Source organism: Periophthalmus magnuspinnatus, chromosome 19, assembly GCF_009829125.3.
Source record: "Periophthalmus magnuspinnatus isolate fPerMag1 chromosome 19, fPerMag1.2.pri, whole genome shotgun sequence".
Taxonomy (NCBI): Eukaryota; Metazoa; Chordata; class Actinopteri; order Gobiiformes; family Gobiidae; genus Periophthalmus; species Periophthalmus magnuspinnatus.
Window position 1 is genome coordinate 4310069 of NC_047144.1, and position 72089 is coordinate 4382157.

Here is a 72089-nt window from a genome sequence, read left to right on the forward strand (position 1 = left end):
GTGGAAAGTTTAATTTTATCCCTGCAGACAAGCACGTGGCAAACCTTCCACTGCATTCTGTTGTATTATAAAACAGTGAACTCTATGTGCCAAATCCAAACTTGGTAAATAAACAAAGCAGGAACAGTCATCTGACACAAAAAGTGCTGAGTTCTGCATGCTTGTCTTGTTCTAAACCAGTGAACTTTCTGTATCACCTTGCTGCTCGGTGTCAAACATGAGGTGAAACAGGTGTAGAACTGGTGATGGACCATCTGGGACGGCTGTTGTGTCCACAGCGTGCACTGACCCAGAAGCCAATGTCCTTGTTTAGTGTGAGGGACAGATAAACTGAAGCACGGCCGCTATGCTAACACAGAGCCATTTACACATGCTAATCGTGTTATTGACCTGGGCTGCAACCAGTCACCGACCTTTAAGCAGTACTTTTTGGTAACTTTTAAGAGAGTTCTGTTATTGGCAAGTATACATCCTCTAAACATTAACTTTTGACAGAACGTGAACATTGTTTAATAGAAATATCAATTTAATTTTTACCCCATAAATAACTTCTACCGGTAAATATTGACATTTTGCCCATATTCTCTAACGTTGTGTTGTATTTACTCCCCCGTTCCACTTGCTCAAATGCATCGCACCTTCCTATGCCAAATATTTAGCATTCACTTGAACTAGCTTAACACTTAACAGCCTGGCAGAGAGGTCTGGGCTCTCTCCCAATGTCCAAAATGCAATCACTTTTTTTTTTTTTTTTTTTTTTAAAGGAAAGAGGTTTCATGAGGACACTGAGAACCCAGTGCTCTCCACCGTACCACCGGCTCTCCCACTGGTATGTGTGGTTGGCGTTAATGTAGCGTTTGGGCATGTGGACAGCTGGTGTTTGTTTTTGTTTACATCAGAGACCCGTTGATAGAGGGAGGAGACGAGATAAGGATGGCCACACCGTCTCAAAAAGTATCCAGTTTGGTCCTATATTTGGGCTTTCTGTGTTATGTTTTGCTTGTGGATGAATTATAGTATTTTAGAGCGATGTAGTTGTAAAACATGGCTTGTTCGACTGGCTGGGTGACTGTACTAAATGAGCTTGGCGGAAAGGTGGCCAAGCGTAATGCATTCATCTTCCCACTGTCATTACTGCCCTGTTATTTAAGGCTACACAAGCAGAACCACGGCAAGCGACTGTTTACACAACACAAGAGTAGGTTGACATACAATATTTATTTAGGTTCACAAAAATGATAAGTTAATTATCAGGTAGTCCACAAATATTGTGGGAATGGTCTCATACAGTCATACAAGGGGGAAACGTATATGAGAAACCATTTAGGAACAGGCCCACCAATAAACGCTCAGATTTAACCAAATAAAGAATGGAGCATGAAAAAGGATGAACTGAAATATTAGTTGAAAAGAAAATGGTCATTTATGATCATCTCCATTATTTCTATAATCACTTTATCTTAAAAAAGACCCTTGGCTTTAGTCAGAATATCTTTCCTCTCAAATAATATTCAGAATGGACAGAAAGCAGGCAGACCCTGTTTGAAGTATTGCCATTTGACAGGGAGTTTCCTGCTCAGCCCCTCTGTTCTAAGTGGACCAGCTCCAAACAGAAATGCAGTGAAAACTCTGTGAGGGGGTACACTTGTGTAGTAGTCTGTAGTGTGCCAAAATAACTCAATCTAAAGTCAACGTTTTGTCTCTAATCTGAAATCTGACGGTGATAAGCTGCTATTGCATTTCTATTGGCTTTGGGAATGAGACCCGTCTACCCTTCCCCTGAACATGTCTCCTGATCATGTATGTTTGCTACAAAAGGTTTTACACTTTTATGAACACATCATGCAAAGTGGCAACTCTGTTTACAAGATGGAGTAGTCGTGGTTTTATATATGTAGCCATTTTAGCTGCTTTTGATTCACTCTTCCCTCCAGAAAAATCCCCCCCACCCCCCTTTTCAAAACTGTCTCCCAACAAAACAGAACAATTATCATAATAAACAATATTATATTAAACCATGATTTCTCGTTATACTTGTAATATCCAAATCTCCAGAAAAGTATACATACAGTGGACAGCTGAAGTCAGAGTCCAGGTTTTTCAACCGTGTCAGCGCTGAAAGAAAAGCCATTGCTGCGAGGAACAGTTAGCAGAAAAAGAAACTTTAAAAACATGTCCTGCATCAAACGACGGCAACGGTTGGTTTAAGAATCCCTGATTGGCTGAAAGAAGTCAGGTGACCACCAGGTGAGGTAAGAAAATCCCACCTTGACGATGGGGACGACAACATGGTGTTGGTCTAAACTCTAGGTGTGACTGTGTCTATTAGCTGTGTTACATTGGATTACAAACTCACTACTTGCTCACATGCCGACGCTCTGTGATCCTCCACAACACTGCGTCCAAGTCCCTCTCCTCAGTCCTCATGCAGCACACAAACACAGACGCCAGGTCCAAGATGAAAAACTCAACAAAAAGGTGAAATTACATCTGCTGCCTCCAATGTTCTCCAACATCACAGAAAATCCTTGGGCGTGACGATTTTTTTAGATTTTTTTTTTTTTTTTTTAGTTCAATAATATTTCTCTTATCTATGCATTTACTTAGGAAAACTAACAAAGGTTTGAGTTGCTCTTAGTACTATGTGTGTGCGTATCTTTTTTATATTTTTGTATTGACATTTGCATTGGTTTTCTCCTCCCTTCAATGTCCACAATGAGTTTTTCTTGGTTTGAGTAGTTTGTCTCTTTCCGTTGGTGTAGGCGTACCCCAGCAGGTTGGGGTAAAAGACTGAAGCCCCCGTCTCACCCCCCTCCCTCTACCCCCGTCCTCAGTCCCGTGCAGCGATTCATCTCTCTGCTTCCATGGCGACGCTGGCCTTCTGCTCCTGGCCTGTGTGAGGGTTGACGGGCGTGGGCCAGGCGGGGCAGGGCTGTGTGGGGGGCTGCCCCTGAGTCCAGAGTCCCTGTGTGGGCTGTGGTGCGCTCACACCTGCAGACATGCCCCAGCCCTGAGGGACGGGCGGAGACGTGGCCATGGCAGCAGCCATACTGCTGCCTCCACTGCCGCTGTTAAAGCTCTCCGACGCCTTCAGCCGTGAGAACATGGTCAGAGCGTCCGGGAAGTTTGGGGGCGTGGCTGGTGTGTTGGCTGGGGTACACATCTGGAACAGCAAACAAATGTGTCAGCGCTACATAAAAGCAAGTCACGTTCTACTGTTACACATAAGGAGTAATACCAGCTGTACATTATGCACGTGTGAACTGACCCAAGCTGTTTTAATCAAAGTTTATAATTCTTATTGCAATAGTCTTTTGAACACATTACTGCATCAAAAAAGCAAAATGTAAATATTTTAAGTTTATATTTCATGATCATTTGAAGCACATGTTCCTCCAAGCAAGGCAAGTGTTTCACTTATTGAGAAAAAGATTAAGTGCAAAATACAATTTTTTTTTCTTAAAAATTTCAGTATTTGAATATGTAGTCCTTGGGGTAATAATGAACATTTTATTAGAACACCAAAACAATTATCAGAGCTACCTGACTGTTTTTTTTCCCCCACAGAGACAAGATCTGCCTGAAAACAAAATAAAATTATACTGTCATATAAATGCTACGTCTAGAGACAATTTTCTTTGATTCAATAGTTGGGCTGTTTACAAATGTGATGATATGAGCAGATACCATCATTCATAACCAAATTGATGGTTTTACTAAATGAAAATCTTGGTGTCCCTGAAGTGCCCCTGTGACATTAGAGGCCCTTGTTTACACTGGCTTCCTGGTGAGTTCGTAGAACAGGTTAAATCACTCGTTTCTCTGGGGAGGCCTCACCACACAAACAGCCACACTCTCTCTCCTTAGTGTTAATGCGTCCCTGTGAGCTCTGACCCGTCCTGACCTGTTTTTGTTCGACCACAGACCTCGTGGACCATGTGTTCACAAAATAGTCTTTCCCTCCTCATCCTCTTTTAGACATTTACACCAGTGCTCTACTTCCTCTAGTACCCATTTCTGTTTGTCATCAGGAAAACAACAAGTATTCCCATTGGAGAATTTAAGGTAGGGACATACTAAAAATAAAAGCGACTGGCACGCAGCTATATGACGAAACAGCACTGACTCATTTTTAAAGTTTAGACGACTCCAGAACAATGTCAACAATTCTGCAGGCTACAAGTGTTTATATCAAGGGGAATTTTCTCCAAGTAGGAGGCAGTCGGTGGGAATGCTACAGTCTTGCACAAACACCAGATGAATGCATGGAAACCGATTCCCCAGGTCAAGCAAGGATGTTTGACCTGGGGCTGACCCCTTGGCGTTGAGATGGAGCACCGGTCCCTTTAGGGTGTAACCGGACCACCGCGCACCCTAAAAATTGCTGTTTGAAGGATTCGGAGCGTGCCAGGAGCCTCTTGGTGTTGTGAAAGGTGAACGGGTTGAGACAGGAAGTGCTGGCTCATGTCTTTGTAGCGGCTTCCTGTGGTAAACGGACACCCTGGAAAAGTTGGCGTGACCACAGTGATCCTTCCTGAGCAGGACGAGAGCTGGCAGTGCCCGCGCCGAGATTTATGCTAGCGAAGATTAGACGGGTGGCTAGCTAGCGACAATCAATGCCACCTACCTTCACTTTGACCTTTGAATCCACTGTTTATAAAGAGTGATTAAGTGCTGACTAGACGAGGTCAGACTACCCTCAAAAAGATTAGTGTATTCCTCCACACGCTGAAGTCCTAATCAACTCAAAATAAACATGCACAAAGAAAATGTATCCTGTTTTGGAAAACGTTAAGATTTTGAAAAATGTGTCCACTGTGGTGACATTGTGCATGCATCAATGTAGCTAGCAGTTTAAGCCTAGTGAGTTAAGCGTACTGAGTTAAATCTTAAGGCTTCTACCCAAACTTTACAATGCACCTTTTTAATAATTGACAAAACTGTCCTGAGACTTACACAACATTGTACTGAGAATGACACTCAAGACAGAATGTTTTGCCGTTGCAGTATTTATGCCATTTGATGTAACACTATGCCTGTCACGATGTATCGCTAGAGAGATGTATTGCATTAGGCCTGTCACGGAAATTACTATATCGACTTATCGTTCAATATATGAAAAGTCGGAACAATATGTTTTGGGGTTCAGTATTTATTGTGTGTTCCTTTGTCTTTGCTACTGAAGTGTTTCATTCTGTTTATTTATCGCAGCTCATGGTTTTTTAACAATATTGTAGAATATCGTTTTTGTGGTTGGGTTATTGTGTCAGTGGTATAAATTAAACTTCAGAATATGTTATTGCGACAGGCCTAGCTGCGATAAACAATAATTTTGAAACTACTTTATGCCACTGATACAATTAAAGTGAAGTAAGATAATGATCCCAATATTTTTTTTTTATTATATATCATACCATTAAAAGGCATGAGCTGCAACAATATAAATGGCTGAATGAAGTAATAATAAGCCACAGAAGTGACTTATTCAACCCTCAACAGCTCAAATCTTAGCGTATTACAACAAAAACAAAAATCTCCCCAATTTTGCAAAAAAAAAAGTACCCACGATAAATACTGAGCTCCAAAATATATAGTTCCAGCTTTCACATATTGAACGATAAGTCTATAGTAAAAACAAACATCTACCAAGTATTTCCTGATATATTTCGTCAAAATTTAGTCTTCCAAAAGGTACACTGGTCATTTCCCACTTGCAATCTTCAGCAAGAACCCAGTGTTGTAACGTTTTTCAGTACAAAAATAAGCCTAACAAACGCATCTCTATTGGAATGCTACTGTAAAACTACTCAGACGCCAGACAGTATCGACCCGCAGCGATCACGTTCTAACTTCCAAGACGCATTTTCACCAGGCACTTCGTCACTCATAAAAAAAAAAAAACCTCCAGCTGAGCTCTGTCGGCTGCCGCGCTCTCCATAGGAAACATTATCGCAGGCTGCACAGAGCTTTCGTTGTAGGATCTGAACGCTTCCTACGCACAAACATACAACCATTTAGAAGCAGGCAATGTTTATTTACTGTATGTGGAAATATAAGGCGGTTCACGAGCCTCCCTCACGGGCAGATTAAAAGGTGCTGTACCGGAGAAGCAGGTTACCGTGTGCTCTACCTTCAGCGTATTAAGAGGCCAAGCGGCAGATTAACTCACTGAACTAAAATCAAGGATGGGAAGGCGACACCGTACAGCAGCCGCGAAGACCGAAGACTATAGACCCGGGTTCAAATCCAGCGACGGTTAATGGTTTATGAAGAGTTAAATAATGACTTGAGTAAAAACATGCTACATACTACATTAAGCCCAAGTTAACGTGTGTGGATAATGATTAGAGAAACAACTATGAGGATTGCAGTAAACATTTTCTAAAGAATTGGAAGCAGCTTTTAGCAATTAGATAACACATTTTGAAGCGTGATATACTGCTACAGGAAATAATGTTAATGTAATGATAACGTTGAAACTACTTTACGCCACTTTCATTTATTGAAAGATCAGCCGATATAGTAATAATCGCGACGGGCCTATAGGTGATATGTTGATAAAAGCTGAACAGTGATCTCAGTCCTGTGACGATGTACTTTTTTTGGCGATATCGTCATGTTGTGGTTCACTAACTCATGATTCATCTGTAAAGCTCTGAGTGAGTGACAGCTGGATTCGGCCAATCAACTTTAAGAAGCGGGTGACGCCGTTTATCTCTTCAAGGCAATGCAAAGATGAGTGTTCGTGGATCGTGTTATGAAATCGTGATCTATGTCTCGCCCCACTCCTATTGCCAATTTAAATTTTGACTATCATTCTATTTTTAGCTCCAAAAGAACTAATACAAAACTACAATAAAAAAAACAAAAAACCTCAGGCCAACTGTGTTACAGCAAGATACACAGCAAGATGGCCAGTGACGTACAATATAGATTACAGTACAGAACATTATCCCAGGCAAGCTATCCTTCTGGGATGCTATATTTTCATTCTAACGCAGGAGGACCATATGCGGCAGTAACAAGATAAGCCGTTTCTGTTGCATGGGAACAATTGCTACTCAACAAAGAATGTATCAGGATCGGTAAATCATAAACCAGGTATTAATGAAAGACTGAGCACATATGCCAATCACTAATAGACAAAACTGCACTTACGACCCTTTTTGTGTTATAAACAGCAGCGTTTTCAAGGAACAGAAGCTCATTTTACATGCGCTCTGGTGAATTGGTAATGACGATAATTCCAAAGAAACCTGACCTTACCCTATGACTTGAATATTGTCATTTGAGAAGAATGTGGATGCCAACAGATAGTAGGCTATTAGCACAAAGCAAGGCAGTGTGTCGTCTGGCTTTCCGTAAAACAACCAAACTAGCCCCTATCAAAACTGCAGGTATCCAGCCCTCTGTATGTTTCTGATGTTGAGACGGTAACAGCGGTTATTATTGTATCAAATGACAAAGCGCTGCAGCAGGAAAAGTATACACACAGCGTTTTAAAGCAGGGAGGTCTAGTCAGTCTTTTCGGCGCACCATTTGTTCTGGATACACAGATGGAGAGACGCAGACCGGGAGAGTTTGTGTTCAAAACAAGAGTCGGCTGAGAGGAGTTGCCATGGGGACGGTTGTTACGAAGAAGATCTCAGAGCGTTGACGGGATGGCGCTGTGGTTTCACTGTCCGCAATCTCTCGGAGTTCAGCGTGCAGAGGAAACCGATCCAGGAATGAGCCGAGCCAAAACGCAGAGTGCTTGTGAAAATATTAAGTGCAATTCATTAATAGAGCAAAGGATTGTGTCATCATAACTCAGAGGATTTTGTGTTAGCCTAATGTTAAACCAATGGGGATTTTAAGATGCTAAATACTAAACAGAAGAGCTGTGTAATGACCTGATATATTGTACTTTTAAATGAAGTAATTTAATTTAATTTAATATAATTCATAGTTTTGGAATTTTGGCATTTATGGATATTTTGCAGACTGGTACACAAACATGGAGGGTTTTCTTATAATGTTTGTTTTGCGAGCTCTATATTGGTATTTTTGAGAAACACCAGGAAAGAAAACAGACACATTGTTTTTATAATCGAACAAAAGGAACATTATTTTCATATTTCAGCATTGGCTCCTTTCCAAATCCACAATAACATTTTTAGGTAGATAGCCTGTCTGGCCGAAAGCAAAGGGATGATCAATGAATTTTATGCAAACTGGACGCACAATTAGTCCATCAACCTCCAGTGTTAAAGGGACCGTTTCAGTGGAAGTTAAGTTAGGATTTGTGGTGAGTTTTATAGGGGGCACCAGTTTAAGCAGGACAGCATTTCACAGTCGTCCGAGATACAAAGTGAGGTTTCAAAGAGCAGTCTTCTAAACCTAAAGGGTCCAGTTACTGCTCCTGACCCTGCAAGACCTCTGTAGTTTTTGTGAACTTGCTCCAGTCACCACTACACACTCACATTCTTAAGTGTAATGGATATGCGATGTCTGCAGCAGCTGCCGGTGGAATTTTAAGCCAAATCTTGAAATGTAATCGCTTGGTTTCCGCAAACATCGCTTACAGGCCAAGAGATGTCATTGTTAGGAACAGAAGGTAAACTATTCAAGTTTAGGACAAATATGGCAAAATGTTTAGATGTTCTTTGCAACATAGAACTGGAACTAAACTGACTGTTCAGTAGAGCCAATCTAAACTGAATTGGGTTGCTCAAAATGTTGTTTTTCTGATTGGTTCTTTTTCTAATTGCGCCATTCCAAAACCAAAAGCCATGTATTGGTTGGCAATGCTACCTAAATCATGGTTTGTCTGTGTAATTGCTTATGGAGGTTGCTTAATTTATTCCATCTGGAAATCCACATCAAAACCGCAGACAAAACTCAAGCCTGGCATGGAATGGATAGTTAATCAAAAGGACATTTATGACAAGACATGCATACATGTAAACACAGAAAGTCTTTTTTCTGTTTAGTGTTTAGTAAAACTCGTCATCTGCTGCTGCTCGTAAATTTAAACCTAAAAAAAGAATTGCATCTCTGTCTGAAGGTAGTCTCTGTGAATGTCTTATAAACTGAAATCAAACGTTTGATGAAAACTGCAGTGTTCATGTTTGGCAGAAAGTAACGTCTCCAGCTCTCCATCCTCCTTCACCTCTCTCTCTGGACTGTGTGAAGTTGTGACACTTCACACACTGTACAGTCACAATATCACAGTAAACACACACAGATATCTCAGTTATATAGTACACTATTATTTATCAAAATATGTTTGAACAATTGAAAGTGAAATTTCAAACTGTTTTTCTATTATCTATGCTAGGTCAACTTTGATCAGAATCATGCTCAACTGACAGTAAATTGTTTACTTAGATTAAACTTTTAAGGCCATAACCAGTTTGGATTTTGTGCATATTGTCAAATATTTGAATGATGTCAAAAAGCTACTTAAACATGGTACAGTAAACACTTAAAGTTGGATGATTCCAGTATTACAGGGTGGATTCAGTCCTCTTTTTTGCTTTGTCTGTTTTGATAGTATTATCATACTTTAGTTTCAACATGGGGCAGCTGAGGATGGCCACTGACGTCACACAATGTCTAAATAACAACTTTTAACCCTGGGAACTCTACAGCAACTTGAACAAAATATGATAAGACCTACCTAGTGTTTATATTGTATGGCTGGAAGAGATAACAGACAACTGCTACACATTAATCTTACACTGCAAGAAAAAGAATGTTGTGACGTTGTGTTAACCACAACACATAGGTGGTTAGCTTGGGTCTGAAAGAATGCTTGCGACACAGAAGAATCAAGGAAGTAGATGATAAAATGCAGCGAGATAGTAGTGCAGTGGATTTCACTTAAGAGGAACTAAAAGGACGCAGTTATGACGACTGTTTCAATAAGGCATTGCAACATTAGCTGCACGTGACGCAGCCTTTCTGATAAATGTTTAAAAAGGGAGTGTTCATAAAGGTCTGTTTGTAGCCTAGCACTAGTGTATGTTTTGGAGCAGAATCGCATGCAGCCTACCAACAGCACATAATGGGTATTTAATAACTCTCCCAAAGTCACAACATGCATCTCCATTTGTCAAATGGTACATGATATTGAGCTTCACTGTGCCCTCTTATTAAAGGCTTAGAGAGAGGGATGGTTGGAGCGTTTGTGCCAATCCTGCACTGGCCATGTTCAAAATAATTATAAGTGATTCTAAAGTTAACCCTAAATGCTATGGAAGCCTGAAATGTATACCAACTAAAATTAAAATACATTTTTTTTCCTTTTTTGCTTTACTCATTTCCTCTAGGGGAAGTTTACCTTACCTTACCTTAGAATATCCAATCACAATATGATTTCGTGCACCACTCAAGTCTTTTCGATTTTAAATGGAATTACATTTTAATTCATTGATTCGTTGCCAAACACTAGCTTAATGTTTTCAAGAAAATGCACTATATCTGTCAAGATTTGCATAGCTAATTCACGGCGAGGCTAATCGTTGGCAGCTGTTCCTGTAGGTCCATTATTTTAAGATGATGCCAGACACTGCTCTACAGAATTGATGCACTAAGCAACAATTAAGTTCAAGTTGCAACAAACAACCAAGTCAAAATAATTCACTTTAAAGAAGGGCTATTGCACCTCTATGGGCTAACAAAATACATATTTAGATCATCATGTTAGGTTTTTTTTTTGTTTTAAAAATGCTATATTCGCCGAAAACAATGTATTTAAAACGTTAAATATGTTTCAGTTTCGCTCCGAGTTTCCCCTCCCTTTGCTCTTTGTGCTCACACCTCCATCAGAGCGCAATCACAACACAATTAACGTGCATCCTGCTAATGATGCTACTGCACATTGCATCAGGTTTGTGAGGTTGTAGTTTAATGTTTTGTTTCCTGCTTTTGTATATTTGTGAAAAATTGCTGTGTGGGAGCATGGGTGACACAGGCTTGGCCCAGGAAAGATCTCTAGATTACTCAAACATGCATGAATGACATCTAAACAGACAGACATGTTTTCTACATTGTAACATGGTAGAGAGCTCAGAAATGTCATTTTTTTCACAATAGCTCCTCTTTAAATCACACTATTGGAAGGAACTGGGACAAAACTTTTAAACTGCAGACAGTTGAGACAGCACTTTCATTTAGCCCAGCGGGGGAGGTATAGGTGGAGACTATGCGACGCGCTAAATTGCATCAAATTGTTCCCATCCACAGTCTAGAGTTTGTATTCACACTAAAGCACTGACACGAGAGGGACAGGTGTGGCTAAACGTTTGAGCCAACTTTAAGTGTCCGACCTAGGCCACGACCCCGACACTGCTTTCAGCTCACGGCCCTGCGCTCTGGAAGTCGCCACATGGTTGATCATTAGCTGAATCACTTTGCTTTGCCCATGTACAGTAACGGACAGACAAATACATAGAAGAACAGTGCAGAACGGTCTGGGCTTAAAAGCAGTTGGCAGTAGAAATTCTAACAGCTAACAATAGTTGTACAGTCAGTGGTGTACTCCAATCTAGAAAGAGGGAGTAGGAGCTTGGCCCAGTGACTGAACAGGCTGGCAACAGAAACTACTGGGTCAAAGGTTGAGAGGGGAACAAAACATTGTTGTGATGTTTGCCCTTCGTCGCATTTTGCAAATATACCAAAACAAATGTAGCCATAATCAGTGTGAAAAATATTTGTTTAAGCGGTGACAATTTCCTGCAGTATGATGAGTTATGAGCTGCAGCAGGCCATAAAGACGTTTATTGTACATTTTAGCCAATAAAAAATCTAAATACAAATTGAACTTCAAGAGTGTTTTTTTCATTTGTTCAACTCCAAAAAAAACAAAAAAACAACAAAAGTGAAATATTTTGTCACTTAGAAAAAACATTAATTTTGTAGGGCTGCACAATATGAAAAAGATGTGATATTTGATAATCATGTTTATTGTGTGGTGATAGTGATTATTGATATCACCATAGCAACGTATACTTTTTGGCACAGTAAGTTCAGTTAATTTGAAACAAAAAACTGCACAAGCCTTCACTTACTAGTCAAAATAAAAACTTGAAGACAAAACCAAGACCAATCCAAGTCTAATGCCTTTTCGTGATATCTGTATTTTGACGATATAAAGCAGATGCCAACAAAATGTCCAAGAATAAATGCAGACTCAGCTTGTTAACTTCCAACTATAGCGCTTTCTGCTTTTACAACCTAGATATTTTTAGTCAGTTATTCTGTAGGTATAACTGTACTGCGCACATAAAAGCAAAGCAAAGAATGCGTGGGTCAGGGTCCACTTGTGTAAACGGCAGTAAAAAGAGGCTGGGGAAGGTGACAGCACAGGAATAGCAGAGGTCCGGCACAGAGTAGTCAGCTGACCAGCTCTGTGAAAACAGGCCAGCACTCAGACAATGCCTCCTCCTAGTCTTTATGCAAGAAGATTCCCATGTGCCCCAGTGCGTTAACGGTCGCAGGCCTAACCATTTGCGTCTGGGTGGACTCAAATGCTTAGGTCTGCTCTTGAACACATCTGGTCCCTGCTGTGATCCCTCCAGAGTCTCGAAAGCCAAAGTTGGGTATATGACTACACGCCTTACAGTGCGGTTAAAGTTCTGGGAAGGTTTAGGCCTGGAAACAAGCAGGGAAACATGCTGGAACAGGCAGTGCACAGGCCAACCCTCCTCAGATGTGGAGAGGTGCTCTGCATGACTGTCACTTACTTGCTCAACTCTTCCACCTCTCTGGTCTATGTTAGACTCATAGTTTTGCCGTTTATTGGGTCCAACACTTGGACAATGTCTTCACAAGTGAGAACATTCTATTTGAATAAATCTTGCATGTTATTGTTAAGAATGTATCTCACTGCTAAGGCCAAGTTTAAATATAGTCCAAGGATCAGGGCTTCAATGCCAGTCCACTCAAAGTACCAAATATGCCACCTCCAAACTCTACTGCATTTTTGGAGAATTTTTTTTATTATTTTTAAATATGGCATCATCAGAAATTGATGCTCTGAGGAACTTTATTTGAAAACTATGGGTAAACTAAACTACCAAAATTGACAGGTTTGGAAAGACAATAATGGCCTTAATGGTCTTCAGCTATATTGAAAAAAGTAACTGCAGTATTGTAAAGCATGATTGGATTTTTAAGACTATAAAACATAAGCAAATGTTTGTCTGTACACATACTTGATGTGTTTGAATGTGCTTTTGAGAAAATGCTTCTGACAAATAGATAAAGATTGGAGCATGATGTTGCAACATCTGAGCGCGCCTGGGCCCTTCAGCCCAAAACGTCAAAGACCAAAACAAACTCATACAAATCAACATTTTATTTGTACTAATTATATTTAGAAATGAAAGGTACTCACAGAATATTGTCTGTTGTATCTCTACTTTTACATGTGAAAAATGTTAAATTCAAACAAACTGTTGGATTGGTCAACCGTAAAGACAGACTGGGTGCAAAGTTCCAGTGGATGAACACTATCTTGACTCAGAGCAGTCAGATTACAACACACAACAGAACAACTGAACAATGGTACAAATGCGAGTGGATTTGAGCCGGGTCTGGACTTAATGAACTCATGGAAGTCATTCCTGCCACAACATAGAGAACACCTTGTTGCTGTTGTAGCAGACTCACAAAGACACCAAGTCAGCTCTGTTATTGTACCATGTGCCCAAATACTTGTCATTGCCCTGTTATTAGCCCGATTTAGCCATACATCCCGTCTCACGTCTTCATTGGAACAAGCATATAGTTTTACAATCATCCTTTTCCCTTCATGATAAAAGACCCAGACATGCATGATGATTTATGAGGCTAATTATACCTCTTGCTCTTCTGCACAGAGCCCTCCTTGCTTCAAACCCATAACAAGCTTAAGAGAAAAGACTGGGTTTAGACCCTGCCTGGACGCCCAAGTTGACTGTTTGTAGTTACCAGAAACATTAACAACCTCACGCCCACTTTTATCACCGCAACACCCCCTAGCAACTTCAAAAACTGAGATCAGTTTGAGGAGGTCAACTGGCCCCTGTAGGAAACTATGAATGTAAAGTTCTTAAAACATTACTCTGAATTTTTCTAGGAGGGGTCATTTTTGTTAGCCTGACCCACAAAAGGGATTGCAATTTTGCTGCATAAAGACTTAACTAGCAGCAAAAATGACACACATAAAGCAGTCGCACGGTTGTTAGATTCCGCAGCCAAGTCAGATGATGAGAGGGACGTGGAGAGGGGAGGGGGGGGGAGGGCGGGGGTGTCACATGTTCCCAGACAGCGGTGGAAGTCGTCCAGCTGAGCTACTTCCTGGTGTGTGTGGTCACATGAGGATTCATTCATTTTATTGTGGCACGTCGTGTACCACATGGAGGAATCATGGAAACACTGACATTTTTGTGTTTGAACATAATGCACGCAGCCATGTTCCTTCCAGCTTACTCAGAAATAGTTGTGCTGACAGCGTGGACTCTTCTATGCTCTAAAAGTTACATAACCTCTGATTTAGGCATTCAAAATGTATCATAAACATATTGTATGGGCCTCGCCTGGGGACTATAATTCCAGTATCGGTGTGTTTAATTTGTGACTTTCTGGTATGTCTATCAGTAAAGAAAACACAGATTACAGCTAGACCAACAACACACACAAAATAATCTATTGACTAGTCAGTGTGAATAATTTCCTTTCAAAATTTTGATTTGATACAGCAACATTAATATTTCATCTCATGTTTAATTTTAAGATGTAGTCCAAACAATATAAGCAATGTATTAACTGGTAGTGTTTATGGTATGAATCACATGAATGACCAAGCCCACAGAGATTGGGTTTCTTTACTGGCAGGCCAAGCTTACGTATAAATGAAGTAGAATGTGTTTAATTTTTGATAAGAGATTAAGCTTCAGGTAGACTAACAACATCATCTAGCGTTCCCGCATGTTGATGATGAATTGTCCTCTTCCTGGTGGATCAAGACCCCAAAACAAGCTGATAAAGAAGTAGGATTTGATGAAGTAATCTCCCATAACAAAACATAAGGGGCTTTGTATAACTGTGGGACAAAGTGTGCATGGTATATAGAGGAGGAGTCGAGGGAATTGAGAGGACAGAGATGGTAGTTCTTCGGTCCTGGGCCCGTGCAGTGAAAGGGTCCATTTTGGGACATGTGAGAGCAGCATCCTGTCGGAATGCGTTTGTGGTTGCCGTGTTTGTATGAGCAGGGTGTGTGTGGCGGCAGGGAGGGGGAAAGAGCACTGGATGGACGTTCAGAGCCTGCATCATAAAACAAAATGATACGGGCTTTGATAGCCACGGCCGGACGCACAGAGATAAACAAACAAGAGTTCACATCCAGCGGTAGAGATGGTGCCGATACATGTGACAACATACAGTTTAATATGAATACAGGGTGAAGTGCTTTAAATCATTTATCCAGACACTCCCTGGGTAAAAGAACAGAACAATACGAGTGATTAAGATTAATCTTTGCCAGAATGAGACAAGTCTGAATTGGTTGCCAGGTGTTCTTAATAAAGTTTTTCGACAATATACGTTATGCACAGCTTACATCTAAAAGTTAACGCCGGTTTAGGAGTGAAACAAGTTAATCAATTAATTAAAGCCTGCCACACACACTAAGATATTTCAGTCTTAAATGATTATTAAACATGCGACAAGATGTGAAGACCACAGACACAAAGAGAATCAATTGAGATTTTAAATCTCTGAGTGCAAAGACTGCAGTGGGATATGGCAAAGAAGAGACCACGCACCACAGGCTAAAAGTTGTGAAAGTACCTTATGTCAGCTGTTTCCTGTCAACAGTAAAACATCTCACTTTGAGACTCTAAAGTATTCAAAAGATGAGAGCAATGCACTTCAAATTTAGATGCAAACCAAAACTGTTATTATTTGTGAAATGTGGTGCAATAGTTAGATAAAGTCTTTTGAATGCACAGAAGGCTGGCGATCAACTACACAGGAAGTGGAATCACTATCACTAATCTATGGCAGCTTCACCCCGATCCTTGGTGTGTGGAATTAAACAGACACTTATGAGGATCTTCTCTAGCCTTTCTACTTTGTAAAGAACACTGGGTTAATAGTGCTGTTTTGTGGACTGGGTGTCATTATTTGCAGCGGACAAACTCTAATGGATAAAATGGATGAGAATTCTGCAGTTTAACTTTACGAGAGGTGAGGAATAAAGTTGCCTTTAAATTATTTCGACATTTCCTGAGATTATATCTTATGCTTCTGTATCTGTCACTTTTATTTTTGTGGTTATGATATGAGAGAGCAGCTTAAAGTCTCTTTGACACCAAACACGTGAGGAGCGAAGCGGATTAAAAATCGAGGATATGAGGAACGAAAATCGGGTCTCGTCTCCCCAAAAATCGGCCCTAAATCAGGCAAATTGTGCTGTAGTGTGTGGTGGGCTTCATTTAGTAATCAAATAATTGATCTAGAGTCTACATAGACTCCAAACATGTCATGTCTTTTGCGACCTACACAACTTATCAATAAATTGAAATAATAATAGCTAAATATAAGCTAAATAATCTATAGTTTGAGCCCAGCTACACCAGTTATAATTTATCAAGATGTATTTGAATGCTTTTGATTCTGACATATTGCAACAAACATACCAGATTCAGCCTCATTCACGGTGTGCATTGGGCCTTTGCTGTAACAATAGCATAAAGCAGCTCACTGCTCACACAGTCCATAAACTGAGTGACCTACATGTACATGATGTCCTAACCTGCTGTGCTGCTGAGCGCTACACGTCTATGGGCAGAGCCGGGGCCATTAGGGCTGAGGGCAGACAAACAATCAAAAAAGCAATCTACACAAACACAAACTGAGCTCATGTGTAATAAACAATTAAAACAAAAAAGGACGCTCATTTTGTTTCCAGCGGAGTGAAGGTGGCGACGACAAAAGATTAAAATGGTGGACATAATGCTCTTTTATTGTGACTAGCACTGACAAAATGTGCAAATAAACTTTCAGCAATGTGACAGATAAAAGACAGTGACTTTAATCATGCTATGTTATTTGTTCCTTAAATTAAAGTAAAGCATTTGGAGACGTGTTCTCTGTTCTAAAGACTAAGAAGCTCTGGCTGGGTTTCATTTTATACAAAAGGTGCTGCGGACTGCTCGCCATTATTGTAATTATTATGGTAGGACATGCACACATACACACACACACACACACACATTCAAACACTATGCAATAAATTCTCATCCTTCCTCTTAGTATATTGTGAAAAGCACTGATAAATGTTTAACTTTGATAGTGAAAACCAAACACACGCTCAGAGAAGGAAGAAGGCTGAAAAACTGATTTGGTCAAAGCTGCGTACATCCTCGTCAGGCTTTAGCAGAGGGCAGCTGTGCAGTGCTGCGTGCATATACAGCTGCAGACAAAGGCTTGTGTGCTGCTGATACAAATACTGACAGTGTTTCGTAATGTTAAAGCCGTAGCTCTGCTCATGTATGCGTGTGGGGAATATCCTACTGCTTTTACAGCTTGTCCATCTCCAACGTGTCGGGGAGATGAGAAGAATGCAAGGCACAAATGCAACTGCTACAAGGGTACATTTATGAGGGGCAGCTGTCCACTTCCTTAGATTAATATTATTCTTTGAAGCATAAAAACCCAATGACTATGTCTCAATTGCCATTTTAGGGCAAATATAGCATTAGATGGGTGTTTTTTTTCATGGTGTGTAGAATATTTGTAGTTCTTGTGAGGCACACCACTCCACACTCACGCTCTGTTTTCAAAGAGCTGCAGCTACATGCCTGCCCCTGTGTTTATTTCTGGAAGCACACAACATGGCCGACATGTGCTTTGTTATTGTTAGTACAACGCCTAATCTAATGCCTTTTAATGAACATTTTACACTTTGTTTTGTATCAAAACACACAAATAACTAGTGCATAAACATTATGTAAGCTCATGGTTTGGACATAATGCCATAAACAAAACAACACCACAATGTAAATGATCTGCACTTCGATTCATTGCACTCACCATTTGATGATGATGGCCATATGGAATATTTGTTTCTTGAAAAAAGGTACTGAGGGCAGTCTACAATGAAACAGAAGAAAACCACACTTGATTTCAGATTGTGCCATTAGTGTGAAGCTAAACGCTAGCACTGTCTTTGTGTTGTCAAACATGCATATTGGGGTGTCAGCGACACTAACAGGGTAATACAATGGACAATAACGCTAATATCTATGTTGGAACAGACGGAACAATAAAACAAACTAGTGTTTAGTGAGTGAGTGGATAAAGCGGCGGTCATTGCGTAATAGCACGCGCTGGCCTCGCCTGTACTGTCATGGGTCGGATTATAGTATTTAATCTAGACTCAGTCTAATTGGGTGTGCTAGGCACCAGGGCGTCATGTGTCCTTTGTGAAAGGCTCTACAACATTAAAATACTGTGTGAAACGTGTTTAAGTTCTGTGTAAAAGTGAGAGTCCACGGGGCAACTCAAATGAACAAGTACAAGTGTAACTAAAGTGGTTTTGTGTCGTAAGTCTCAGTCTAAACCCATGAGGCGGATAAGTAGCTTCGGTCAAAGCTTGCAGTCTCCCAGATATAAACAATAGCAGTAGTGCTAAGATTAGCATGCTGATTGAAAGCCTGGAGCCCGGTCTCCTTCTTTTTACCTCAAACTGCCAATGTGCCGCCTGCAGAAGCTGCTTGGCTTGGTCTGCCGCACAACCCGCCGTCAGGACAAACTGGTTAATCATGACTTGATGTTTAAGTTCATCCATTTTCGACGCTGTCCTTGTCCTACAGGCGGCGGCTGGCTCTCAGGCAGACTTTCGACCCCTTTTCCTCTTTTCTTCTCTCTAGTTGTATTCCTTTTCGCTGCTCAGTCGTCCACCATTACAGCCGGTCGAGCAAACACAAATATTTACTGTAGGAGCGGTAGTGGAAGAACAGCCCGTGACTGACACGAGGATCCATCCAATCACAGCACAGACGTGTCGGTGGGACTAGTGCGCCTCGAGCCTGGGGTCTCCCATTACAGAGGCTTTAGGGGCCTCTAGTGCTCTTATTGTGCGCCCCACACACCTGTGAGCTCACACAGTGGGACGTGGTTAAGCACACGGTGTAATGTTAGTCCATTTAAAGCGTTTATATCTCACTAAACCCTCCGTTTGTAGTCGATGTGCTGCTAAGAGGGTTTGTTTTGGACTACAACTCCCACACGCGCTCTCTTTGTTTGTAGAGCACGGGGGACAGACTTTAGTGAATGACGGCGGCTCTCCACCAATTCCCACGCGCGCTGTGTCACTCTGTGGCCAAATATGGTAAACAAATCCTGCATCGCCAATTACATCGCTCTGAGTTAAATTAGGGACAGAGGTACGTTCATAAGCGTCAGGTCGTCTGTTAAAATATGAATTTAGTTGAAATATATCCGGTCACTAGCGCAGTAGAGCAGTCTGAGGCTCCTGCTGAGCCAATGATCTGTGCGCAATAAGATGGCACTGTAAGCTTGATTTATGCAACCACTGGAGAACTTTGCTTTAATAAAAGCTAACAGCTTTCATTTATCACAATTCTTTATTTTTGGCCGAAGTATAAACACGCTCAATTCATTGTTAAATATCGCCATTGTAACAATTGAAAACACTCATCATCATCATCATTATTATTATTATTATTATTATTATTATTATTATTATTATTATTATTAGGCTTATTGCATGTTTTCACTAAGGATCCTGCTCTTTGCATATTGTGTTACTCGGCCAAAGACGTTCAGACAAAACAGCATTCTGATATAAACACAGCGGTGGATTATGGGTAACTGTACAGTGTAAACATAATTTTATCAATGGCACGTTTCTGGAGTAGAAATAGTGGACTATACAGTGTAAAGAGAGACACCTGCTGGTGAATGGCGTACACTGCAAAAATAATAACATTGTTCACAAAAAACCCCAAAACAAAACTGAGGAACAGTATCTGAATTCAGATATGTTGGTATGAGGGCTAAATACAAAAAGACCCCACACATAGTCAACACTGTGAAATTGAAACTTTATCACATCAGTTTTAAATGGTACTCATGGGCAAGTATGGCCCCCACAGAGTTTATTTTGGGAGAGGGATGGTGTTCTCAGGCATCTCCTCCGACATCTTGACCAAAGCGTCACAGAGCTCAGTCCAATCTGGCAGCACCAAAAGGACCTTCAGGCATTCTAATGGATTTAGGTCAGGAGAGCATATGGCCTTGATGGTACTGCTTTCTTCATCCTCCAGAAACTGTATTCATACTCTCACCCACTGTCATAAAGCCGTGCATTGTGTTGCACCAGAAGAAATCACACAAGAACAAACAAAACAAGCATGAGTTTAGTTTCTGAAGGATTGGTCAGATACACCTGTGGTCATTTTGCTGCCTTGCACAAAGGAGCAGGGTCAGAATCCAGTGATCCCAGTGATTCTGGGTTGGTGACATTTTACAGTTCTACCCAACTTTAATGCCTGTGTTTCCTGGAACACTCTCCCTGCGTTGGAAACTGTGCTGACACAGCAGCAGTTTTGGTAACTATGTACCAAAAATACATATTCAGAATGCAAATTTTGAGCCATAACAGCTTGTCAAAGCTTGATCTTATCAGATCTCAGAAGCTAAGCAAGACCGGGCCTGGTTAATACTTGAATGAACCGCTGGGAATATCAGGTGCCACAGTGGGGCATCAGGGGCCAAACTATCATTGTGTCCTAAGGCACGTCACTTCACCCACTTTGCCTAGTATGAAAATAATAATAAAATATTTTATTTATAATGCACTCTTGATTCCATAGAGTGCTACAATAAAACAAGAACTTTAAATCAATACTAATTGCTAAAGGCTAAAAAACGTCAACAGTAAGCTTTTCTAAATAAAAAGGTCTTAGATTAGCTTTAAAAATCTCCAGGCTCTGTGTGGCTCTCAGCTGGACAGGGAGGCAGTTCCAGAGTTGTGGTGCAGCTGAACAGAAGGCTCGGTCCCCCGTTGTATGGAACCTAGTGGGGGGGACCTGAAGGAGCCACCTGAGGATCTCAGGGTGTGGTTGGAAGATTGCAAAGTGATCAGGTCTTGCAGATGCAGTGGTGCCTGACCAGTGATGCATTTAAGGGTCAGCAGAAGGATTTTGCATTCAATCTGGGATAAAACAGGGAGCCAGTGCAGTGATTTGAGAATAGGAGAGATATGTTCACATTTTCTGACTTTCATTGGGATTCTGGCAGTGCTGTTTTGAATGTAGCGTAGTTTTTGAATGTCCTTGGCAGGAGTCCCAACAAAAAGGCCATTACAATAATCCAACCTTGAGGAGATAAAGGAATGGACAAGTTTCTCTGCATCTGGGAGGTTTAGAAGGGGGTTAGTTTGTGGATGTTTGTAGATGGTGAAATGATGTCTTACACAGGTGTTTTATGTGGTCACTGAAAGTCAACTGTGAATCCAACCGAACCCCCAGGTTAGTGACTGAGGAGGAGAGAGTGACGACCTGACCATCAAAGGTGAACCGTGATATAGCAAAGGAGCGGATCTGATGGGGGTGCGAACAAGGAGTGCCTCAGTTTTACTACTGTTTAGCTGAAGGAAGCTGCTGTTCATCCATGCCTTTACCTCCTCAAGGCATGCAGTGAGTTGTGACAGAGCTTCAGATGAGCTTGGAGCAGTTCTAATGTACAGCTGTGTGCCATCAGCATAACAGTGGAAGGACAGCTCATGTCTGCTAACGACATGACCGAGGGGTAGCATGTAGTTGGTAAAAAGGATGCGGCCACACGTGATAGGGAGAAACCTGGACTTACTTCCCCCCAACAGAACACATTGAGTCCTGTGAGACAGGTAGGACTAGAACCACTGCAATACAGTTCCCGACAAGCCAATGGTGTTGTGGAGGTGATTCAGGAGAATGGTATGATCCACAGTGTCAAACGCTGCTGTCAGGCCGAGGAGAATGAGCAGAGATTCTGAACCTGCATCAACTGTCATCAGTAGGTCATTTGTCACCCTGAGCAGAGCTGTTTCCGTGCTGTGGGATGAACGACAGCCTGACTGGAACCTCTCAAACAAGCTGTTACGCTTGAGATAGTTCTGAAGCTGGGAGGCTGCTGCCTTCTGGAGGACCTTTGACAGAAAAGTGAGATTTGAAATAGCTCTGTAGTTAGCAAGAACCTCTGGGGCTAATTAGGATGACAGCAGGGACGGATGACAGCAGCTTTAAGGGAGGATGGAACATGTACAGTTTGTAGTGAAAGGTTCACAACCTGCTCAATGATTGGGCTGACCATGGGACTGAGTGACAAAACAATCCATTTTGCACCTTGAAATGGCAACCTGAGCAGTTACTGTCAAGTTTAGATGACTTTGTCAGATTTAGGGGTTCTTGATTAACACAAAAGTGTTCTTCAGAGGTACTATGGCAGAGGACATTGCCAGTGCTTTTCATGTCCTTGAGGTGTATTATATGCACTGCAACTGTTACTGAATGACAGTGGGAGGCTGGCAACAATACCAGCAGCTGTTTAAACATTTGTCCACCTCAGCAGCAGCAGGCTCTTTGTCACAAACCTGAACAAACCTTAAGACATTTTCACATGAAGCCTCCTTCACTGGTCACACAACAGCTGCCTGCTACATATTCATTTAAAAGAGCTGAACTTTATGCAGTGAGCATGCACAGGTTACTCTCTCCATCTTGAAAAACTACAGTGAAAATGAAATTAATGAAAGGTTGCTGTTACTTTGGAAAAGCGTATCGGCAATGACTGTAGGTGAATATGTGTAGCATTTTAAGTGGTTGATTGTACATTCATTTGTAATGCATTAAAAGGAAGTCCGGGACAGGATATACTTGTGGCTGGTTGTTGAGCTTTTGTTTCAGCAATCAGTCAATTTTACACTGTATAATACACTGTAGCATAATCCAATTCAACAGCACATTCATTTATGTATTTGTTTAAAACAGCTGCTGCCTTGTATGCACATTGATATCATGGATAGCATCTGTCCCAAACTGTATTCATTATTTGGTAAAATGTGGATATTACGCCAGAAAACATAGAACAATGCATGCACACATTTCAAAGAAGCAGTGCGGAGTAAATCCACTTGGGGGCAGCATTTTCTAATGAATATAGTCCATCAGCATCGTCCCCAGTAAGCATTTCAGTTTCACTAATCTCCGAACAGGGCAGCATCCCTGCAGGGACAGTGAGGCAGTGTGGGCCCAAATTTTGACACCGTTAGATTTTACTCTCAAAGGTAAAATGATTTCAGCAGGTACTTTAGCGTTTAGAAACCGGTCTACATTAATCAAGGCAACTTCTATAGCGCTGTAGGGTCGCCAGTAGGTCACCCGAAATACAACAGGATTAAGTTGTTCAAACAACGTGTTCATATTGGGTAAACTGATCTGCAAAAAGGACAATACACATTTCTTACACATAAACAACTACAACAATGGAAATGGGAGTGGTAAATAGGGGCTTATCAGTGGAGGACGGTCACTTCATTCATTCTTTGCTTCAGCAAAGCGGGACCTGTGGCGCGTCTTTTTCAGCGCCAGTAGGGGGTCCGTGACGCGCGCCGCACCGGACTCACGTTTCAGCAAGTTTCAGGGACAAAGGCGCACATTAAAGGCAAGACGAAGAGGAGGATACGCAAGAATTACCTCTAGCTTTTTACGCACGAGTAGAGGGGCAGACTGAGAGCCAATCAGATGCGTCCTCGCGTGGTTAAAGGGACTGTGGGCAGTCTCTACAGCTTTATGAGGCACTTGTCCTACAATCTCTAGACCTAGTCACGTTTTGACCGGCGATATAAAGCATCACCACTTGGAATTACGGTTCGAAGTGCAGAGGATATGAAACTAATCTGAATCTATACGCTTTTCTCCTCGAGCTGCAGCTGCTGGGTGTCCATTGCCCTCCCCCCGCGGCACTTGTTGCGCAGAGACTGAGTCCTTTGAGAGAGACAGAGGAAAGGCTGCTGCAACAGGTGCACAGGGACTGAGAGCATCTTAAGCAGAGCGTCAGGGGTAGGTAGGTGAATTTGTACAATAGATGATGCAAAAATATTTTTCATAATTCATAGAAAAGCAAACCGGGCGCATCATTTGCTGTCATTTGCTGTCTAACAGTGAATTACTTTATTCCTCCAGAATAAACTTTAAATGTCGGAGTGAATACTCTTCATTTGGTGTAAAAGGACAAAATGCCGGTTCTCACAAGCCCAGAAATTGCCAGCAAGTTTGCGGGAAAATGGATGGATCAAACGATGAGCGGTCCAGAGTGTGCGCCCCAGGACGACAGCCTCACTAGTCTTCACTGGCTTCAGAATTTCTCCATCCTGAGCGCAGATCCGGAGCGGACTAATACGTGCGGGTCAATCCAACAGCAGCAGTATCTGAAGCGTTTTGGTTTTCCTAAAGGCGGCTCCGACTCACCGTCCAGCCCTCCCGCAGGAGACACAGCTGCGACGGGGATGCCTCTGTACCTGGGCAGTCCCGTGATGTCCGGGTCAGACTCCTCCATGACGCACCGATTCACCAGTTGCGCACGGAACGGTTTCCCTCCCCAAGACAGTCCACAGGTGGAAGTGGACTACAAGACCAACCACAAAGTCAAGCCTCCTTACTCATACGCATCCCTGATCTGTATGGCCATGCAAGCGAGCAAGCAGCCCAAAGTGACCCTGTCCACCATCTACAACTGGATCACAGACAACTTCTGCTACTACCGCCACGCAGAGCCCAGCTGGCAGGTAACAAACTCTTTCTCTCACACTGCTCATTTTTTTTTTTTTTTATTATTGATGAGAAATAAGAATGGTGAGGTGAGAGGGAGACTCCGGTGTCACCTGCACACACGCGTTTACGGTTACTGGGTTTGTAAATGTAAGCCAGCCTGTGTGGAAATGCATGCGCTTCATCCCCACATTTGGGAACACGAGGTTGTTTAGTATGAGCTGATGTTTTCTTGAGACGCCGAGTGTGTGGTTAATATTTAGGAATTGGCGTTATTCATAGGTGGAAGAGGAAATTAAGTTGTGAGTAAATAAACACAAGTGATCTTCATTAAGGCAAGACATGTAATCTAAATTAGTAAATAGAATAGTGTGATTTTACCATTTTCTCTGATGCACAATAGTCATATTTGTACTTTTATTGTGAGTCCCAAGACATGAAATCCCATGTTCTTAGAGCTGAGGGGAATAGACAACACTCCACTACAGGTGTGTGTACGTGCCAGTCCTTGTATAGCAGTGTGGACATCGGATTCGTTTTTACAACCTTTCCTCTGGTTGGGACTAATCTTGGTTGCCAATAATGTCGACGTTAGATTCAGGGTTAAATACAAGTATTTATTATGGATATCACAGTTGCATTTGGACATTTGTCCTCACATGGACATGAATGCACAATGATGTGTGTAGGTGTGTGTTAATGAGCGCTCCTGAGAGAGATGCAGCGAAAAACAGCTGATCATGTTTGAAATGTTGAGAGCTGCCTGTTACTAGAAAGCCCCATTAGCTACGTTTGCTTTCCCATGCAAACAATACACGTCCTTTCCTCTTTTGTCTCCCTGTCAAAGCCAAAACATTCTTCCTCGAAAAAATACAAACACTGAAGATTCATGTTTGTCTTTCATTTTCCACAGAACTCCATTCGCCACAACCTGTCCCTCAACAAGTGCTTCAAGAAAGTCCCCAGGCAGAAGGATGAACCAGGAAAAGGAGGCTTCTGGCAAATCGACCCGCAGTACGCCGACATGTTTGTCAACGGCATCTTCAAGCGTCGAAGGATGTCTGCTAACCACTACAGCAATAGCGCCAACAGACAAAACAAACTGGGTTATCCTCAGAACGGCTGCCCATACCAGACGAGCAAAAGAAAGCAGCTCCCAAACAAGAACAAGGCGACCAGAGCGGGCGAGTCTCCCCTGTTGGCGACACAGGCCCTGCGTGGGGACTTTGATCTGACCTCCATGTTTGATGACGTCCTCAGCGGAAACTGTAGCACCTTCGAGGATTTGGACATCAACACGGCACTCAGCTCCCTCGGGTGCGACTTGGAGGTTTCCGTTCAGAGCAGGCAGGGCTTAGGGAGATGGGACCAAATGATGGGCCAGGGCCAACATCTAAACCACCATCAGTCCTACACGGGTTATGTAGATGTTCCAACTATGGAATGTGTCATGGGGAACAATAACATGGTGGATCTTCACCACCTCCACCAACAGCAGATAGAACAAGATCATCTGCTCCAGAATCAGCATCCACATTTGCAGCAGTACGATGAGGCTGCGGCACTGTTTTCGGAGCGACCAGAGGGGGCGGTACTTCAGCCGTGGGAGGAGATCAAAGAGGAGGAGCAACCTATTCCCCTGACTCTAGACCAGAGCTTCGGGTTGTGTGAAGGCTTTTTCACAGAGATGCAGCCCTGGCAAAATGTAGAAGTTTACCTGTGAACTTTGATATCACCTGGACCCATTTTGGACAGTTATGTGGGACTAAGAGGCTGATCTACAACAGACCACAGTTCAGAAAAGTTGGAACCCCATACATACTTCACACTACAAATAATAAAAGACAAAACATTTTTAAGTCTCATAAAACCATGCATTGTTAACAATAGAATATAAACAACGTAGACAATATATTAATGTGTATGTTCTATTGTAATTACAGTATGGATTTTTAAAATGTAAAAATATAGCTTCCTTTTTATTTAAATATTTCTTGGTCCCCAAACTGTTTTAATTATAATATGGTATATATCATAGTAACTTGAGTGATACTGATCTGTAAACAAATGATTCTCATTCTGGCAGTGGCTGGGAAAAAAATATACAGACAAAACCCATATCAAAGACAATTTTCAATATGATGGATTACCTCGTGGCGTCCTCTTGGGTGCTGGGAAATGGGATTTGATGCTTCACAAGATGATGCAGCGCTGGTTCTTGCAAGAGCCTAGGAGGTGCTTTGCTGTCATTCTGTTGTGATGGCTAAAGACAATGAATTTAAAAGCACTGACAAAGACTACTACTTGCTACATTAGCATCAAAATTTTTATACTAACATGCAGTAAATACAGCCCTTTGCCATATCATGTAAAGAAACTCAGTCTGAATAGATACAGGTCCATTGTGACTTATGTTATATAGTCAATTTAATATATATTCTTAAAGTATATATATATATATATGATGTTAGGCAGGAACATGCCATTTATTGGCAACGCAAAAAGAAATGGAAAACTCCTTGTCAATCATGTAACATTATGCACTTTTATAGGCAGCAGTTTTAGAACGGCTTTTCAGGTCTATTTAGGTTCTTATTCAAAATTGTATCTCTTTAATGGATAATTTCAATACTTGCAATAGTAATCATTTATTTGGATAGCAAATTTGGTCTAGAACATTTACAAAGGGATATGCAGTACATCGGTGTTTCCGTGTTGATTATGAAGACCCAATTTCTGTCACAAATGTGCATTTCAGCATGTGTAATATATCTGAACAAATGATAATCTGAAATTATGACTTTAAAAGGCCAGATTTTCTTTTTGTATCATATGACGTTTGATAATCTTTCCATGTTATTTTCATTTGTACTTTTTTATCGAGCTGTTTAAAATGCAATCATGCCTTGATGCAATAAATGGTGTCAATAAAAAAAACAAAATAGCTGCATGTTTTCATTACTTGCCTGTGAAACATGAGAGATGAGAATGCATAGGTGCTGTATAATTTGTGTGTAAGGGGGACATGGGGTTTATTGTTAACTAGCCAAGACAGGTCTGGGCAGGTTCAGTATGTGCACTCTATACAGTAAAACACTCTCGTTTACAAATTAGAAGGCAGCTATAAAGGTCATGTGACTCCAAACACCTCACTGGATATTCACACTTGAAGAATGTGAGATCCGCTGCACAATAGTTGAGGACAGAGGGTCATGTCCTTTGTTTTCACTAACTGAAACATTTGCATGGCATAAAAATCTGTTTCAGTATCTAAATCTTTTGACATGCGTATATGCCCATGCTAAATCTAAAGTCGCAACATTATAGGAAGAGATATGAGACGAACATTTCATAGTAGCCCCACAAAGGCAGGTCAACTCATTTTTAAATGCAACAAAGCAACTCCAGTTGGCTTTAAACACACTTTTTAAATGTTAACTATTTTAACTTTTTTCTGATTTCCTACATAAATTCTATTATAATGGCTAGTTTCAATTTAGTGAACAAGTAGGTGGTTCTGTGCACACTGTGTGAATGGGATTTCTATCATCCTCGCTAATACTATTGTCCATAGAATGAAAAGGCAAAATTACCTGAAGCTTGCATGGTTACCTATGCTTGTGGGAATTTCATGGCTGTCCATTTGTTGCAGAACTCATCACAACAGCAATTAAAACAACTGCCATGGAGGGAGAAAAGATCAGAGGTCGCCAAGGTGATTATGTTTATCCCATTGAATGATAACCTTAACAATAACCATAACAAACCAGCCATTTCAATTAGTATTTTATGCAACAGAATTTAAAGTCTTTTGGAGCCTTGCCCATACATATACATTTTAAGTAAATACAAACATTCATACATTTATAACATAATTGTGTTCTTACCCGTTTCTAAATTTACCTCAGATTTGAGCATTTGCCTGCCCTGTTATGAAAATGTGCTTTTCCACCTCAAATCTCTTTTTAATTGAAATAGTTGGAGAAAAACGGGCACAAATGCAGCTTATCCTGGTCCCTCCCCGCGGCAACAGGTCATGTGTGGAGATCTCCGGGAAAAGGTGGAATAATTGGGATTCTACAAACAGCAGGGACACAGGGAGACGTGCGACTTCTGAGGGTGGACAGTTCTACTGCTCTGATGGGACAGGCTGGACACTCACTGACTTTGGTGTTTACTGACAATACATTTATGGTGCATGGGGAAAACCTATTTTTGTGTATTAACATTTAACAGGAAGTCTTCTGGTAGAGGGTTTGTCCACTGATTTGAAGGTTGGCAGCTCCAGTCTCTCTCTTAACATAAGCATTGTAGGTCAAATCCACAGAAGCACGGTTGGTGGTTTGAACCCAGCTCCCACAGGTGCATTGTGTCATTGGGCAAGATACATTTGAGTGTGTGCTAATGGGTGAGTGATTTGATGATTTGAGTGCCCGTTTGAGGTAGGAAAGTGCCATATGTGACCACTTGACAATTTATGTTTTATACAGCCATACTAACTGTCTTCCTATTCTATACATAGGAGTTAGTAATAGCACAAAATGAAGCTAAAGCAAAGTAATAAGAGGAACAAAGAGGATTTCGCTATTGTTGTGATGATGACGATGATGAAAATGTTTTTCCAAGAAACCTGATTTGTGTTAATACTTTACAGCTTTAAAGTCCAGTCCTGGATAGTGTAATATAATTTATCAGTGTAATGTTATTATTATACATTGTGGTGATGAACAAAGCGCTTGGAGGTTCAGTAAAGATGGGACACCTAATCTAAATCTAACCTGACAGGACCGTTACAGGTCTATTACATACTCATAACGGTCATAATAGTCATAACAGTCATAACAGTGGGCCAGTGTTGGGGCAGACGATCAGTGTCACTTTCACTGTCAAGTTGAACATCCAGAACAGTGTGTGAGAACATTGTACAGCCTTATAATGTTTGCCCTGCTCCACAGGTTTCTTTGTGCACTCCTGCTGATGTGTGCATGCCCGCTGAGCGTGTGTGTACACGGGGAAGATGGCCGCCCCGTGGAGGTTCAGATAACACTATCTCTGTGGAGCCAGAGTCCTGTGGATCTATTCAGTGAGTAGGACAAGAGGCTGGGCCTGCCCAGCACGCGGACCTGCTCAAAGAAGGAGGAACAAGCAGCACTGTCACAGAAGCTGAGCTAGCTCCTAATGTTTATTACCTCCTCCCTGTGCCCTCTGGAGCACTGTGTGTCTATGTGTGAGGGACAGGTCTGTGCCGGGCATGACGAGGGGCATAATGGTGTTTTATTACCTCCAGCACAGCCTCTGGAGCGCTCCTGATTAGAGCCAGACACAGACAGGTCAACCAGCTTTGCTAAAGGAGCACCCCTCCCAGCGTGACTCACACAAGAGCCTGACTTCTCATTTATTGGGGATCGGCACAAAGCTATTATTTATGGGAAATGGCAAAAAGAGGGGACATGATGGGGGTCTTTCACAAATGAGATGCTCCATTGTCACAGAGAGCTGTGTCAGTGGCAGGAAACACCCCGAGTCTGGTTTATGGCCCCTGAGGAACCGCTGACGGAGACTGATTACACTCACCACATGAGAAAGTGCAGTTAGAGCCACTTCACCCAGTGGACAAGTTACATGAATAGATGAGTAAAACACTAATCTAACATAGAAGCTTGTTGGTGTTAGCATTTCTTTATGTATTCCTATGTGGAACAAATCTAGTTTCAGTTTGCTGCAGGCTAAGAGACAAACATCACAATCTTAGTTCAAAAGGTAGAATTTTTGCTTTTTCTAATCATGTCAAGCATTTTTGTAGGAAGTTCTTGTATGGATTAAGTCCATACACATTAAAACATACACATTGTCAGTGCAATTAAAATGATGCAAAGGGTGAAAAGGTATAATATATTTAATGAATCCAGGTGTCTGGAAAGGTCATCATATACTGATAGACAGACAGACAGTTGTTTTGTATATGCATTAATTTCTCCGCTAAAGAAAAGGATTCAGCAGGAAATACACCTAAACAGCCTTTTGGAAAAAGCTTATGGTTATGCATGAAATGCTAATGCAGCTTCCATTTAGATGCCTGTTCCATTTTGAAAGGAATTGCGGATGGTAAATTAGAATAAGAGGAATGAGAAGCCTTGACTAGATATTTGCTTTTATTTAGTATTAGGTACAGCTGAGGTTCACCTATATGCATAATTGGTCAAAAGAACACACAATCATGTTTGTATAGATTGAGAAAAGGATTGTTATTGAATGTCTTTGTTCTGACTTCAGTCTTGTTCAGTGCTGTGTGGCCTTAAATTCCCTTTTACTTTTGATGTGCTAATGTTGTTTAATTGGGCCGTGCTGTGTGCACATGTGGGTGTGTGGATAACTCCTCTAAGAGCTTCTACCATTTTCTTCACGGACAGAAAGACAGTCAGCCATTTCCATTACACCTCTTATAAGTGGCCCAAGCAACTGTCTTTCATAGAGCCTGACCTTTACAGTGCTCCTGCTACTGTACCAGGCAGTCTTTACTCTGGCCGAGCCTCACCACTATATTATGGGCCTGAAATAGGACCTCACACAAGTGCCATATTCTGGACTAGAAGATCCACATTTCTCTGCCAAACCCACTCTCTCCTGCTATGGAAGTATAGCAGGCAGCAGCTCAAGTGCCATAGGGAAGATGAGATGATCCATACTATTCAAGACAGTGGAAATGGAGCTGTGATTAATTGTTTTCAAACCCTTTTCTTTGGTACAATACAGCCATATACTAGGAATGAGTTGTCCACGTAGCAATAAATATCACTAGCTATCTCTAATGTAGGGTTAACTCTGCACTGCTGGCTCTCTAGTGTTTTGAGATTGATTCCTAGCTCAAATAAATCAATACGTACAAAACCTATTCATTTTAAGTTGTTAATCTATAATATTAAGTCCTTATTTGTAACTGTTGCTTGATACCAAGTCTTCTGCAAAACAACTTTGAAGTTGAACAAAGTAACAATTGTGAACAATTAACCTTCTTTACAGAGGTAACAAAATAGTACCCATTTAGTTTCCTTACTTAAAGTTTCATTGTCCCTGTCAATTTTCCAAGCTGAAGACTTTAGACAAAAGCATTTCAAATCATTCTATAGACTGGCTTCTCACTCATCTGAATACATGGACAGTGACAAACACGTATTGACGCATCGGTGTGTCGGTGTACATATCTGCTTTATCTGTGAGTGTGTGAGTGTCTTGGCATCCTGCTCTGATCCAGTGAAAGGCATTCCTGCCCCGAGTGTCCAGTCTCTGTGGTCACAGGCAGAGGCTGATTGTCCCACAGCTGCTGCCACACACATACACACATACACACGCAGGATTGCCCACACACAAGGGGCGAGCCACAGGGCAACATGTCAGGAGAGAGAGCGTGGACAAGAGCAAAGAACCCGAGCCAAGGCGTTGCTGGTTCGTTGCCACTGGCACCACGTCACCACTATGGCCAAGAAGCAAAACAAGTCTGAGCAACCTCTCCAATCTGGACCACAGCTCTGATTGTGTTTGTGCCAGGAAAACATCAATAAAATAGAAAAAATGTGATACATTTTGAAATATTGATATATAATACCGATATCCAAAGCATCCAATGTAACATGTGGCATTTGTATTGCCACAACAAAATTAAACCCCCAAACATGAGCATGGTCACCCACTTTCAATCATGGATTGTAAAAAAAATTATATTACTTTATATCTCAGTACTACAGCTACCAATACCCCAGTACTAACGTTCCATACAAATTCTGTGTCTTCTAAGTTATCCATACTGCTTAAACAGCAATCAGCAACAGCATCGTCACAAGTGTTTATTTCAGGCAATGGTGAAAGTGGCAATAAAATGTTTGACAGACAAAAAGGATCTTGTCTGTTGACAAGTCTGAATTTTAAAGTGAATAGTTTGTACTCAGATGTCCTTGGGTTAACATGCAGCCTCTTGTGATAGCTAAAAGAGTATTTCTCATTCAACACAAAAACGCCAAGGCCAAACTGAGAAAAGGTGGAATGCATACTCCATCAAAATATTAACATGGATGTAGAGTGAGCCTGTCTATTAGATGCACCCTTGAGTTTTTAAGGTTGTGCAGGTGTCCTTCCTCCCCCGCCTCCCATCAGGACCTCTTGAAGACTGCCTGGAGCACCCCCTCCTCCACACTCACTCCTCTCCCATTCTTGTGGCCCATGTCTGCACCGCTGTAAGGGCTCTTATTTGATTAGCTGCCATTTGCTTTGTGAAGCACTGGAGCATTTGTCTCACCAGGGGAGCAGTGCACAGCCACACTGACTTTTCAGAGTGATGTCGGGGTTTGTGAAATGTAGCTAAACGCAGTGAACGCATACAAACAAGATCCATCCATGCATTCAAACTCATTCAATTACACCGGTCTGCTTCTCTTGACTGTATGAAAACAATAGTTTCCCTCAGCCTCCAATATTACCATGTCTCTGCTAATTTCTTTTTTTGTCATTAGCATCATTGTAAACACTACTATGACTCAAAGACTGTTTACTGAACACGACCTCATCGGGGCTTCTCAGAAAACCACCTCTGATTATATAAGGATGACTACAGACACCCAATCTGCCTGGCCCAGTCCTGCTAACTGCAGCTTTAATAATACATGCAGGGTCAATAGGTGTGGCCTCTGGCAGGTGAGGAAAAAACAACCCTAATGTCATTAGACACAGTGCTATTGTCTGCTGTCAAAAGTGATGGAAAACATCACCAATCCTGACTTTAACTTGATTATCATCCTCCCAAAAATATGACTGATTTAAGGTCATAAGATAAAAGAACAGAAACCAGGTGTAAGTAGGCACGTATTGATTTTCAATAATAGGTTATTTCTACAGAGTATTCTCAACCTCTTGGTTGTCACTAAATCCTAAACTATATCCATTACAGTTGAAGAAATTTTAACCAATTAACAAGGCATGTCTAATTCTTTGATTTCGCTGCCTTTATCACTAATCCCCATCCGTGAGCAATCTGTCTTAATGATAAGCAGAATGTCCTCTCAGCCCCCCCCTCTCGACCACAAGGGGTTAATTAAAAGTGATTGGGCTTGGGAGAGCACACCTGCCTGTGACAGGTAAGGCTCATATTTAGTGCGTGTGAATATGTGCTGAGCACATCATGTGCTCCGCTGCTCCCTTAGAGCCCGCTGATGGTGACATGCTCTGTACATATGCAGCGGTGTGTGGCCTCAGTGGTTCAGCCTGCATTTGCATGAGAGTGCACGGGCGCAGGAGGAGTGGGTCCCTCTTTGCAGAGCTACTTAAGGATCCCACGCTCGATGGCTGATTACACTCTGCTCACTGGAACCAATCGGAGCTTGGCTTTGACTTCACGCTTGTCTGCCTGTCTGTCACCACGAGGGCCGCTCAAGTAGACGCATATACACTTCGATAAATCATCTTTGTCTTCTCATATATCACTTCAAGTGTCATCGCGCTTCACCTGGAGGCCCGCAGTCTGCTCACATCCATCACAAACAGAAATGAAACTGATATGAGCCACAAAAGGCCACTACGAGACAGTGATTTAGAGCACATTCACTGGCAAACGATTTGTTTGTGTGCAGAGACTAGAACTACTGTTGTATAACAGCAGCTGGCAGGGGAGAGGCAGCCGCACACACACTCCTGCTGCTAGGCTGGCAAGGAGAACAGTCAAATTAGCCACTGGAGAACAAAGCAAACTGGGACCTCCACAGGGAGAAGGTGAAGGGAAAAAGCACTAGAGGAGATAGAGACGCAGATGAAGAGAAAGGCAGCACAATGAGAAAGATGAGAGGCAGCCGTGAGGGGCAAGACACGACTCAGCCTTGTAAATGAGTCCCACCAAATAAAAAGGCACAAAATGAGAGGGAGCAAAGGAGCCAACACAGGCTGAGACACAAGTTGATATAAAAAATAAACAGCAACAATGGAGCAATAGCCTGATTTTCCACCCAAAGTACAGAATGTATTCAGGAGGATGCAGTCTGCTTTAGTCCACAACATTCCCCCAGTTATAGTGAAGAATAACTAGAGAGAAATGATGAGAGTAAACACGACGTCCCTGATGATACTGTGCCCTTCATGGCCAATTAGACTCCCAACAAAATTCTGCCTTGATGTGACTTGCTCTTGTAGTGCACCCTGGGGCCAGTGTGCGCTTTAGAGGTGCACAAAGAGCTCACGAATGACAAATACTAACTACCAACAGAACGAGCTCTGGTTCATCAAATAAAATATAAAGACACAAACCTAATGACTTGCACCTAAATTCCCCAAGTAACTGTGGACAGTTTCATAGATTTCATAAAAAGCAATATTATTGTAAAATGCCTGAAAATGTAAAGGTCCTATAATGCAAATTAGATTTATTTCTTTGATTTGATTAATCAGGCATATTTTGGGCTTTTATTTTGGGTTTTAAATGTTTGCTCTACTCCTTTAGCTCGCCATTTCAGTTCAATTCCAGTTTATTTACATAGCACATCTAAAACAATTTCAGCTGACCAAAGTGCTTCACATAAAAGTCAACAAAGTACGACATATAGGAAAGAACAATAAAATCAAGATATCCTGTCTAGCTAGTATTGTCAGGGAGAAGAGGTGGGGTTTCTGTCCAGTCTTAGGATCTGATAGGCAGAGGAAGGCTGTCCCATAGTGTGGTCTCTGCCACAGAAAAAGCACCTCTGGGCTTGAGCCTGGCTTTGGGCAAAGCAGCAGGAGCTGGTCAGCTGACCTCAGGTCTCTGGGTGGAGTATTCACCTTATTCCGGAAGTTTCCATGGGCGCTGCCATCATTATTTGGGTTATATTATTTTCCATGGGGCTGCCAATCTTGACAGCAAATAAAATCTATATGGATTACAGAGCCGTTTTAAAGCCTCCCAGAGAGTTGGTGCAATGTTGACTTGTTGGTGCAGATGAACATAGAACGTTTAACCTTCTATATCATACTTTAGTGGAAAGAATTTCACAAATTCTCTATTGAAATGAATGGGATTCCTGCATAACCGGAAGTGCCACCACAAACAAAGTGCAGTTTAGTAGCATTTAAAGGCAAAAGTGGGTGGGGTAAAATGACATACTAGATATTCTGTACACGCTGCAGGGAGCCCTAGTTCAGCCCTACATACAAAGAATTACAACAATCCAGACACAACATCACAAATGTGGGGATTGCTTTTTCAAAATTCCTGTGGAAGGTAGGGGCTTACTATAACCAGGACAAAACAATGAAATGCAACATTGTGTGCAAAGCATCTACAGAGCAAAGAGGCAAGAGAGCAGAGCAAGAGAGCACTAATGTAGAACCCTGGGGAACACTGTACTCTATGGGAGACACAGAGGAGGACTTTCCTAGATACACAGAGAAACTGCTGACAGATAAGTTTGAACCCAACAGAGTGCTGTATCCTTAGTGCCCACGTGTGTTGCAGGCGGATCAGAAGGATACTGTGATCCAATGTGTCAAAGGCAGCTGGTAAGTCTAAAAGAAAAACAACTGCCAACAGTCAAAAGCAGTTCATTAAAAGCTTTTAAAAGAGTTTTCAGTGCTGGGATTTAAAAAGATTGGATTTTTCCCCCCACTTTTGTTAAGATTAAGTAAAAACCTACAGTTGGTCATATGCAACCTTCTCTAAAACTTCAGACTAAAAGGGCAACTTTGAGATGAGTCTGAACTTCGAAAGAAAATTTGACTCAAGATTAGACTTTTTGATGATGTCTCAGGGCAGTAGGAAAACAACCAGAAATCAGAGACAAGTTCACAACATTAGCAATATAAGGTCCTTGAACAGCCGACTTGGAATAATATCTAGTGGGCATAAGAAAGGCTTTAACTGTTGAAGTATTTTTTTCAAGTCCAAGAGAGACAACGACTCAAAACACTCGAAAACTGAATTGGAGCTACAAGAAGTTCTCACAAAGTGTACGTGAGGGCACAACAACATTTGCGTTTCACGGATTTACAAGAGACTTCAAAGCACTAAAAAGCATCGGAGGTTTGTGGCAGTTTGTCGACATACGGTTTGATATAAAACTACACTTAACATCTTTAACTACCCTCGATATTCGATTTTTTTTTCCCATTTTCTGTCAGTGTGTCTGCATGCATCAGTGTTAAAAAAATGTATTGAACCTTTATAGATGAATATTCTTGAATTTTAGTGTAGAGCAGATGTCACCTTGTCCACAGTCATGGTGAGACTTGGACATATATATGCACTCCTTGGTTGTGGTTGGCCCAGAGTAAAGGGGGCGACAGAGGGTGCCAGACAGCAGTATTCTCTGTAATGAGGCTGGCTGATCCGGAGCCAGGCCTGGAACTAGACCCACGGCACCTCAGTCCAGTTAATTATGTACAAGGACCACGGAGCTGAAGAGACATGGAATGGATAGAAACAGTGCGATTCACAAAAGACGTACATGAGACATACGCCGATTGCACGAAGTGTTGTCCTTTAGCCGTTGGTCAATTAGCAGATGAAAAGTAACAGGCTAACAACACTCCTCCGCTCCTGACGAGACCTTGGAGCGTCATTGCAACAAATAATGAGAGCGATGTCACCTGCGATGTAGTTATTTCGGATAAAACTAGTCATTAGCATAATACAGACGAAAAAATACTTTCTACCAAATTGACCCTGTGTATTGTTGACGTAAATGTCATTTTCACAACTTTTTTTTAGATTTGGCAGTGTGGCATTTTGAAACAATATTTTTATTTACTTTTTTCTCATAAATTAGCATCTTTACATTCTTAAATGGCTAAAAGGAGAAGATGGATCGTTTTAATGAATAGTTTTAAAAATACAGTTAAGTTTTTGCTTTTTTTCCTTCATTGATTCTGAATGAAATTAAATGGTATAATAATAAAGTGTTATAATATGGGGCTCAGCTTATGTGAGCTTTTATACTCACCCTACTCGATCCTTAAAGGTCCTATACTGCACAAAACTGACTCTTGAGAACTTTAAGGCATGCCAGAACATCACTGCCTCATCAAAAACATACCCAGAGTTGTTTTTTTGTTTTTTTTGTTTGTTTCATTCACATGTTTGAGTCATCCTTTATTATATTTATACTTTGTTCCACCTTGTGATGTCATGAAGTGTTAGTTTTCAAGTTAGCAGCTACCTTTTACATTTTGTTCAGTAGAGCTTGGCCATACTGGGGCTGAAACGATCCAGATTATTCTAGTGAAGGTGTGTGGAGTTTAAAAACACAGTGGCGCACTTCCTGTATTATCACATGAGGACATCACAAGGTGGAACAGAGAGCCTAAATATGCAGGGTTTGTGTGAATGAAACAAAACGCAACTCCCAGTATGTTTTTGATGAGGAAACCGCGTTAACGTAACATAAAATAGATCTGAAAATAGTGTAACACGGGCACTTTAAGACAATATACACCTTTTAATAGCTCAGTGTGCTACAGTTTTCATTGACTGATTTGGTGTGAATCCTTTAATTTTCCAGATGTAACCTTTGCACCTGTCAATCACTATATGCGACGCCATGAAATTAAAAAGTTGGAATCGCAATCAAACCCGTATTTTGTCCTTCACTTTTAAAAGCTCTGAATAAAGGCTATGAAAAGCAGAAGGTCTATTTTACTATTTTGTCTCCTGCAGGGTCCTTTTTACGCGTTCCTGGCCAGTCTCTTTTGAGTTTGGGCTGATGTGGCGAGACGTAGGGTTTCGCTTCGTCCTCTGCCTACATTCCTTCATTTGTCTGCCTCTCCAATAAGAACATGTCGACTGGCCGTTAGGCTTTTGTGCATTGCTTGACTAGCTGGCACAGAGTTGACCAAAGACATGTGTGTGTGTTGAATGCTAACTTACTTTGATTGTGTCGTATAAATGCTTAAGCAGACGGCGAAGACTGCAGCCATGTTTGAGGACACCGAGGTCAAGATTCTGGCTGGTTTACGGGAAAATTGCTTTAAATAACTGTGAAAAGTCGCCAATTTTAGTGCCATGCAACTACAGTGCCATCACCTTGGTGCAGTAAGATTTTTTTTCTCTCTCAACTTGAACTCCTTAAGTTGACATTTGATGAATGAAAAGAAGGAATGACAAATACACTTTGTCAAGCTTACGGGAAAAAAGTGGAGAAAAAAGTCCAAACAAACCAAAGAGGTAAATGTAGGTAGTTCACGATCTGTTCCAATCAAAGCAGAAATATAATCTTAGGATCAACTCAATTTATTTTAGTTTATGTGGGAGTTTTGGGGACCACAAACGCCCATGCAGTTAATCTGAAACACACTATCCCTCATTTCTTTGATTTCCTGTCAGCAAACAAAGGGGAACCTCTTTTGTACAGGTTCTCTTTGCTGCACTAACCCCGTGTGCCTCCCGGTGATTAGGTTGGGAGCACTTTGTGAGGGTGAGGGGCGTGAAATCATTTGTGGTTGTAATTATGGGCTCCCCTCTCCAGAGTAATCATGAGCTATTAAAAACCACCCAGAGCTCTGCCCCCCAACAGTACCTGTTAACATGTCTGCTCCTCCGGGAGGCTGCATAAAGAGGCCAACTACCCACAAACACAACTGGCCACACTTCTCCTACTTGACTTCAGGCTGTAGAGCAGCGGTGGAAGGTAACAAAGTAGTAGTAGTAAAGTATTGTACTTAAGTAAAGCTTCACCTTTGAGCAAACAAAAATAAATAAGCTCATAGTTCATAAGAAAAATAAAAAAATATTCGTGCTGTTACTGCTGACCAAAATATGTATTATGTTGTAAACAATAACAACACTGTGAGAAATACTTTTACTTTTACTTTTAAATGGGTACTTACATACTTTTACTTAAGTAGATTTTTTTTCATGTGATACTTTTACTTTTACTTGAGAAACTTTTTGCCTTTGTATCTGCACTTTTACTTAAGTAACACAACTGAGTACATCATTCCCCACGGCTCTAGAGCTGTGTGCTACATGCTAACAAAGTCTGTCTTGTAAACTTGCACTGTTTTTGGAATATTGGATAAATCTTTTTTTTTTTTTTTCCAAGTGATTTATTAATAAATCTAATTAGTAACTTCAAATTTATCAAGCGTAGCCAATTGTTAAGCAGACTATTATTCACTATAGGTTCCATAAAGACAATAGAAGCACAGTCCATGTATTTTGACTAAATATTGTTATGTTGCAGTTATTTAGCTCATGTCAAAGGAGACGAGGTCAGTGTGCTAGCCCCCTCACCCTCCATCTGTCACTGGTAGTTTCAGCCAGTGAACCGCCTCCTCGAGCTGAAGCCTGACTGATTACAAGCCCATTATCAGTGACAGTCAATTAAACATCTAAATGCCAAATTCTCAATGCCTGCTGTGACCGCATACAGGGGGTAATTGAAGGTAGTTTGCCTGGAAGTGATTGGCGGCTTCTTCAGAGTACAGAAAGTGACCACTACTTAAAAGCTTGACACAAATCAATGTTTTTTTGTAAAAGAATCGGCATCTAGTAGCAAATGGAAATCTTAAAGTAGAGTTTTTCATAAAGCAATCAAACTTGAAAGAACTTCTGTTGCCAGCCTTTCCTTTGTAGAGGTAAATTGAAAAGTAATGTATTAATATCATATCAAAATATTCTAAATTCCACTACAAAAAAGTGCATCTCTGCGCTAAGACAACAACTGCAGCAAAATGAGTAGAAAATGGGTGTTTAAAGACAGCGGAAGAGAAAGGTCAAAGAGCCGGCCTCAGCTGTGTGTGTGTATACGTTTTATTGAGAGGAGTGGGGTGAACATGGCTGTCACATTGTGTTGACACAGCGGGGAGTGAGTGGACAGAGGAGTAACGGCTCAGAAAGTAGCAAGAGGAGTGTATTCTCTTTCTTTCCCTCCTCTGCTCAGTCTTTTCCCTCCCTTTTTGTTCTGCTTGTGCTGTGTGTTTGTGTGCACACACTTGAATCTTTTACTGATTACCTCACACACGTCACGTCCCTCTGAAGGGCTTTTAACGCTGGAGGATTATCAGCAGACAGCCTTTTAACCCGTTGGTTTCCTGTCTCCAACATGGCCGATGGTCAAATGAGGTGTTCATACAAAGTTCTCACCTCAGTAAATCAGTAAACATAACAGGACTATTGTGTTGGTAAACCCACACCATGGAAATCACCTTCAGCTACAAGATCAGTCCATAACAACAATAAAATCAAATTAATTCTTGCAATAGCTATGGAATTTCAACGTGTGCACTGTGTATGAGACAAGAAACGCCTTGCAAGGAGAAGACATGCTCAAATAACAAACATTATGTGTTTGAGGATGTGCAATATGATAGACACTGGCATACCCATGTCTCCTATGGATATGCAAACATGTGTTTTCAATTCAGTCTCAAAGCGTCTGCAGATCTTGTGCCAGCTCTGAGGTGGTCGTCTGTTTGTCTCTTCATACTCTCCTCTGTTTTATGTGTGTCCTGCCCATCCTCTTCCATTCAGATCTATGTTTTCCATGACAATAGCAGCCTGCAGAGACCCTCTCCCATGTACACCCCTGAGCACCGCTGGCTCCTGGCAGGAGCCTATTCACTGTAACAAGCCGCCCGGGTCATAAAGGGCCATGCAGCCCCTATAAACGGCCACACCACGCTTGTTGTGTCTACCTATACTGTCCGGCTGAGCAGCAGGACGGCCCCAAATTGGGCTTTATGTACTTGGTTTTGTCAAGTCCCAAAAGGAGGGGCTGGCTTTTATGCACCCAATAGGATGGACCTACAGCTTCAATAGATAGGAACTGTTAAGGACAAATTGTTCGCAGTTTAACTTGAGCGGAGGAATAAAGGAAATGGACAATGACCATATTGTCTCAAGACCAGACTTGTAAATGTTGGCTCAGACCTAACTGCAGCTTTTAGGAGGGCAAGATGGCCGTGCTAAAAGATGAGTTGAGATTGACTGATGACTTGGAAAATCATTGTTTCAAAGTCTAAATATATTTTAAATAGAAATGAAAATGAGATGTGAAATGTTGCAATTTTACTAAAAAGACTAAATATAATCTTAGAGAATCAACGCTCCTTCTGAGTTTCCTGGACTGAGTCTGGAGTCAGATGGGTGAGCCATGTCTGAAGAGCCCCATGCTCTCTCCAAATCAGTCATTTAGTTGTGAGGCCAGTCTTCATTTGATTGGACTAGATTGTGTTTGTGTGGATGTGTGCACTGCCTGCATGCCTCAGACCTTGGGAGGGCTGGTTCAACAAGCCTGAGCTTGCCCGACGATGCCACAATGCCTGTCAAAGATGAAAAATGATGGCTGTACAACAAGTATAAGGAAATACACCACTAATACTTAAGAGCATTAGTTCACACCAACAGAAGCTGACACATGATACAGCTACTGCATAGAAATAGAGAAAACAAAGACAAAGTAACTCTAACAAAGAAAGCTTTTTCAGAACTTTGACTCTTATTGATGCAGGTGACCTGCAATTAGCTGCAGATGAGGCACTCTGAGATTGAGTGTGACTACAGCCTCGCACTGTGTGTGCTCCGTGACCCACACTGAAGAGGCTTATATAGAAACATGATTAAACAACAAACTAAAGTGAGCTTTACAGGAGTCTGCTGATAAGAATGAGAGGAAAGAGGCTGATGTTGATTTAGGCCTAATCCTTTTAAACGTATTGACAGAAGATGTTGCAAAGGTAGCGGTCTATTGGAGACACGGGGTCGCTTGTGGAATTTTCCACATGGTACTTTTTCTCTCGACTTCTTCAGATAAAACACTTGATTCCTCCCACTTATCTGAGGATGATTAGCTGATTGCTCAAGATTAAGATCAATTTTAAAGTGCTGCACAGCGGACAGACCAATCAATACAGAAGGCCATCAACTTGAAAATCGCTTGGCAAGTTTCAGAAATGGAAAGTCTGGGAGAAAATTGCTCTTCACATGGACGGAAGAAGAATATAGATAATGTTGATGATGGTGTTTGGTATAAGCCTTCTGACTATGTGCTCCAAATATATTTATGACAGATTGATTGAGGAGTTGTTGAAAACAGTAAGATGTTGATTTCATTGATTTGTCCTTTATGGATCAAAAATGGCTGTGAGGGTCATTCATATGAATCAAACGTTAATGTCTGAGGCCTGAAGTCTGCGCTCTAGACATTCCTGCTATTAGATGGTGCATTTCGGAACGAGGAGCAACGTTCGATGGAGTCCAGTAGTTTCCTCTTTATTATCTGTAATGTGATGCTGAGTCACGATGCCCATGGTCCATCAGCTCTGACTGCCCCTCCTCAGTGCAACAGGCCCAGACTTGCCTTGTACAATGATTAGTCCTGCTTGTCTTACATCACACAATGGTCTTGTCCTCTGCTGTGTGTCCACCTATTCACCCATTGGTAAATAAGAAATGTAATATCTTTGGAATCGGATATGTGCATTTACAGAATTAGCAGGAAAGCTGAAGGAACGTAAACGGCACAACTACTGTCTGTGAGGGGCACCTTCTAGGGTGATCAAAAATAACATGCACATGATTAGAAAAAGGCCTAGGACCAAAAAAGACTCCCATTGCTGCTCATTTGTCTGAGATGTGTGAGTGAGAAAGGCCTGAGCTCAAAGTAAGGGAATAACCTTTTATTGTTCTATGCTGCTTCTTTGTATTTCTTTATCTTTAAATAGTTGCATACTTCCTTGTTATCTAGAGACAACAGATTTTTTTAAATGCACTTTTGCTGTAATTTGACATATTTGTTGCAGGGGTGAGAAAACTGTGTTGTTCCTTAACTACAAGCATTCAATAGTCTGCTGTTGTTTGTACTGAAACAGTCCTTTTTAAGACAGTGATGGACTGGTTAGGTGCCTTTATTAAACAGTTGAGGCCTTTATGGCATTTATTGTTTGCAATCATCTTGGCTTCTCTTCTCCCTGCTGATCTCTGGCCCGTGTGTGCCACGTGAATATCAGATAACAATTCTCTGAAAATGAATCCAGGGAGACATTGCCCACACAGGGGCGACAAAGGAGGAGGCGTGTCGTGTGCACCAAGACACACACAGAGCTGGCTGGAGAAATGGAGAATTACAAAGCCTGAATCAAATGGAGAGTCTGAGAGCATTGTTGTGGCTAATGAGCAGCGTGTGCGAGGCTGCACCTGTGTGTATGTGTGTGTAATTAGTGACAGAGCTGGTGAAGTGGAGGATAAGAGCGCGCCTTCGGGACGGCTGCAGGACACATGGCGCAGGACTGTCCTCTGGAGCTGACAGCACAGCGTGGACAAGCAGGGGCTACCCACACAAGCACAGTGTTATTTACATGGCCTTTCAACCCACTGTGCGGTTCTACATTCTCTGAAGAATAACAAGACGCAACGCTCATACACCAGTGTTGCGTATGAGCTTGATTATAAATAGCATGCAGGATCTTTGGTCAATAAGCTTTGCTCAAGATGCTTCGTACTTGAGATAAAAGGACAACATTGTAGAGAGAAAAGCTTAGTAATTAGTGACAGTATCTGATTAAATACCCTGCTGCCAAAATTTCACTTACCTTTTATTAAATTAATGGAGGAATTATGGTGCTGTTTTGGTTGTCATTTATTACCAAAAATACCAAAAAGTTTTAATATCTAATATCTGCATCATTTGGTGCTTAAAAAACAACGGGCTAAATGCAATTTTATGAAGAGAATATGTAAAGCAATCAAATGTTTTTATGTACTATGCTACTGCAACGACACAATGACACTTCTATTCATTTTTAGTCTGTTTAGCTGTTTAATTTTGCATCATTATTTTTATTGTGGTCAGTAGGCTGAACAAGCGTTTAATTAGCTCTAAATGCCAAAAACAACAGAGGCTCAAGGGATTCAGAGTGGGTTTTTAGATACAGGGCTTTGTAATCCCAGAAGCCAAGGCTCAGTCCCCTGGAAATACTGACAAATTCCTAAGCCCTTTATAGTAAAAAATAATGCCTGCATCATTAATGCTGTGCTTAGAATATACTTGTATGTCGTCAGTGAAGCTCTAAACATGACTGACAGGCAGTGAAAGAGGTTATTCCCTGTCAGTCCAGGTGGTGGATGGGACCATGTGGCTTTAAAGGGACTTTGCTGTGGGGGGGTGTGCTCAGACAGGTGCATAGTGGGACTTACCTCTCCTTTCCCCTCCCCCCTTACCTGTGTCCCAGTGGCCTCCTCCGCCTGATGGCCCGGGCTATGATGGAGCCTGAGGAGAGAGAGTGCTGCTGCTGAGGAGAGCAGCAGCAACAATGAGGAGAGGGTCTGTCAAAGGACACCTGTTGGCCAGCTGGCAGGGTCCCGTTTCAGGCTCAGCTTTCCTCTTCTGCAGACACAACATTGTACTGTTTAAGATCCTGTATTACGCAAAATTGACTCTTGTGAGCTTTTAGCCACGTTAGAATGTCTCTGTTCTTTTCTCTAAAACAGACCTGGAGTTGTGTTTATATTCATCCACACTGACATGAGTAATCCTTTATCATTAGTCTGTCCACATCTCCAAAGCTCAAAATGTTCTGTTCCACGTTGTGACGTCATCAAGTTCAGCTTCCTCTGACCGTTTGCTCAGTAGAGATGGACAATTCTAGAGCTGAAATCGTCCAAATGATTCTAGTGAAGGTGTGTGGAGTTTAAAAACACAGTGGTCCACTTCCTGTATTACCACATGATGACATCACAAGGTGGAACAGAGTTATAATTGCTATTAAAATTGTTATAAGTGTCAAAATACAGATATGGTGTGTGCTTTGCTCAATAGCATACTGGGAGAAGTTATTGGTGAAGGAATACCAGCGTTAGACAACAACAGAATATGCCTGCATGCTCTTAAATGGTTTTATATTAACTAATAGAAAATAGTTAAATTTGAAAAAAAAATAAATGTATTGCAGTTCTAATGAGAGCAGAGATGTAAATTATTTTTTTATGACATTACAGAAATAAATCATACATTTGTTTTTTGTTGAAACTGTTAACTTAAAAAATAAATAGACTGCACATTTGTCTGGGGGGAAAAACAAAAAGCTAATAATTGACTATTGCTATCAAATATTTGAATTTCCTGTCTTCCCATATTCCCATTATTTGCTTTATTAATTGACGTCTGAAAATCATGAGAAAGATATTTGATCAAAAGCTTTTTTCCCATTCATCACCAGGGGCATTTGTGCATTTTAATTGTGTGTTTATTCATTGTCTATTTTGGACAGTGTCACTGGTTTCTTGAAAAAGTCCCTCTAAATAAAAGGCATTATGCATATTATGATGTGAGATCTATGTGTTATTATCACTTAGAATACAGAGTGTAATGAAACCCAGGTCATTTGAAGTTTTTTTTTGCAATTAGACATTATTTTAACTGGGTTAGAAGTAAGATACAAATAAAGTGGGGGGAGGGTGCGGAAGGGGCGTTCGGGTTTGACGCTGATCAATAGCTCATACGTGCAATCCTCTTCACGTCACATTACCATCTCTAAAGGACGCCTGATGGAGAGTTTCGAAGAGGGGTGGGGGACATGATGAACAAGAGGAGGTAAGGGACCAAATGAACAAGCTGAAGACATGACAAGATCGAGTATGGAAAAGGAGAGGGCTGGAGTAGTGAGGAGAGATAATTTCCTATTGAGGGAGGGGGATCTGTAGGGAATGGGAAAAGTGAGTGAGTGAGTAAGAGAGGGACGAAGGGAGGGGGTCCTAATGGCGATGGGTGCTGCCTTCATTAGCCCGAGCACCTTCTGCTGATAATGACAGGATAAGACAGGACCGGAGACGATTTTCCAGAATCCTCCATGATTTACCCCTGTCATTTGTCTGTCACAATTAGCTGTCATTAGGAGCTTTCATGACAAAGAAGCCTAAAAATGTGGTGCACAAGACATTTTTGGATATAAATTTTGTGGTCAATAAATTAGACTGGCCTAAGAGTGCCATTTTTGAAAGTACACATTTTATGTAGAAATGCATTTTAGTTATTCTGGTACCAGTATAAGAAAGGTTGTTGTTTTTTTTTCTTTTTCTTTTCGTATAAACCAAACAAGAGTCTGCAGTTTTGCAAGTTTAAAATTCAGGTAAAATTACTTGAATCCTGAAAACTAGTAAATATCTATAGACTAGTCACTTTAACCTTGTCTATAAAGTGAACAAAGATAATGTAGTAATAAGGTTTACAAAGCTCCTAACCCTGGCAGAGATGTAACATCCCATAGTTTTGGCTTGTCACAAAGGCTTATAAAATGTCAGGCGTTCAGGGTTGAGTCCTTCTGCACACAGAAACGGCAAAACTTCACAAAAAGGTCACTGCAGAAGTTGGAGGGAAATTCGGTCTCTCGCCTCAAATAACCTGATGAGCAAAATGTCAAACGGTTTTGACAATCAATATCAGCCTCTATCCAGGGACAAGACGGTGCATCATTCTGGCGATTTCTGTTAAGGGAGATATATTGTATGGTTAGGCTGCTTATTCATTTTCTTTAATGGGTAGAAACTGTACAAACAGGCCTATTTTTTTTAATCATTGACCTATTATTGACATTAGTAAAAATAGGTAGTGAACTGTCAATATTGAACAGAGGTGGGTAGTTATAAAGGAACATTTTGCACATGATGTAGACCATTATATAGGCCAATACTTCAGTAACATCATTTTGAAGTAAAATTACTGCTACTTTTGTCATTTTTGTCATTTCACATTCAAAACACTTCTCACCTTACTCACTATCCGGCTGCTAATTTTTACCTTTAGGCCTCATATGTTATAACCGTAACGATGGCTTATTTAGATGTTTATTGGGCCAACTCTTTCCAATAAATGTAAACCTCTAATAGCCCAGAAATAGCACATTGTTAGCTAGAGGGCTAAACAGTTTCCTCTCTCCTGTTGTTCTTATTTTTCAAACTTCATACCTTTGGATTTTTCGTGTTTGCTTAGTTCATTGCACTTGGTAATTGTTCTCAAGACATCTCTGTTCTCACTTTGTTCTCACGGAACATTTTAAACAGATTTATTAATTCAAAATATGACGGATTTGACTGTACTAAAAGACTTCCACGGCTAAGCTAACGAGAAGCGGCCTGTGATTGGTCAATAAGAAGCACGTGCGTTACCAATGCGCGCAGTGATACACACTGACTAGACAAAAAAAATAAATTAAATTAAATAAAAAAAATAAATAATAAATAATAAAACATAACTAAAATCATAATATATATTTTACTGGTACACACTGTTTGATACAGAATTTAGGTCTGTATTTTCCAAGGTTATTTAATACATTAACTCAATAGCAATTTGGATCTAGATTTGTGTCATCTGCTTTAATTCTCTCAAACCCAAGACTCTTTCTAATATGAGCAGACACTTAGTGATAGCCTACTTAATTACTAGACAAGACTTAATGAATGTCACCGGAATCAGGCCTATTTATGCGAATGCGCACGCACTGAAGTGAGATGAGGACGTAAAGTAGACCCAGAAGCAAGGGTTCTGCACGGTAATAAATCCCTGCTTCAGTTAATGGCATTCAAATCTCCTTTAATGACACGGCAACGGGGCAGTTTGCAATGGTCCTCAAATAAGAATCACCCTCTGGATCAGTTTGAGCTTTTATCAATGTTAGCGCGCCCTCTAGTGGAGACAGCAAAGAGGCCTACTGTTAGTAACGCAATGAATAGCAGACTTTTTGTTGTGATCCATTAAGTCAGACAAACAGCAAAGGTGTTAAATTGTGTTTAATAAAAGGTAGCTAAAACGCAACCATAATTATGCATTGCCTTCATTACAAAAACACATACAAAATTTGTAACTAAAACTATATTCACTTTGTACCAGACAGTAAAGAAAATAGGCTACATCCACCAATGTGCTTTAAAGTTAGGCTACGTGGTTTAACACAACATTAAGTGCATACAAATAATTTGGAAGGCACATTATACAGTAAACAGGCCTGCCCAAAGGATTAAATGCAAAATTACTTAAGCGTTCGATGCCCTTTTCACCGCTAGAGGGCAGTGTTTTGTAAGAGATAGACCAGCTGCTAACTGATCACACTCATCGTTCATTATTTACTTTCTCGTGCAACTTCTCTGTTTTCCTTTAAACAGTCAGTGCATATTAACATTAATGTACACATTAATGTGTTCTTCATAATACCATAACAACTATGAAAATGTAAAGTCAGTCTAACAACAGTCTGAGCAGTAGCTGCATGTTCTCATCCTGCAGATGTTGTCCCCGCCCTGAGGTTATAGGTCAAAAGTCAAACTCAGAGCAGGTGGGCATTGAGGTCGTACTTCTCACAGAACTTGTCCGTGATGGGGATGCAGGTGAGGTATTCGCACCAGTCACACTTGATGGGGTAGATGTAAAAGAGGACAGCCAGGGAGGACAGTAGGCCCAGGAAGATGAGCAGGAAAATACAGATCTGGATCCTCTTGCGGTACATGTCTGTGCGACCAAAGCTGCACATAGAAAAACATGTTTTATAAGACCATCCCCTTGTAAACTTTCTCTTAAAGGTCCTATATTACACAAAATTGACTCTTGTGAGCTTTAAACCACGTTAGAATGCTTGAGTAACCCTGCTTTATTAGTCTGTCAACATTTCCAAAGCTCCAAATGATGTGTGTTAAACATGTATGAATGAAACAACTCTGGGTATGTTTTTGATGAGGACAATGGAGTAATATGTAAGTAAGTAATTTAATTATGCCTTCTTTTTTACCTGATGTATGGCAGGAAAGCAAAGGATAGGAAGAACCCGGATACAAAACCACAGATGTGCGCAAAGTTGTCGATCCACGGCAGGAGACCAAAGGAGAAGAAGAAGACTGAAATGGCCAGCAGCTTAGCAAAGGCACACCAAGGCCTCTCTAGAATCTGCCAGCTCTGGAACAGCTCCACAAACAGACAGGCCAGGATCCCAAATTGACTCCCCGCAGGCCCCACCTGAGAGAGGCAACAAAACATGAAGTGTAGAATCAGCAGCAACTAATTCATGCTGATTGTGTGTCATTTTATGATTTCAGATGGGGGGCCAGAGCCTATATAACTCTATGGGAGATTTGCTGTTTTTTTTTTTTTTTTAAAGATCCAAACTTAAGATCCACAAATCTCGAACGATTATTTTTTTAGGGATTGACACCACAAACTTGTCACTTTAATCTTACAGCTTTGGGGTTGAATAATGGCGCCACTTTCTGAAGCTGTAGTGAAAAAATAATTTCACTTTTATTTCCGGTGACAGAGAAGATGTTGAATTTTATGCTAATTTTTGCTTCACATGGACATGCCCAGTAATAACATAGAGAGATATTAACCATAAACCAGTTAACAAATCTGAAATCTGACAGTTAAACAAATTCCACTATAGAAACCAAGCTCAGTTTTTAAGTATAAGCAAAGAATTACACTTTGAAAGTTGATAGACGCTCTATTTATCCCCGTCTAGTGTCCTGTGGGGTCATTTCCAGATCTCAATGGCTTCCTTAATCCAGCAGGGACGAGGAGGCCTGTCAACTTTCAAAAACCTGGGATACTGTCACACTGTAGATGGCGCTATTCCCCTATCAATGCAGGCAGGAGAATGGCACCAAAATGTGTGTAAATCATCTGTCAAGTGTCTGCCTGTAGTACAAAATGAACCTTTTTTGTTTGGTTTCAATGGCAGTTATTAAAAATCAGTCTCGCTTATGTTTGGGAAATTAGTTTTAATAAGACAACATAAAACCAAATATAAAAATCATGACCAATCGAAGGGGAAGATAAATCACGTTTAATTGTTTTTCTCGTGTCTAACTCTACTCTTATATGTAGCTGTTTACCTCTGCTCTGTAAGGTAAGAAGATGGCCGAAGCCAGATTGCCGGTGATTCCGCTGAGTACGTAGATGATGGAGATACGCAGCCAGCCGGTGAGCTTCTCCAGGTCCCTGAGCACGGTCATCTGGAACAGCACTGACACCAGACAATGCAGGATCCTGAACACATATAAAACAATACAAATATAAGACAATACATGAGCTAGGGTGACCACCTCAAACTGTAGAAAAAGAGAATATTGTTGAATGTCGCGGGAAATAGGTTTATCAACAGACACCAATCGAAACGTTCCTGAATAACTTTAGAATGATGTCGTATAGTATCAAAATCAAGTGAAATTTTAGTTTAATGACAACAATAACTGCAACGACACCATATGATTTTGTGTAGTTTTGTTTTCTATCATTAGCAAAGAGACAGACTGGAATAACAATAGGTAAACACACATTACAACCATTTCAGTACAACCGAAAACTCTTGATTTCTACACAGACCTGAAACAATAACACATTTTGAAGCACGATATATTGCTGAAATACAGACAATAAAAAGATCATATTGAAACAAATGTATGGCACTGACACAATAAGCCTAAAATTGTAAATTGTTGAAACAAAACAAAGCAAAAATAAAAACCTCTACACTAATACGTAAGAAATATACCCACGATAAATAACATTAATGCTCCATCTACAATTTATTGAACCGTAAGGCGATACAGTGATTTTATTGTGAAATGTTTGTAAATATGAGACATTAATGATGATCGGGGCTGAATGATTTGGGGAAAATATCTGATTGAAAGCACTGCGATTGTGATTAGATTTGCGATTTGTGTTTTTTGTAATAGGATTCTGTTTAACGTGCAGGAGAGTTGACACAAACACTGACATATCTATGAACTAGAGAAACTAATACAAGAATCACACTCTCGAATATGTTTGCACAGATCTAAATGACAGGGTTAGCCATTTTTACGCAAGTTTTTTAATGTGATTTACTAATTGGGTCCGTTCAAATCGCGCCTTCGATTCTATTACAATGAATCCTGCAGCACTAATCGATGAAAAAGTGGGACAATCTCTAAAAATAAGCGGGACGAGGGGGACAGAGGCCTAAATAGAGAGACAGGGGTGGACATCCTAACATTCCTTACTGTTGAAAAATATAGAGAGCTATTACCCGGCGTGAAGGAAGAGCGAGAGCCACAGTCTGGAGAACTGGTCTGGGATCTCCGGGTTGAGAAAAGGCAGAAGACCACACACGTCATCCATGCACGCCACCTGCAGGATAAGGGACAAGGACAGGTAGGGACCGGTCAAATAGTGGTGCAAAAGGTCGGTGCACGGAGCTTAGACGGTGGCCTGCGGAGCGATGCTGAGGTTGCCGGTTTGAGCCACACGTAGAGCAAAAAGTTACACTCTGAAATATCTTCCAGTGTGAATGGAAGTGTCTGTAATTTAAATACAAATACACTCACCTGGAGGGATTTCTTTGCTTTTTCGTCAACGTAAAATTTCGTCTGACTAACATTAAATAAAGCAAAAGTTTTTATTATCTTCAATGTTAAGGATTTTTTTTTATTTATTTATTTTATCATATCGAATGGATGTATGCAGGTTATTGTGAGAGCAATAATTACCCGAAATCGATCTAAAACTATGACTAAAATTACTCAAATCTATGACCAGCAGTATTGATATTTTCATCATATAAAAAACAAAACAAAAAACGGGAACAAGCGGAGACAAGATCCAAGTCGCACTTTTCAATCCCAGAGCCCCAAACCAGAAAAGAGCAAACTCAACGTCCAAGAACACGTCTGCACACGTCCCATGAAGCAAGATAAAACAATGTATCACAGTTTACTTCAAAATTACTCGACTTTGACAATGTTTAAATCCAGGCTCAGACAGTTCTGTTTAGCTGCGCAAACGACTGAAAAGATTTTATTCTGCCTCTTCTTTTTTAATGTAATGTTTTTTATGATGATTATTTTATGTTTGATTTGTTGTATTGTCATTTAATGTCTTTCTTTTTCTGTGAAGCACTTTGAACTAGTTTGTGTACGAACTGTGCTGTACAAATACTCGCCTTGACTCAACTTGCCTAAAACTACAAAGCTAAAAATAGTAATTCGACACTAAAGCTAAAAGTAATTGTGTACAAAAGACTAAAAACAAAATTCAAATATATAACGCTGTGGCTGATCCATGTCCCACCTGTGAGCAGAGAGTGGCCTCTTCGTGGAAGTATCCGTGCATGAACTCGCAGTACTCTCTGGAAGTAATTTCACATCTGTAACATAGGAAGGCATTTAAGAATTTATGTTCGTGGACAGTCTGTTTATTTCCTGACCAAAAACATGAGATACACTGATGATGTTATAGAAATCAAATATGTCATGAGGCCAAAAACAAAACAAGATTGTAGAGTAACATAGTAACACTTTACCGCAGGAAATAACTCATTGATAAGTTGTTTTTTTGGGGGTTTTTTTTGTATATTTTATGCTCACCGTCCTTTAGTTCCGATGCAGCAGGGCCGGCCTGTGATGGTGCAGTCGATGTGTGGAAGATTGGTGTGATTCCCAGTGTTATATTTTGTACAAACCTGTGCAAACGACAGAGAAAACAAAACACTTTAAGAGAAAATTGCAGCTCAAGTGGTGCTTATAAGACAGTAACCTACAGATATTTTTTAAACACCTTCAAAAGTCAATGTAAAATAGACTTGACTTGATTTTTTTTTGCCATTATTAGGTAAATGTACTCACTGGCCACTTGGTGATGTCATCAGGCCACTCGTGAGGTGATACCGACGCCGGCTCCAGGCAAATCCTACAAAACCCGACAGCATAAATTGACTTTATAGAAAATGTAAACACAACAATACACTAGTTCACGTAACGCTTCAACAGAAACAGCTGCAAATAACACGTTCTCAACCACATATGAGTCAGTGCGTGGTACTTTTAAGACGGTAAACCTGCAGAGCGATGCCGAGGTTGTGAGTTCAAAGCTCACCTGGAAGCAGTGTTTTCAAAAATGACATTGCATCATCGTCTTTTACCGTTACCTGGGATCCTGATGGCAGACTGCCCCGTACCGCCGCGCTTTACCATTCAGATAGGGAGCGCTGGGGTGTTGAGGCCACTTCACCCACACTGCTAAAGTACTCTAAAACAGAAAGACTTAGTTGCATATCAATTGAAGTTTCTGTGCATACATTTGTAGTACATAGTTAGGCTGACCGAGCACTCCTCTTGAGAAGTCTGCAGACATCCAGAGCGATCGTTTCTCACACAGCATCCGGACTCTCTCTCCTTCTCCTTCTTCTCCTGCATCAGACTGTAGATCTCCTCATCTCGGCGCATACACGGAGAAAACTTAGCACCTAGATGGATTAAGTCTTCCTAGAAACAAACACAGTGCACATGTGGGATTGACATGGATTTCATGTTCGATTTTCACGATTTTTTGGTTTAAAATGAGACAGGACGTAAATATTTATCACGGATGTGTCTGTTTGTGGAAAAAAAATTGAAAGAAAAGTTCAAGAAGTAATGCAGGGACGCATTTTCTTGCATTTTAAGTATTAGTTTAACAAAATAAAAGCACTATCATCCATTTTTATTTGGCAAGTCATAACTATTGTTTAATTCAGACAAGTTTTCGCACTTCTTAACACTACGGTCACCAGGTAAAAGGCAACCGAGAATTATGTATGTCATATTTGTTGCCTCGTCTCTAACGTCATCAAAATATTAAAAACTCAAAAAAAACTATAGTATAATTTTCTATGGGGCATTACCTTGTAGCATAGAACATATTTAGATCATCATGTTACCTTTTATTCTTTTGAAAATGCTATATTTGCTAAAAAACAAAGCGGTTTTCTAAGTTTCAGTTTTGTTTTGACACTACTCCTCCCTTTGCTCTCCCCACTAAGTCACTCCCCCTTCAGAGCGCTATCACAACACAATCAGCGTGCATCCCGCTAATGAAAAAAACTGCACATCGCATCAGGTTTGTCGGGTTTGTGTAGAGTTTTGTATCGCGCTTTTTTATATTTCTGGAGAATTGTCATGTGGGAGCACGGGTGACGTAGACTTGTGGGCGGAGCTTTGCACAGGATCGTACAGCTGATCGTAAGAAAGGTTAAAATAGGGCCCGGGAGGGATGTTAAAATAGTCAAACATGCATGGATGACACTAAAACCTCTTCAGGCGGCATGGGGACAATGTTATAACATGGTAGAAAGCTAAAAAAACGATTTTCCGCATTAGCTTCTCTTTAAATATTATGGTATTAGCTATGTTTTAGTGAAATGAGCAGTCGAACCGTACGCACTAAACGCTGGCTGCTGGTTACATGATGATCCAAACATATATGGTGGTTACTTACTGAGCTGGGACCAATCCAAAAGTTCTGCTGTTGCACAAATCGAACATTCTCATACACTCCTTTGTTCCTCAATACCTGCACAAATAAAAAAAAAAAGAATGCCTATTTTGATAAACCAATACTAATTACATTACATTTGTTTCAGTAAAATTCACTCACAGAATCGACAGTTTCGTGTTGTGAAAATCCCACCGGAGCGATTCCATAGATGGTGACAGCCAACCCCGTGATGAGCAAATGCACAAATGTGATCCAGTAGGAAAAGAAAGGCCTAGAAACGTAATTTATACATTTGATTTTACACTTGAGGTTAATCATTTTCTCAGTAATTGATCCTATTTTTTTTCTTCATATAAAACACATTTTATTGTTAGAATTTTTTGTTGTATTTTCAATAATTGGGTTTTAGGCAAGGGACAGTTTTCCCTCTGCATTACATTGTACTTTGTCATGAAATATCCAAAAGGTAAATTTACAAATGTTGAACCTGATCGTGCCCGTTAGTGACTTGACCTAAGAACTCATTGTATGTACAGTTGTCCCTCACTATATCCCGGTTCACCGCTCGTGCTCTCGCTGTTTCACGGACTGTTTTATTGCGATTTTACATGTTTTTTTGTTTTTGTTTTTTCAGTGTATGAACGTGCGTTGTGTCCTGCGTCCTGATTGGCTGTTGGACTGTAGACCATTGTCCATCAGTCTCCTCCGTGCCGTGTCTCCTGTCCAGTACAGAATGTGTTCAGACAAATTCACATAAACGTTGGATCGCAGTGTGACTCTGAAGTGCTGTACGTTTGCAATTTGTTTTCTCCCCGACAAAACCCACAATGTCGATAAAACGTTCTGCAGTATTTCTAAAAGCATCATTTTTATTTACAGAGTAGGAAAACGTCTATATTTTTATTTCTCTACCAAATGTTTGGGCCTGAAAACATGTCTTGATCTTTGGTTTCATTCTGTAATACTGTACTTATTTTTGTTTAAAATCTACGAAGGTTGAACTTTGAGAGAGTTTAAACAAGAGAGAAATGTGAGAAAATGTTAATGCCTGTGTGAGAAAAGTGTATAAAGTGTGTGGTGAGGGGTTTTACAGCTGCAAAACATATAGAATAATTGCAAAAAATAAAGCTGATACTTCGCGGATTTCGCCTACTGCGGGTTATTTTTAGAATGTAACCCCCGCGATAAACGAGGGACCACTGTATAGCAAAAATATGCATTATATATATATTTATTTTAGCTGTCCCCATCTGTATTAAATATTATGGGCCATAAAATGTTGTGATGTCATCTGTAACCAACCTATAAGTGTGAAAAGGGAAATGTTCTCAGCGTTTTATTATGAAGGTATAGTACATCTTAGGTTACAGACGGATGGACGAATTGCCTCAGAATCAGAAATGAGACAGCAGAATCAAAACATTGATTTGATTTTAGACCCAGTTCTACAGTTAGTCAAGATTAACAGATCAAGCAGCAAACACTAATAAGAGCTCGGCTGTTACTGTCCACACTGTATGTCTTAATAATAATAATTAAATTTATTTGATGACACCTTTCAAGCCACCCAAGGACACTTTACAATAAAACCAATTAAAACCCCACTTCAACAACACATTACAAAATGACTATGAGAAGTGGGTCTTGCCTGTGATCGTCCATATCCTCGATCTGCCTCTTCACGTAGCTGTCGATGCGTTTGCGATAAGTGCGGTTGGTGAGTTTTCCCACAATGCCGAGCCCGTACGGACGCTTCTCTTTGGCGAATAGCTTTTTCACCGGTACCACGATCTTCTGCCCTCTCTGTCGCGGGTCGGAGCTCACCACTTCCTGTTTTAATCGCACTTTAGGCTGCACCAAGGAGCCATCTTTAGCTTTCCTCCATCCTCGCTCTAGAGGCCTATAGTACAACAGTCATGACCATTCATTCCATAATAATTTGAGATATTTTAGTGTTTGCAGTGATCGACTGACAGCATGAGGTGACTTCTCTCCAGCGCAGTGCGGTCGAGGGGGCTCCCGGTCAGCTCGGTCTCTTCTGTTTGGTTGATGTTGGCCTCAGATGGAGTTTCGAAAACTTCATCAACATAACTGGACAGTTCGTCATGCAGACCCTCCTAAACAAAAGAGGTGACAATATTCTAGCAGCAACTAATAAGCACAAAATATCAATGGCAAGGATTTAAAAAGGTCTTTTTAATATGCTTAAGTGATTTACAAAGCATTACACATTTTTATCCGACGCAAAAGACAAAGTTGAAATCGGTCAGTTCTGGTCAAATTGCTGCAGTGAGTGTTACACTGGAGAAACTAAGCAGCCACTCCATAAGAGGATGTACTAACACCGGCGTGAGAGCTCCTCTGGAACCCAGTCTGCTGTATATCTCCATCTCAAAGACACTAACCACTCGTTTGAATAATAATAATAATAATGGCTTACACTTGTAATGCGCTTTTTCAAAGCCTCTCAACGCGCTACACTATAGTCATTATTCATAATAATGAAGATAGTGAGGTTCAGATCTTAGCCAGAGAAAAAAAATAGTTTGAGAGGAGAGTTAAAGAAGCTATTTTTGTTAGGAAAGACAATCCTTCCTTGAACAGGAATGGACATCAGACATCATCCATCCCCGATTTAAGTCCATCCTCAGACGCAAAACAATGAGAACAATAACAGGGTCATTAAGGGTTTAATAGAGTAGTTTCCGCTGAAACTGGAGACAACAGATGTTTACAGTTTCAGTGTAGTTAGCCCCTCCCTTCAGATAGATATAAGTCAGTGTCCACCAGCAATCGGACCAGAACAGAAGAAGCGACTTGGATGAGCAGAGAAACATCTTCACTCCTACAACGGTTTGTCCATTTGACAGATTTAAACTTCATCTTTTGCTATGGATCAGACCTGGACGACTGAGGGATTAAACAGACATTTTCCTCCAACAGTCATGCATGCTATATTCATACTAGGGAAGTAGTGTTGTCACGATATAAACATTTCAAACTTGATTTTGATACAAAGGAATAGACTCGATACTGAAAAACGATTCCAATACCACAATGATGATAAAAAACACTCTTTACATATATAATAGAATGTAATTTTCAACATGAATCATAGTACTTTCTTTTATATTACGATGTGGTCTTATATCTGTGTAATCTTTCAGTCGTCCAGTAGGTTCATAGTGGTCCATGGGTGTACACTAGTCTATGTGTCTTATATTTGTTCTGATACAGCTCAACATCATTCTAAAAACAAACCACTACGACAAGACTCCGAGGAGTATGGCAATATAAAAAGACTCCTGTGTAAATGTCGCTTTTATTGTTAATTAAAATACGCTAGGGTTTGCCAAACGTTTAACAAAATTGTAAGCTAGCAAACAGATTTTAGTTGACATGGGGATGATATTATCTTTATTGGTCAGCGCAGGAAGGCGGATGTTTTACCTAAATGAATTAACTTACTCTGGCGAAGAATGAAGTATCCAAGTCATCAGGGAAGTCCACAGTGTCATCCTCACAGAAACTAGGGGGCATGAAACTCCGCTTGCGACATCTGCCGGCCGTGTCTTCACCTATAGTGCGACCCTGATGAAGCAAGAAGACATTTTCAATCTATATTATCCTCAAATCTAACAATATGTAAACAATAATGCGTGAGTAAGAGTTTTCTCCTTGAACATCTGCTACTGAAACACAGTCAGAGTGGACATAAATACACGACACGTATCCGCTGACCCTCGCTCATCCGTTCAGCTCTGGATTAAACGTATAGTAGTTTGACATCTGCCCTTCGCTACTGCCATATATCAGTGCGGTGTAATCCCATACTGTAAATGTAAATCCTATATTGTACTGGAGAACGCTGTCAGACCTGCGGCCGTCAGTCGGCGCTTTACACTTTACAGGTCAGAACTATATGTACGATTAGGCATGGCGTCCCATTTATTTATGTTATACTTTGGTGTGTCGTTTCCTAAGACAGTTATTCAATCAGAAAGCGGACTGAGCCTCACGTGAGTTTCATTTGGGTTGTCGGTTTCAACGCTAAAAATCCAGTTGTTTTAAACCTAAAATGCCTCTCTCTGATCTGAACGGTCACTTCCTAAACCCCGGCACCTGCAGCCAATCATGAATCAGTGCTAGTGCAGCCTCTACAGCTTCTTCACATGAGGTTCAGTTGTGATGGTAGTACTTTTTTTAAACAATAAGAGCACAGACTACATACACTTGCTTTAAAGGTGCACTGTGTACCTTTCTAATACAGCGCCTGCCACGTGCTAGTTACCATAGAGACGGCTAAGTGAAATGTTATATTGTGCTTTTCCAGGCAAAGCGATACTGTTAGCATACAGAAAAGCTGGTAGCGCACCCTTCACCAAATGCTACATAGTGCATCTTTCCTTCTTCTTTTTCTTCCTTCTTCTTTCCTTCCTTCCTTTCTTTCTTTCTTTTTCTTTCTTGGCAGTGAACACACATTAAAATACACATTTCGTTACAATTACATTATAAGACTAACCTGTCCCTGAACTCCTCACCCTTAAAGAACATCACACCTTTAATACAATGTCCCAATAAATGTGCACTGCCTGGCCAAAAAAAAAAAAGTTGCCACCAAAAAAAAAGGTCACGCACTCTAATATTTGGTTGTTCCACCTTTAGCTTTGATTACGGCACACATTTGCTGTGGCATTGTTCGGATAAACTTCCACAGAAGAGGTTGAGTTGAGTGTATTCTGGACCTTCATGAGTGCAGCTGCGGCCTTGAGGCTCATGACAGCGACAGATTCACGCTTGCGTCGCCGTGGTAACCGGTTGAGGTTGGAGCGTGAGCTGGAGAAGGAGCAGAGGGAGGCGGTCCCCGGGGTCACGGGCGTCTGCGGGACTCCGAGGCCGTCCACTTCCTCCGTCATTCTGAAGGCCCGCCCCCGTGCCAGAGGGTCAACTATCTGCACGAATAAGGAGGGGACACGGTTAACAAGGTAACAATGCACTTTTACAACACACTTTTTAATAAGATTACAGAAAATTACAGGAGATGGCTTTGCCTGGAATGTCTCACAATATGACATTTTTGTGAAGCATTCCATTAAATCCCACAGGAGACGCCACTAGGCCAAACAGGTCAGATCTATGGAGAAGAGGGCTCATTCACGAGAAGAACGCATGTTTTTGAGCAATAAAAACGCAATTGAATAAATGAAAGATCAGTAAGTTTAAGGCCATACTGCGGAACATTTCAGGCAAAGTAATAACATCTCCATGGAGACAAGCAGATCACAGGCGCAGAAAAGTCTACATAGTGCACCTTTAAGTATAAACAATATTTCTTCAGCTGGACAGAAAATACGATTATTAATTATGAATTTTACAATCTCTAACGAAGTAACGCGACCGCAAAGGTGACGTCAGCACAAGGTTCGCAACTGACAAACATAAACACGAAACATGCAGGCAATTTGACGTCTCAAGATTGTGAATACTTGAAAATAACATAGAAGAAGGGATAGACGAGGAAAAGACTGAGGTGAGGTGACAGTGAAAAGGGGGTGACTCTTCGCTGTCTTTTTTCCGTCTGCCCTACCCGCTGCATGCCCTCGCGCTGGTGGGAGGGGTGAGGGGGCGGTTGGAGGTACAGGGGGGGAGGGGTCTCGGTGCTGGCCAGGGAGAGGTCGTCCTGACTGCGGAGCTCCGACATGTCCCTGATCACCATCATGTCCCTGATCACCTGCGCCTTCAGGCCTCCGTACAGGTGGCTGCAGTGCTGTAGGCTCCTCCTCCTCCATCTCTGGGTGCTGCTGTCGCTGTCCTTACCCACCCCGAACCAGTCCGCCGTGCCCCTGCGGAGAGACAGAGGCGAAAATCAGATACGGTAATTGCACTTGTGTACCGTTTTTGGTAAGAAAATCCGAACAAATAAATGTAGCTAAAGTTATAGACATTAAAGAGGGAGTATTATGCAAAACTTTTAGGCGTTTTAACATTGTTCCCTCATCAAAAACATGCCTGAAGAGGTTTTAGATGTCATCTCTGCATGTTTGAGTAATCTAGTGATCTCTCCTGGACCCTATTTGAACCATTTTTACAGTTAGCCGCACGATTCTGATCAATATTTATCCCGCAATAGCGAGGAGTTTTAATACATTGTTTTCTGCAAATATAGCCTTTTCAAAACAATAAACGAAACATGTTGACCTAAATATGTTATGAGTAGACAATTAATTCCCCTTGGAAGTGTAATACCACCTCTTTAAACATGTTTTGTCACCACACACCATCACACAGTCTCATAAGGTAAGAGAAGTACTGGGGAAATTACAATGTTGCAATACAAAGTTCAAGTTCAACAGCAGGAGAATAGAAGTACTTTATCAAAACTAAGATAAATAACTGTTAAAAGATTCAACAATATACAACACTGTGAAATGATAAGAGTGAAAATATAAGACTGCAAAATTATGAAGCGACATCAGCGTTTCCAAGTTTGCGTTTTAATGAACTTTAGGACACTTTTAGGACCATCCTGCTAAGATTATCAACAACAGCTTGCAGTGCATCTGTTGGTGATTGGCTCATGGTTTTGCGTTTTACTCAACTCACCAACACATAATGCTGCAAATAGAAGCGTGGAAGGCGAAAATCTAGATATTATATTATGTTGAAGGTTGTTTTCTGGTTTATTAAAGGGCCAGTACCTGTTTTCAAACCATAAGTAAGAATTTTGAACATTATCCCTACCCACTTATTACCAGGGATAGAGTCAGGCATTTGTTTCCCATGATTCTTAATAACAATGTGCCTGATTGGATGAAAAAAGTGACCAAGCTTCTATGTTAAGTTAGTTAGGTAAAATGAACAGATTATATTTTACAGTCTTTTTTTCCTCATTTAGCAGTTTTTCCATACACTGCATGATGTAAAGAGCATTTATTTTGACAAGAATAAATTCAAATCAGGTACAGGCCGTTTAAACAGATTTGTATACCAGGATTCAGTGCAGCCAACTTGAAAAACTAGTTTGGTAAATACTTTGTCATAATGTTTAAATGTCCCACAGATTACTCCTGATGGGCCTGAGAGTGTGTATAGTAAAGCTGTGGGTTAAACATTTGCCTATGAACCAGGGGCTTGCTGTTTCAACTTGTGCCAAAGACACTTCTCCTGGTTGTGACCAGAACGGCATCTGGCATCGCTCTATAACTTTCCACATGAATCTTGACTATATTGTGAAGCGAAGATACGGTATAACGGTGTTTTCCTCGAGTTCTTTTGCTGAGAATGAGGCCTCTAAGGGGGAACTGTTTAGAGAGCCCAAGTCAGGCATAAACACTACATCCCCATCCTCAAGACACATCGCAGCTGGGGACGCCTTTTATGGTTGCACGGGGGTGGTGCGACGCTGATTGTTGTCCTCCCACAGACAATTTAATCGTGCATTTGGAGGGAGAGGATGTTTCCACTTCAGAGGGCAAATATGGCGAAAGAATTATAAAGGATGTTGATAGAGACTTTGAGCATGTATGTATGTATCATGTAGTCCGATCTTTGCTGTTTGTGCAAAAGATTCAATAAAACAATCGCCAAAGCATGTATTCACATTTATAAATCGTTAAAAACCACAGTAGAACACAGTATGTGGACTGGTTCCATGTCTCCAAGGAAAGAAGAATAACACAAAAACAATCTACATTTGATTACAGTATAAACATGACTTCATGACAAAAGCCCAAGGGTGTGTGAGGAGTTACAGAATACACAGTGTGCATAAATCAAAGCCTTGGTAATGATATAGGCTACTGTTTCAAAAGATCAGTCATGGCCACGTACACGTATCTCACCTGCACAGAGCATTTTGTTTAATCTTGATCAACAGCCTTATGTAACAGCGTGTTATTAATGTGCAGTGTCAGAAATATATCCAAGTCTTATTAAAACTCAAAGGAATTGTTTTAGTCCTGGTATATCTGGTAAAGGGCTCAACTACAAACATAAAAAGGGGATAAAAAGGATATACTAGCCTCTATATAAGCAGCTCTTGAGGTCAAAATACGTCCACGGTGTGCTAGTTGCATCTAATTATAAAGCGTTTTATTGTCCAAACATCAGGAAGAGTTTGTTAGTATGCTATTTGCTGTTACCGTGACAACAAAACTCTGCTCTGGTCTCTGAAAATTGAAAAGACTCATCGTGGTGAATAATTTGGATATTCGGGATGGATCAGGTAAGTGAGGAATAACTTTGGACACCTACAAACCGTTGTAAACTAGTCTGTTTCTCATGTTTTAAGACAGTAAAAATCAGGATTGTCATTATTGCCATGTGACAAAATTGGTTTATTAAAATATTACAATAAAACTGCTGTACTAAAAGTCTTTGTAGAGATGGAAGAACATATATAAACATGCAAACTCCTCCACTTTTGGTCGCGTCTCTCACCTGTCTGCAGTGCTCCAGTACAGGCTCAGTCTCTGGCTCATACCTGCTCCTCTGGCATCTTTACAGCCTCCATCATCACTAACGTGTCCCGCGCTGTTGTCCTAGCTTAACCCTCTGCCCCAATCCTGCCTGATCCGCGTCACAAACACATGAAATTGCTCCATTGGGGGATTTCCTTACTTCCAAACCATTATGTGAAAAAACACAGCACCAGAGCTCCAGTTTAAGTCATCAAAGTTTGGATGGAAATATGGTGAGTTGGTGCAATTCCAACCTCAGACTTGCTAAAATAACGTTCCAATGTTTCTGTCTGGAAGTAGATGCTAGCTAAAAGAACGTCCAACCCTAAAGATTTTGAGCAAACGGGGTGAAAAAGTTGTGTCAAAATGAATAGTCCATTTGTGCTGGCAGTCTGTTTAAAGGTTTTGAATGGACAGGAGCATTCAAGTCTAAAAGCAGGGACAGGAGGAGGTAGGAAAGGATACACAGGAGGAGGTAGAGAAGGATACACAAAAGGAGGGAAGAAGGCGGGATCAGGAACGTGCCCAATCATGTCAAACTAACTCAAATCATGGACACTGGATGCAACAGTACAGTATAAAGTAAATTTAAAGTTACAATGTTTTGTGATGTTGCAAGGTTTGTTAATAAAATCAACAATCACGGAAAATCTCAAAGTTATTCACTGTGCATATATATATATATATATATATATATATATATATATATATATATATATATATATATATATATATATATATATAAAGACATAAAATATTAAAGGTAGACTATGAAACTTTTCTGGTTGGGGCTCAGCCACCTACTTGTCTCCATGGCGATGTTATTACTTTACTTTGTTTTTATTTCTTATAGTGAGCAGGCTTGTCTCTACACAGATCTGACCTGTAACTTGGCCCGGTGTCATCACCTGCTTAGCAAATAGAGAATAAATGTTAACCCCTGTCACCCATGGGTGATCCATGTATATCTGACACACTCATTACACTTTTGTTCTAAATGCACTTGCATCAGCAGTAGGTCAAAGTTGCTCTTAGATTACAGCTTTTTTTTACCTTTCTTACTTGGAGCCTCACGTATTGGAGCCTCACATATTGTAGGTGCACCAGCCCGCGTAAGAAGTAGTAGTCACAGGCGCATTACTTATAGGCTGGGGAGGGAGCATCTAGCATCCTCACCCAGACTTGACACTTTCTTTGGCTGTGTTTGCGTCACAGTCTGAGCTCGGTGGCTCCGATGCCAGTCCTTTGTGTCCTGTTTGTATGTAGAGGACTTACATTGAAGTGACTGCTACTCTTCGCAAGACAGATGCTCTGTTTATATGTTATGGGGTCACAGACAAGACTGTGCTGTCTCTAAACAGCGGGTCTCACTTTGGGCTGTGGGCACCATTCTACAGGCTTATGAACCAAGGGGTCTTTAGCCTCCAAAAGTTACTGGTCTCCATCATCTGAATGACATATGTGCTGTAGCTGTAAGGGTTTCCTCCTGTACCTTTACCCACTTCTACAGAGTGAGTATGACTGCGCCTCATCCAGTGGCTCCAGTCGTCTTATCTGCTTTTGATCTTGGAAAGTGCAGACTCCTCATGACTTTGTTGGTATTAAATCGTCCAGGTTCAAAGCACTGCCCTCTGGTGGTCAGAGGGAATGAAATAGAAAGAAAGCTGCAGCATATAACCTATAAGGAGAAACTTTGGACCACTGTAAATAGTTTAAACTGAACTGGGTTTGTTTTTCATGTTTTTAAGACAGTAAAATCAGGTACAGGGCCTTTAACTTTGCCCAAGTCTAGGTTTAGTTTAGGTTTGGAGTGCTCAGTTGATGTAGACAGAGGAGCTGCTTTGATGCTTTGACATCGTCTACACTGAATCCCATATAGACACCCGGGCGAACGCTGACACTGCACACGACACAAACAGTAGAATCTAGGTACAGGTTCGGATGCCAAAGTTACAGTGAAACAGATCTTTGGCTATTCTAAATATTCAAATGAATGGTCAAATAGAGACTGCAGTTTTCATTTTACAAAAGGAAGAAAGAATATAAGAGAGATGCTCCAGGTGGGGCTTGAACTCACAATCTCAGCATCACTCTGCAGGTGACTGTCTTATAAGTACTACACGCCGACAGGTTGCATCACTGGAACTTATGCCTGTGAATTATGTCTTGCATTATATTTTACATTTATAGAATTTTCTGTGATAGTTTTGCCTGATGAGCGGGATACTGACATCACCAAGTGGCCAGTGAGTGTATTTGCATATAAACTAAAGACATGCACTTACACTAGAAGCTGTGAATATATATGTTTCAGGTGAGGCTCGAGCTCACGACCTCGGCATCACTGAGTTACTGCAATTGGTCATAGGTACTGCGCACTAAATGCTAAACACCTGTCAGTTTTATCACGTCCCAGTTAGAGAAAACAATCGAAAGTATCTCAATTTACGTTTGCTTATGGTAAGAGTGCTACTTAGCAAACAGCAACCTCTAAAGCTAAGGAAAAGCAAAAATGATGTATCTATTCTGCTTTTTAGACTTCTATTCCTGTCTTAATCATTCCATGGTGATGCAGTTTCACTCAAATAAATAAAGAAATTAAATAAATGAATGAATTTTATATATTAAAGGTGATTTTTTTGTGTAAACTGGGCACAGTGCTCTGATTTACTAACACTATTGATCCTTTTGACTGAGTGAAAGTAGCTGATTCCTCCCTATATCTGTCTGTATATAGCTTTCCGCACTGTTAAAAACTGGGCGAAGTTAATACAAAAGTGAAAAAATTCCTTTTCAAATCAAACCAGACACCGCCTTTTATAGCATACATCATTAGTACCTCATAATCTGTTTGGGTATAGAAGATCGCCTCCTTGTCTGTATTTTGGGCACACAGGAGCGCCTCCGGACTGTCGCCACCCGCCTCGCCCCCCGCTGGCCTTTAGGGGGCACTGTGTTCACCCGCTTAAATCGCACCCTTTCCCGATAGCGCAGGAAGATAGCAGTAGTTAAAGAAAAGAGAAGAAAGTTAGTGAAAGAGTAGGATTCAAAGTAGTGTAGGGAAACTTAGCAGAGAGGGAGGAGGAGATATAGAGAATATTTACCTCTTGATGGAGAGAGTGATGGAGGGAAGGCGTTCCAAAGAGGATCGGAGGAGGTGTGCGGGAGGTTCCAAAGCGGTGCATGTTTGGGGGGGTGCTGTGGGCATGCTCACACTGCGTAGATACTTCAGAGGCTAGAAGTAAACATATGTTATTATCAAGTTAATGCCGTGTTTATCGGGCATTGTCATCAGCGTTGGGAAGAATACTTAGCTGTAGTACTACATATACTATATACTGTAGCTGTTCTTGTCCATCAGTCTATCTATCTATCTATCTATCTGTCTATCTATATGAGCGCCTTACATAAAGCTACATCATAATATTGAAGACAGTAACTGCACCGGAATACAGTTACTGCAAAATTAATATTCTATGCATTTTCAGAACCTGTATTTAATCTTGAATATCCTAAATCTTCATTCTGTGTCTATGAAGTCCTAAAAAGTAAAAATCCCATCTTTCAGTCTTCAGTTAAAAGGATTGGACGGGTATTTATCCTATTGTGGGGATAAATCTGTAGATCTAAACATCAGGATTTACCTCCCTTATGGGAACACAAATCAAGTCCCCCATGATGCAAATCCTTTTTTTTTATTACATCAACAACATGATTTAAATTTCAGATGTGAGTTAAAATAGGTTGAGGCCAGTGTTTAGGTTAACGTTAGGCAAGTTGTGAGTATGGTAAAAGGTAGGATAAGTCTTACGGAAATGCTCAGGAAGAATATAATGCCTGATAATCACTAATATGCATGGAGACTATAGTAGAACATGCACCTGAGAGCTGGTTGGTCCTTGGTCAGGCATGACTGGGATGGTGGGGATGTCCACTTTGAGCCATGGGGGCTTCTTCCTCTGCAGGCTGCTCTGGGCGCCCGGGTCGTCCATGCTCCCTCACTCTCACTAGTCCTGCCAGCTGCAAAAAGTATGAATAAAAATGTAATCTATTTGCCAGAAAAAGTGATGACAGTTTCCTATAACCTCCTGAGACCCGAGCTTTAATCAAATAAAATAATAAAAAATAAGTAAATAAAAAAAAAATAATACAAAAAAATAATAAAAACAAATAAAAATAAAATAATTAAATAAAAATAATTAAATAAAAAAATAAAATAAAAAAATAAACAAAATAAATAAATCTTCTAAACTCTTAGAAATATTCAAAATTGAACATGTTCTTGTTGCTGTTCTTCTAAAAATTTGCACTGTGGCCTAAACAATCCAAAATGTGTTGTCCACAGATGAGGACACCAGGTCTCAGGAGGTTAAAATATTGCAACCTGAATAGTATTTACTACAAACAGACAGAACTTATTGACTTTATTTTGCCCCGCCCACTTTTGCAGACTAAATCGGGCTTTCTTTGTGGTGGCGCTTCCGGTTAAGCGGGAATTAATTTCAATGGGGGATTTGGCAAAAGTTTAGCTGCTAAAATATGATATAAAGTAAGTTTATTTGTGTAAAATGTTCAGTGTTCATGTGCACCAACAAGTCAACACTGCACCGATTCTCTGGGAGGCTTTAAAACGGCTTTGGAGTCCCTATAGAACGTATTTGCCGTCAAGATCAGCATACGTACTTTTGAGAGTTTTTAGTCGACAAATCAATCGACAGGACATATCTTCTTTAGTAAACCAAGAATTTCTATAGTCGACTGAAGATCTAGTTATTTTTCATAAAACAATATACACAATAGGGATGGGCGATATCAGCTCCAGTATCGGTATCGGTGCAATATTTACCATTTTTTTTCCAAAGATGACGCAGTCTCTATGTGCCTATGTGCTCATTTGTCTTTTTGAACTGACTAATGTATAAAAATGGAAATAAATGAAAAATTAGGTGAACAAAATGGCTGTATGTTTACAAAATTGTGCAACAAATGATTTCATAACCCAGATAAATACGTACATTTTGTTATATACATTTGTGGGCCTCGCTGTTGATTTAAAAATCTCATCGTTGTTAAGTATTATCGGCCGCATCAGCTACAAAACTGACATCGCTATTAGCTTAAAAAATCTTGATAGAAACATCTCAAATAAATGTTAATTCACACAAACCAGAAAACCATGATACTTGTATGGATGCTAGCTAACACAAGCCAAAATACTTCGCCAAAAACTGCACTTTCCAGACAAAAAAACAACTGTTCTCCACTTCTGTCAACGCCTGGTTTATATTTTACATCAATTCTTTCCAAAACTACATCCTCACATGAATATATTAAACCTTTAAACGCACAACTGAGACATCAACAGTGGAGGCTGTGCTGAATAAGAAGACACGTGTCCCAGTGGTAAAGCAATGAGGGACCACCAACTGTAGCCTGTGGATCATATTAACATAAACAGCACATAAGTAAAATCACAGACTTTTCCTATATGACATGAGCAGATTGATGTGATGAATCTATTTTTCTGGAATTGTCATTTCTAAACCGTACGCTAAAAGAGGTTCACTTGTGTGTGGGACTGTTACGTAGTAAGTAATTGCCAGGACGGTTCAGATAATAACTTCTAGGTCCTTCTAGCTCCTAACTCCTTTATTTTTGGAGCTATGTCACGGGGTCAACCATCAGAGTCCTAGGCAGAGAGGGGAAGGGGCTTCAGCCGCGTGGGAATGAACTGGACCATCCTAACCTGATGCTAGTCCTCATGTTGAGTGCAGAGATCCTCACCCCTGGTTAGGAAGCTCCAGAGGTTCCTGTGTTAACCTCCTGAGACCTGGTGTCCTCATCTGTGGACAACACATTTTGGATTGTTTAGGCCACAGTGCAAATTTTTAGAAGAACAGCAACAAGAACATGTTCAATTTTGAATATTTCTAAGAGTTTAGAAGATTTATTTATTTTGTTTATTTGTTTATTTTATTTTTTTATTTAATTATTTTTATTTAATTATTTTATTTTTATTTGTTTTTATTATTTTTTGTATTTTTATTATTTTTTTTATTTTATTTACTTATTTTTTTTATTATTTTATTTGATTAAAGCTCGGGTCTCAGGAGGTTAATTATTTTTATTTAATTATTTTATTTTTATTTATTTATTTATTTATTTTTTATTTTTATTTTTATTTTTTTTTATTTATTTATTTTTTTTATTATTTTATTTGATTAAAGCTCGGGTCTCAGGAGGTTATAGGAGCAATGAAAGGAAGAATATAGGCTCCTTTCCCTAACTCCTTCCTACCTCACTATTCAACTACTGTGTTAGGACAGTCCTTATCATGCCAGACGGTGACGTACATCCGTTTTTACCTTAAGGAGCTTTGTGGTCAATTTAACAAATTCAAAGCGAGCCCTCCGTTGTTGAAAAATGCAATGTAGGAAATGCAGACTTAACAACAGCATTCCAACTTAATATCACTTTGCGCGCAGCTACGGATACGCACATGGTACTTATAAAACAAAAAAAAGTAAAGAGTGATGCAGAGGTTGTGAGTTCGAGCCTCCCCTGGAGCAAGACCATTTTAATTTCTGCCTAAAAACACAAATAAGGACATTTAAGGAACTTCTTATATTAATAAATACAGTGTGTCATGGTAAATGGTCACTTTTTTTATATAGCGCTTTCCCACCTTCAACGTACTCAAAGCGCTTTACATCAAGGAACCACTCGCCCAGTCACACACACATTCATCCACCAGTGCACACAGACACTGGGAACAAGGTGGGTTAAGCGTCTTGCCCAAGGACACAACAACAGCATCCGCCGACATGTGGGTCAGTGGATGTAACCGCTCAACCGGTAATGTTTACATCGAGAGCGGGATTCAAACCACCGACATTCAAATCAGACCCTTAACATTTAACCCCAAGACTCTTCGTATAGATGTATAAATGTATAGATGTATAAGTGTATAAATGTCAGATGAGCTCCTTCAGGTCTTATTTTCAGGTTTTTTTGTTGTTTTTTTTCATTTCACATGGCAGGACACCCTTTGGATTACAGAATTATGGTCAGAGGTATGGCCTTAAAATGTCATGTTATCAGTAGGTACACAGTTACACAGCCATATTTTTACATCTAGGCAAATGTATATTCAGTATTTGTAACTTGAATAAGTAATAAATACAGAGGCACTTAATTAACAAGTAAAAAAAGTACCGGTAGTTAGATTTATTTTACATCTGGCCCTTTGAGGGAAGCTATTTTGTTGATGTTTTGCTCAGTGAAAATGTGTTTGACACGATCATTTTATTACAGAAACAAATCTTGTATCTCATTGAATTACAGAAAAGAAATTGTTCCCGCAACCTTTCTTTTTGTACTAGATCACGGAGACATAATATACACGCAGACTTCAGTTTTTACTTTGAAACCATTAGATATACTTTCACTCAGGCCTTCATTTCATAACAGGTGATGAATTTAAAGCCCATCAGTAGGTTGGCCATCGCTATACGCCTGAGTATCTCACGTGTTTGTTGAACATTGATTGATTTTAACACAAGATCTCATGATTGTATAAGTCTAAGGACTGACTGCACCAGAGCTGAGATGGGGAAAAATGGCTTTGGCTGTTTTGCGTCCCAAAAATGCAATACAAGAACAAGCAAAACTGGATACTTTGGTGCCACTAATGCACTTTAATAATCTGGTAACAAACATTTATAATCACACCTGCACCTTTTTAATGCTTTAAATGGACTTTGAATGCACTGTTTCACTTATTTTCTTTGTTTTTTGTTTGTATTGTTCTGTCTTTTAACAGGGTGCCCATGAAAAAGAGCGTTGTACTATCATTGGGCTGTATAAATAAAGATAAAGATAATATTGAAACTCATTTATACCACTGACACAATAACCCAAGGGCAGATTTAAACCACAAAAAACATTCTAAATCTACAATTTCTGCAATGAAGAAACGGCAGAATGAAACACTTTAGTACATAGTTTGTATCTGTTATTCTACAAGTCATTTATTCACACTTTTACATCTCAAATCTTCTCATACAGGCAAAAAAATGACCAAAAATTCCACAGTAGCGTAAAGAAAATGCAAGCACAAAAAACACTGACCCCTAAAAATATTTCTCCAACTTTCATATATTGAACAATAAGTCGATATAGTGATTATTGTGACTACTCCTTTACCCATAACCTCAAAAGTGCCGATCTAAAACAACATTTCAACATCGACTGACCTTACAACCTTCGATAAATCCTTTGGTCTATTTCTCCTCCTCTCGAGCTAAGCATCCTGTCATCATCCCAGTCATTGTTGTGTGTGTTTTTCTTTTTTTTTTTCTTTTCTGGAACAGCCGGATTAGAGTTTAATCCCTACGTCGCACACCACATGGTCCCTGCTGTCAGGCCATGATATCGGTCCTCATTTGACTGCGATATTACTGCCGGGGGGGGCGTCAGAACAACTGCGTACAGAGAGATGCATGAATAAGTCATCACACTCTATACTCAATGATCATTCCTAACGCTATTCCTTATGCAAATTTAAAAAACGATACAGTTCTGGGTAGTTTTGAGTAGTG

General features: G+C 40.6%; 3 protein-coding genes across 5 annotated transcripts in view; 1 reads left to right on the forward strand and 2 right to left on the reverse strand.

Moving 5' to 3' along the window:
* Positions 1-1199: 1199 nt before the first annotated feature.
* Positions 1200-18984, reverse strand: ubald1a (UBA-like domain containing 1a). Its single transcript, XM_033984506.2, has 3 exons — positions 18713-18984; positions 18064-18123; positions 1200-3163 (listed from the first exon to the last, which is right to left on the reverse strand). Exons 1-3 carry the CDS (start codon positions 18818-18820, stop codon positions 2849-2851), a joined length of 483 nt encoding a protein of 160 aa, XP_033840397.1. The 5' UTR covers positions 18821-18984; the 3' UTR covers positions 1200-2848.
* Positions 18985-24257: 5273 nt separating this feature from the next.
* foxj1b (forkhead box J1b) lies at positions 24258-26668 on the forward strand. Its single transcript, XM_033984980.2, has 2 exons — positions 24258-24823; positions 25720-26668. Exons 1-2 carry the CDS (start codon positions 24275-24277, stop codon positions 26527-26529), a joined length of 1359 nt encoding a protein of 452 aa, XP_033840871.1. The 5' UTR covers positions 24258-24274; the 3' UTR covers positions 26530-26668.
* A 21854-nt stretch (positions 26669-48522) lies between these two features.
* Positions 48523-72089, reverse strand: part of rhbdf1b (rhomboid 5 homolog 1b (Drosophila)) — a 40666-nt gene continuing 17099 nt past the window's right edge. The window contains exons 2-20 of one of the 3 annotated variants that reach the window (XM_055229630.1): positions 67371-67509; positions 66594-66724; positions 66329-66466; positions 60618-60873; positions 59776-59982; positions 58499-58621; positions 57005-57147; positions 56679-56930; positions 55190-55301; positions 55031-55105; positions 53878-54039; positions 53703-53803; positions 53401-53464; positions 53143-53237; positions 52847-52922; positions 51807-51907; positions 50629-50782; positions 49530-49753; positions 48532-49266 (exon numbers count right to left, since the gene is read on the reverse strand). In XM_055229630.1, the coding sequence (XP_055085605.1) occupies positions 49071-49266; positions 49530-49753; positions 50629-50782; positions 51807-51907; positions 52847-52922; positions 53143-53237; positions 53401-53464; positions 53703-53803; positions 53878-54039; positions 55031-55105; positions 55190-55301; positions 56679-56930; positions 57005-57147; positions 58499-58621; positions 59776-59982; positions 60618-60873; positions 66329-66466; positions 66594-66724; positions 67371-67481 (2721 nt within the window). In that variant the 5' untranslated portion in view covers positions 67482-67509 and the 3' untranslated portion in view covers positions 48532-49070. Of the gene's footprint in view, positions 49267-49529; positions 49754-50628; positions 50783-51806; positions 51908-52846; positions 52923-53142; positions 53238-53400; positions 53465-53702; positions 53804-53877; positions 54040-55030; positions 55106-55189; positions 55302-56678; positions 56931-57004; positions 57148-58498; positions 58622-59775; positions 59983-60617; positions 60874-66328; positions 66467-66593; positions 66725-67370; positions 67510-72089 lie in introns of all 3 variants that reach the window. The other 2 variants (XM_033985293.2, XM_055229631.1) reach the window with 2 other exon arrangements.

What these genes read in the sequence shown, in the direction of transcription:
- ubald1a (XM_033984506.2), bottom strand. Translation starts at nt 18,820, where the DNA reads ATGGATGAACTTAAACATCAAGTCATGATTAACCAGTTTGTCCTGACG. An exon ending in CGGCACATTGGCAGTTTGAG is followed by an intron (nt 18,124 to 18,712) that starts GTAAAAAGAAGG and finishes GTTTCATTGTAG; the next exon opens with ACTGCCCTCAGTACCTTTTT. An exon ending in ATGGCCATCATCATCAAATG is followed by an intron (nt 3,164 to 18,063) that starts GTGAGTGCAATG and finishes TTGCTGTTCCAG; the next exon opens with ATGTGTACCCCAGCCAACAC.
- foxj1b (XM_033984980.2), top strand. Translation starts at nt 24,275, where the DNA reads ATGCCGGTTCTCACAAGCCCAGAAATTGCCAGCAAGTTTGCGGGAAAA. An exon ending in ACGCAGAGCCCAGCTGGCAG is followed by an intron (nt 24,824 to 25,719) that starts GTAACAAACTCT and finishes CATTTTCCACAG; the next exon opens with AACTCCATTCGCCACAACCT.